Source organism: Olea europaea, chromosome 16 (assembly GCF_002742605.1).
Source record: "Olea europaea var. sylvestris chromosome 16, O_europaea_v1, whole genome shotgun sequence".
Lineage (NCBI taxonomy): Eukaryota > Viridiplantae > Streptophyta > Magnoliopsida > Lamiales > Oleaceae > Olea > Olea europaea.
In genome coordinates this window covers 982,560-1,046,105 of record NC_036252.1, presented here as the reverse complement: position 1 = coordinate 1,046,105, position 63,546 = coordinate 982,560, and the positions used below count along the sequence as shown (strand labels likewise).

Below are 63,546 nucleotides of genomic sequence, written 5' to 3'. Positions count from 1 at the left end.
GGTGAAGAATTTGACATCCATGGTCTCAAGTAAAAGCATTCTATTTGTGGGATATTTCGAATGAAATTGTTCGGACTCATGGCGAGCGAACTCTCTGAACAACAACAAATTGTTTTCTGGTCACAAAGAGGAATCTACGCCCCTTATGGAGCTGGATCAATTTGGTCATCAATGGCATTTTCATGTTGCGAGGGAATAAGAGACAACATTGTTCTACATCCTCTGGTTTCTTTTAGATATGTTGGGATTTTTCCAGTTATATAAATGAGATTCTACCATGTAATGGTGATTCCATCATAGATTTGATTAGTTTGATCAAAATTGTTGAAAGATTAAATAATAATGGTTTTCTTATATAGTTCTAATTCGATGTTTAGCAACAGATATTCAATCTGAAAGTTGGTACTGTCATACTTAAATCATAAATCAATATATTAAATTAGATTAATTTTCATACAAATATATTTACAAAGATGCTTTCAAATATTTTCACCGAGTAAACTGCAAGTTTTTGCACTAAGAGATGCTGGGGCTTTGACAGAAAATGGGACAGCATATGTGAGTTTGGAACCATGTAACCATTACGGGAAAACTCCACCATGTACTGAAGCACTAATGAAGGCCAGAGTGAAAAAGGTGGTGATTGGTATAATGGATCCTAATGCCATTGTAGATTCAAAGGGGATTAGGAAACTGTGAGATGCAGGAATTGAAGTGACCGTGGGGGTTGAGGAAGAACTGTGCAAAAAGCTTCATGAAGCCTATATCCATCAAATGCTGACAGGGAAGCCTTTTGTTACTCTGAGGCACTTCTCTCTAATTGCTACTCTCTGAAGAGATGTTTGGTTTGAGGTAATAGAATAGAGTAGATCTTAACTTCTTTTTCTTTCTTAATACTATAGCTAAATATTCAACTCATATTACAATACATACCATTAGTGCATGTTTGGTCTATAATCCTACACATGACAACATAATAAATAAGATTTATGGCCCATTTGATGTAGGTTTTTTGAGAATAGAATGAAATGTGATTTTTTTTTATATATCATTAAAAGGTTGGAAAAAGTTATGGGTCCATGTGCAAAAACTATTTTATCTGAAGAGTGTGTTTTGAAAATGAGTTTCAAAGCATTTGTACCAAAAGTAGCTTAAATTTCTTCTTCTTTGTTAATAGTTGGTAGATGGATGGATCAATGAAAAGGCAATAGTTGGTAGATGGATCAAAAACTAAAAGGAAATATTAACAAAGAAGAAGAAATTTAAGCTACTTTTGGTACAAATGCTTTGAAACTCATTTTCAAAACACACTCTTCAGATAAAATAGTTTTTGCACATGGACCCATCACTTTTCCCAACTTTTTAATGATAGATTCTCCAAAAAAAAAAATCACATTTCATTCTATTCTCAAAAAATCTACATAAAAAAGGTCATAAATCTTAGAGGAAATTTCATTGGGTATCAAAAATTGGGTTTGCTTTATCAAAATTGTCACCTTTTAAATTTGCTATCAAAAATATCAATTTATGACATTTTTGCCCCTCTGAAATATTTGAATACCAAACTTGTGTTATGTGTATTGTGTCAGAATGGGAAATCCGAATTGACGCACTGATCGAGACGAAAGAAAATGCAATTGCAAACCTAATTTTTCCAATTTCTACTTCTCCATTTCCCTCTCGTCTTTGCCTTTCACATTCCCACGCCCGCCGCCTCTGTCTCACTCGCCGGCTCCCTTATTTTCTGGTCAAATCGCCGTCATCGATCGTCGATGAGATCGCTCGTCCTTGCTGCCTCGAGACACCAGCTTTGAAGATTTTGGAAATCTGCGGTTCAGTTTTTTCTTGCCGCCGACGCTGACCCACAGCCTCTCCGGTCTCTGCCACTGGCCCATTGCACCATCTTTGTGACAACAGACTCCGTGAGTCCGTGACTCGTGAGCCTCCTGCCTCTCTCTCTCTATTTTTTTTTTCGGTTTTTGTTCCTTTAGTTCATTTTTTGATTTATCATTTATGAGTTATGATTAATGTTTTATTTTCACTTTTCTGTGATATGTGGAATGAGTTTTGCATATATCTATTACACATTTATGATTGACAAACAATCTTGAAGCATGTGCAATGAAGTGGTTAAAAAGTTTCACATGGTATTTGGATTTCGAATTTTAATTTTCAGTGTTATGAAATGCTTTCTAAAATAATTCAGTATTCTTACTGATCCCTGCTAAACTGATCTTCAGCTGGTCATGATATATTGCTTAATCGTCGAGAAAATCATTGTTTGATTCTCTATTAGGATGTAGAGATAATATTCATAAAGTGTATCTTGATGAAACTGTTGTATTTCTTTTTGCATTTCTTTTAATGTTTTGATAAGTGATGGTGACTGGGTCTTGTTCACTCATAAATACACTGCATTTACGTATGGCAGTGTGCTCGTTAAACTTCGTCTATAGAAGTAGTTGAGGAAACAAGAAAGATTAAGTGGGGTGTCCTCAATATAGAGTTTGATGGATTTTAAAACTCCATATAAATTGAGATGTCCTTATCGTATTTGCACGTTGATAACTGTATCATGCACTACTTCCAAAACGTACACAATGTTTTACACTATCACTCTCCATGCCTGTCCTTCGACATGAAGTGTTAACCTTCCTACATGCATGGCTCTTAAATCACTTACCACCGAAGTGTCGTTCCCGACAGTTCGCAATAGAAAATCTCGACAGACGGAATAATCAACAGATGAACTGTCATTCCAGACAGTTAGCCTCAGTAATTCTCGACAAATGAGCCTGTCCACCGATGAACTGTCGGGAACGACAGTTCATTTGTTCCCTAGTTATGCAAGTTGAAATTTGGTTCCGACAGTGCACGTATGTTTCGCATTAAAAATACTATTATGCTATGATGTCACGATTTTGTTCATTGATCCGTCATTGCAACATCGTACGTGTGTTTCGCATTACTATTACTCAAATGTATGATCTCACGATTTGTTTATTGGTGCCAACATTACATGTGTGCTTTTGCATTAACATAATTGCAATGCTATGATCTGAACATTTGTTGATTGATTCGTCATTGCACTTTGTTCATCCAAATGTGGTTCAATTTTTTTCGTCCCGACGTGTCGTGTCTTCAAATACTACCATCTGACGTATTAAATTTATGTTAAACTGCAGGAGGGTGCATGGATTTTGAATATCTATTTCCAAAGAATGCACGGCTGAGGGCCCACATTTCACAGCGAAGCAATCTACGGTACGTGAAGACAGTCCTAGAGCATTTCGATGACCGGCAGCATACGGACTTTCGTAACTCATGCCTAGGGTTCTTATCCGAGGTTCGAGATCTCCAATTCTCAGCCCAACTAATCCAACAGTTCGTTTTTCGCTGCATACGAACTGAAAAGGCCTGCGAAATATGGTTCAAAGTGCAAGGCCACTTAGCCAGGTTTGGCCTGCAAGAGTATGCTCTCATCACGGTTTAATGTGTGGTCTTCTTCCAGATGACGTTGCGATGGCCCGAGTTCTACAAAAGAAGAGGTTGAAGGATAAATACTTCAAATCAACGGACAGGATTTCGTGTGGCGAACTTAAGAAGGCATTTCTCCAGCCGTCGATGCCCCGAGCAGATCGGTACAAGCTCGGGCTTGCTCTAATCATCGAAGGAGTGTTCAATGCTCCGGATAGCCATGCCGGTATTGAACTTCCCACGCTGTCGATCGTGGACGATCTGGACATATTCTATTCCTACCCTTGGGGTAGAGTATCGTACATTCATCTAATAAGGGGCTCCGATGCAGTCTGGGACGAAAATTTGTAGATGCCACAAAGAAGAAGGAGAAGGCAGTTACTTATACAGTTCACGGCTTCCCCATTGCCATGCAGGTACTTACACAAAAATTTTGTACAACGTATTCATTATTTCATCAGAAATGTATTGTCATTAGTTCCTTTAATGTTCAACTCACAGTTACTATCTGCTGTAACAAATTTGGGCATTCGAGGCAATGCCAGAAATTGGGGATCTGTTTATTCGGCGATTGGGTCATCAATCATTAAGGTATGATGCATTCTTCAAGAACATTAAGGTATTGGATTGTGTTTCATGCACGCGATCTGTATGTGTCGTTACTCGTTACATTTTTGGTGACACTCAGTTCCTTTATGTTGTAGCTGCACGTGTTCGCGACGCTTCGTCCCACCGAAGCCGAGCTTGGGCAACCATGTATCTCCACCCTCCTGCCGTTTGAAAACCGTACTGCATCTATTTTGGACGACGTTGCAAGGGACATTATCCCTGCACAGCTTCACCCAGATCCTTTGGCCAGTGGGGGGAATGTTGGAAACTCAAGGGGGGGTGCGCAATGGTTTCCAATGGAGGAGGCTCCGAGGACGATGATGAGTCGGGCGACAGTGAGGACGAGGAAGCGGTGAGGAGACCGGAGGTGATAAGAGTGGAGACAACAATGGAGAGGCCTCGGACAAGGGGGACAGTGAGGATGACCACACTCGTACACCACAGACTGGGACATATTCCTCTCCCCCCATGCAAAGACGTACTTCTCCCATTCATGCACCCTCCACATCTTATGTACGACAAGATCAAACCTCTGGTGCGAGCCTCACAAGAGATGAGGTGGAGGAACTATTGCTCGATCAAAGAACGCTCATCGAAATTCGCCTCTGCACAGTGAAGCTTGAGATCATGCAGCACGTGATCGATGAATTTGTGAAGGTCAGGGACTTCATTTCTACCCTCGTCCCCCCAGCTCCCTCTAGAAGTAGTCCACCTATGGCTCAGGCAGCAAACGAGCCCACAGTTTTAGCTACTTCAGTGCATGGTATGTGTACTGCATTTAAATTTTTATCTACTATATGTTACTTATATTTGCTAACATTGAGTACACATGGGATTTGTGACTTAGAAGAAAATGAAGGCAAGACTGACCCTGTCCCGGAATATGCGGAACCACAAGGTATGTGCATCAATTACTATGGATACATTTTCATGTCATCTTTACTATTTGATGCTAACAAATACGTAACCCCTTTACGTTTTTGCAAATGTTGTTTTGTAGTGCATGAAAGAGGCTTCTCCCCGTTGTTGGTCGATCATGATGAAGATATGGACAAGGAAATGCAAGAGCGGAACGGTACGTGTCTTAAGTAACGCATAATATTTGATTTCGTACTTAGGTCTCACCTCATTCGGAAATGTGTATACTGTAAACCCTGAACGACACACGGTTTCTAATATTGGATAGGTTGGTACTCATGCGTAGGTGGAGCCGGTATGGAATCCGAACCAGCACTGAACGGTGACGACGACGACATAGCTTCCGATGATTCGGGGAAATGTGAGGACGACGGTGTTGCGTCCCCTACTGGCGTAGCGGAGGCGGACGGTACGTACACTACGGTGGATTACTTCTATTTCACTGCTTAGAGTAACGCGTAATATTTGGATCATTTACTTACGTATGACCTCATGCACTAGTATGTATTCTCGACTGTTTGAAGTATATGGTATTACTAATATTTCGTCGCATGTTAATTTCATACTAGGTGGACGCGGCATGGATTCCGAACTAGAAAAGAACAATCACGATGACGAAGTACCTTCCGGTGGTTCGGGGAACCTCTTGGACAAACCTATTGCGTCCGCTAGTGGCGTGGCGGAGGTGGATGGTAAGTACATTGCAGTGGAGAACTCATCATGTCACCCTAACCCAAATTCGTGATGCAAATGGTTGAAGTGCTAATTAAAGTAAAAAAATTTTGTAAGCGGTGCGACGAACATATTGGGGGAGGCCAGCATATCCATGCAATGCAATAACCCACCCACCACAAAGAGGCGATGATCGACACACGTCCGACGTCCTGCTGTATCTACAAAGACTCCGTACACCGGGGGGAGGGCGAAGAGAGTGAAGAAATAAGGCATTGTTGGCGAAACATTTACATGATTTCAAGTTTGTGTGGACTTCGTCTTTGCGTAGTCGTACGTTTCTGTTATTCTAAAGGAGCATGTCGAATAGTATACGAATATTCTACGTACTGTTCATATCACATGCAATTCAAAGATATTATTGTCGAATTTTGTCACGTTCAGTTGAATATCTCTCAAGGGATGGGCAAAATCGACCGAAACCGATCAAACCGAGCGATTTGGGTCGATTTTTGCAATGAAATGGGTTGGGTTCGATTTAATTTCTACCATTTTATGTCCGGTTGGGTTGGGTTGGGTTATGGGTTATCCCTTAAACCCAACCGGAAGCCAACCAACCCAACCCGTATACAAAAGTTAAATTTAAAAAAGTGTAAAAATTATAAAACGAGTATAAGGTCCCTCCCTTTACCCTGACCTCTCCCATTCCCATTTTCCATTTCCCCTCTAAGAGAAAACATAATCTTCTCCAATCCATCACGAAGCCAGTATTCGCCCTTTATTTTGTTGATTTTAACCCTAAGTATTTATCACTCTTTTGATGTTTTCATATTTGATATTGTGGGGAGAAAATGGTGAAAATCTCAGCTTTGTGCGAACGAAGGTGAGAAATTTTCTTCCACCTCTGTCACTGCCGATGTTCGTTTTCAATCCCCCACCGTCCTACGCTACCATCTAGGTGAGTATTTTTCTTTAACCTGGATTAACTTCCGTTATTCTTAATATTTGATATAGTTGAAATTTTTTAATAATTGATTATGCTTTATTACTTTAGTATGTTTGGGCATTTATTGGTAATCGTAGTTCTATTTCAATTGTATGGTTCTTGGAAGATAATTTTCTAAGTATTTGTATCTGTCGCTGCCGATTGCTTGTGAATTGGGTTGGATGACCGAATGAGATTAGTTTTGTGGGTTAATGTGGATTATTATGAGTTCTTGATCTCGAAAATAATCAATTTTTGGGTGCAATTCCTGAGTTTTTAGGAGAAATGAACAACCTCACATCTCAGTTTCTTGATGGGCCGTGGGAGTTCATTAGACTGGTAATATTTATTAGCTGTAATTGTTAGATTTAAGTGATAATAAGTTGACTGAGAATGTATCTATGTGTTTCATGAGGCTTGCCAATTTTAGCACTCCAATTTTGAGTAACAAAGGTTATAATTTTAAATTTTAGCTTTCACTCTTTGCATTGGATTATGGATTTCATTATACTTCAGTATTGCAGTCTTGTGGAGTAATTTCTAGTTTGCTGAGGTTTTTTCTCTTTTGCGCAAAGTCAAAATCGACCAACCCGGTCGAAGCTTGATTAGGTTGGGTTGGATTGGGTTGAAACACACAAATGGGTTGGGTTGGGTTGATTTTTTACCAAATCAACCGTAATGTTCGGATCACATGCAATTCAAAGATTTTATTGTTGGAGTTGCTCATGTTCACTTCAATATCTGTCATACCGTACATCGTCAATCATGATTCACTCTCCACAATGTTTGGATCACATGCAATGCAAAGATATTATTGTGGCACTTCTTTATGTATGTAAGAGCACCGTCGTGTCGTTATTTGTTTAGTTGACTATTCTTGTCGAACATGCTGTATATTTGCGTTTACCAAATTAACTTCCATGATAACTTTGATCTCATTATATCATTTTTGGTTATTGAAGTGCAGATGACAGTGCATGAAGATGCCTCAACCCCATCCACGGTCACTGCATCGCAACTTGGAGTTCACGTACGGTGCTTGAAAGGGGTGAACGTTGTATGAACAAATTTTATGTTATTGGTTGCGATGATTTTTGTATAAACGGGTACAAATTCAGTTACACTTTTGCTTGCCAAGCTCGTCCATGTAATTGTTGTTGGTTGCAATGAATGTGGTATAAACCCGGTATGCAAGCGCACATGAATGATCCTCGATTTTTGGACATCATGTCTAAATGTGTTATATCAGAAGTACTTGTACAAAGCTGCCATTTGTTGCTCTTTATGCATGCTCGTGTGACTATAAATTATGTATTCCGAAATTTACACTAACTCGAGAGTATGCAGTGTAGTTCGATGCGTCATCTAAAAGACAATAATTTCAGAATCTCGTGAATACATTATGATTTTCGTTTTTGAACTGAGTAAAAAATAAGTAACATCATAGCACAATTCATTTAAGTTGTATTTCATGTAATGTTATAACAAATACATGCAGCAGCATGGAAAAAATCTTACATATGGGCGTTAATTTTAAAAAAAATTTCACAATTTCTGGAAGGAGCAGGACATGCAAAAATTGAAAATGGAAATGAAAAGCGTGCTTAACTCATTCTAATTCATTTCCAGAATAATTCAATTGTCATAACTCACATAGGTACTGATCTTCCAACCCTAGCCACCATTTAAGGACATATCCTAGGGATTTAAGTATAATTAGACCATCATCCATCACATAGTTGTCTATCAAATTTTAATTGTATGGGGCTTGGTGGTTGGGGCACTAAATGAGCTTCAATGCATCTCTGCAAAAAATCTACTAAATATAGCATGGTAAGTCCACATTATCATTGACACCTGAAATATTCACACTTGAAAATTCATGTTGCAGTCTCTACGTTTACTTCTCAACAGGTTAAGTAAATATTTTCATATCAGAACAATGACGTCGTCGACAGGGAGCAATGAATCATTCAAGTATGAGGAGCGGCTACCAACACCTGGTTCGTCCCCACTATGTCCCATCGTCATTGTTTCGGACGATGACGAAGCGAGTTCTAAACGTACGAGAGCCACATCCGTTGTTCCTCTTCCGAACCTCGACGATGTTGCAAGTGAAGCTTCCCAGAGTCCGAAGACCGTGCTTGATTGGGTCGTCCCACTGATGGTTCCGGTAGAAGTTGAGTCTGACGATGACGCGTGGTTGGCTCATGTTCCATCTCCCGAATCATTGTGATCAGCTCCGATGACTCGGAACAAGATGGTTCGAGTGTGGACAATCAATGAAGTGGCTAATATGAGTATGTGGTACATATGAAATAATGTATAGTTCATATTTTGTCAGGGATGGATCTGGTAACATAGTTCGACAATGGTGACCAAGAGCATCTCCATTGTCTACGTATTGTTTTCTTCATATTTTGGTAGATTTTGGTATTGGACCTACTATGGACAAGGACAGAGACAATCTGTCGGGAACGGCATGTATACTGTCGGGATGTAAGAGCATAGGTTCATTTGTGTACGTATGAAACTTGTGTTCCCCTGTATGGATCCCTTGTTTACTGAAAATTGACGTACCCTCGAATGAACAAGTTCACTGTATTGACAACGTAGGTTGGTCGGGATTACTTGGTTCAGGCTTAACACATGAACTTGGAAGCATCGAAAAATAAGTTATTTTTAAAATTCCTTGTAGGTGGAGTTAGGTGTCTATATGTACGTGGTGTGTTATAAATAAGTTCGTATGAAAAAGTTACTAATCAGGTCAGCCCTAAATCGTCCTTGAAACATACCATTTTTGTTTGTTGCTAAATTAGAAGATGATGTCTGCTGTTAAGAAACGATAATGGAATGTAAAAGAAATGTTATGTTTCAAAATATCTGTGTAAGTAGAGAGTTGAATGGGTAACAGTGTAGTCATGTAGGCATAAATATTTCGGACAAGTCATATTATATACTCTGAAACCATCTGTCGGGACTGACACTTTAACTGTCGAGATGTTCTGAAGAGATATCAACTACAATATCTTCTAACTAGTTGCGATCATACGAAACACTAATTTCAGCAAACAAACGACAATGATAACAAAATGAGAATATTTACATTCTTTCATTACAAACGACATAGGGGTGCCAGTTCACATACAACTTCAACCACTTTCAAACAAAAGCCTATTTATTACAAACGCATATTTAAACGGTCCGTGATACAATAGGGTTGGAACATGTGCTCTGATTATGACCTAGTCCACCACAACGAGTGCATTTCCTGAGTCGTGTGGCGACTCGAATCTGGATCGCTGACGTCTTGTGGGTGGTCTACTTGGAGGACGACGTACATTGAGTGGTCTAATAGGAGTACCTGTAATTTCGTATGGGACTATCCAGTCCACTTTACGCATAATGGGATATATAGCTTCGCTATAGGCACCTCACCAGTATTTCGATGTGTAATACGGTGAGCATAAGTCGTACAATGACATACCTCGCGAGCACGCAACTCGAGTGGCATAATGCATGGCATACGATTAATTTGAAACTCACGACAAGTGCAGCTGTTATCAGAGAAGTCGACGATGTCCGTGTCATTGGATATTCCAACCTGTGTTAACTGTTCTGTCAAGCCATGAGCTCGAAGCCTTGTACCTGCTTCAAACGTTGTCCGTAACTCGTTCTCCATCCTCAACGATAGCATGCCAGTACATGTGGTTGCACTGGTTCGACGTTCGTGAAACTACTTCTGCATAGTTTGTCGAATGTGTTCGACCAAACACGTGATCGGTAATGAACCGGCATGTCTCAACATTAAGTTCAAAGATTTGGCATTGTTATTTGTCAAAATGTTGTACCTTTGACCAACAACAGTGCTCGTGACCAAAACGAGAAACCTGCTCGCTCTAAGTACCCATACGCTCTTGCACTTACCCTATGGATCTGTCCCATGAGTCTTTCAAACTCTTCGACCCGAGAAGTTCATGCAGCTCGTTTAAATAGAAATATTACACTTGCGTTGTTGTACCACTAGACTAAGTTCTTATCTAGATGCCAGATACAACACCCATGACGGGATTGAGGAAATAGGTGAGTAATGGCATTGGAAATGCTATTCTTTCGGTCGAATACAAAAACCAATTCAGCAGAGTCGACTATAAGCTATTTCAAGTTGGACATTAACCACATCCACGATCTATTTGTTTTAGCATCAACGATCCCCCATGCCAAGGGATATATCTGTTTGTTGGCATCTTGGCCGGTTGCCAGCAAAAGTGTACCTTTGTATGGACCTTTCAAGTGACTACCGTCAACACAAATAACAGGCCTCAAATAGCGCTTGTAGCCATGAACGCTTGCACCGAAAGCTAGTAAGAAGTAATGAAACCTGTTATGGGAATCAACTTCGATGTGGGTTACTGTCCCCGGGTTACGCTCTCCTAGAATGTGACAGTAGGAAGGTAATTTTTGAAAACTATCCTCCGGTGTACCATGTAGCATATGTAAAGCGGCAACTTTCGCCCTATGTGCTTTTTGGTAACTTATTTTGGCACCAAATTTGCGTTCTATGTCACGTGCAATAGCGGTAGGATCGTACAACCGGTATGGATTATCCAATTTTCCCAAAATGTGCTCGGCAATTACAGAAGTAGTGGCATTTCGATGTGCGTTATGACGGATATCTACCGAACATGTGTGCGCATGGTTGAATTTTCGGATCATGAATATAGAAGTCTATTTCACACTCGAAGCACGTAACATCCACTTGCAATTACGATCCACGCATGCAACGGTTAATATTTTGTGGCTTGACCTGCTTACATGAAATTCAAACTTGTCTTGCAAAGCAAGTACACGAATTTTCAAGTACAGCTCTTTCTTGCTCAAGAATATTTGTCGTTCAACAAGATCAGATGTATCCACAATTGTAATCCATTGGTCTGTACCTAAACGAATATGTTGTGATGACATTCAGGCATCAACATCTGCAATACTAGCAGCATCTGTACCATTGAATGGGTCGTCCAACATATCGTCTACAGGTGCAACCCCATCATTAAAATTCCCCGTTTCGACTGCATTATTCACCGGGGAACTAGGCTTATGATTCATGTCATCGTGTTCTAAGTTCTGGTGAACATCCGTTGCGGCAAACAAATGGTCACGCAAATTCGTATCCCTCCCTATGTCAACAGTTCGCATATTTGTCTCCATAATAGTAACGCACAGAGCAGTTTCCGTATGAACAGATATGTACCACATGAGGTCTTCATCTTCACGTATTTCAACTGGCGGTATATTCATGTTCGGGACTTTAAACTTCAATTCCATTTCGGTGTGCGGATCGATAATGCCAAGTTTGTCATTCAACCGTAACAGAAGTCCGGCTAGGGTAATATTTCTCGGCACTAAAATGGATGTGGTTTTGTCCCCTATCCACTTCCATTCGTCATCCGCGTGAATAAATCTTCCCCCATGCGACACGATGAATCTCAAATGGGTGTTCATACCTAAAATAAAGGGATTACAACGATAAGAATTATGAACAGTCAATATGTCGATATGTAATAGCATCGAAGGGGCACTTTTGAATATTTAAACCAATGCAATAGAAAAATATGAAATGCAGGGTGTCAACAATTTTCAACTGTCGATTTTAACAGTTTAAAACTTTATCCTGATAGTTTATTTGTCGATCTCGACAGTTTATAAATGTTGAGATCGACATGTATAACCGTCGAGATCGACAAATAAACTGTCGCGACCGCCGACAAGTTTAAGACTTGTTTGTTTGTTACTTTCTCCAAAATATTAATAGTTATAATCAATTCTCAACTACAACAATTATTCCATTGCTCTACAAATCTCCATAAACAAATGACTGTTTCATTAAATATGGACTAGTTGACATTTGCCTAAATATTTTTGGTATATTTTTCCTTTAAAATGATTTGAAAAAGAAAAAACAATACCATCATCATTAATAGTGGTTTTAAATACTTTATTCACTTTGATGATTATGTTGCTTTTAATATGTGAAAAATAATAAGTTATTATATAAAAATATAAATAATTTGTAATAACTAACCTCTCCAAATAGATGATGAATTGAATAGCAATATATTGTTGATGAAGGAATAAATAAGATGAAAGAAAATGGAGGGTTTTTTCAAGAAGGAATATATTTGATGTGAACTAGGATTGTTTTGCTTCTTTTATCTTTTTTTTGCTTCTTTAAAATTTTTTTTTTACATCTTTTTTTTTTTTTTTAGTCAATTCATATTATACAATATAATATACATTTACCAAATTATTATAATATACAAATTAAATAATGAAATCATTACAATTGATTGGATTGGAGACTACCATTAATGAGCATTTAATGCTCCTAAAAAGGGGAGATTAAGGGTAATTTGGACATTTTCCACCAAAAAAGTGACATTTTTGATAAAATTTAGTGCACATCAAAAGTTTTATAGCAATTTTCAAAAAAAGTGTCATTTTTTATAATTCCCCTAAATCTTATTTATTATGTTGTCTAGTCATGTTTAGGATTATAGACCAAACATGCACTAATGGTATATATCGTAATATGGGTTGAATATTTAGCTGTAGTATTAAGAAAGAAAAATAAGTTAAGATATAGCCTATTCTAGTACCTCAAACCAAACATTTCTTCAGAGAGTAGCAATTAAAGAGAAGTGCCTTAGAGTAACAAAAGGCTTCCCCATCAGCATTTGATAGATATATGCTTCATTAAGCTTTTTGCACAATTCTTCCTCAACTCCCACGGTCACTTCAATTCCTGCATCTCGCAGTTTCCTAATCCCCTTTGAATCTACAATGGCATCAAGATCCACCATACCAATCACCACCTTTTTCACTCTGGCCTTTATTAGTGCTTCAGTGCATGGTGGAGTTCTCTCATAATGGTTACATGGTTCCAAACTCACATATGCTGTCTCATTTTCTGCCAAATCCCCAGCATCTCTTAGTGCAAAAACCTGCAGTTTTCTCAGTGAAAAAATTTGAAAGCATCTTTGTAAATATATTTGTACGAAAATTAATCTAATTTAATATATTTATTTAGGATTTAAGTATAACAACACCAGCTTTCAGATTGGATATCTATTGCTAAACATCGAATTAGAACTCTATAAGAAAACCATTATTCTTTAATCTTTCAACAATTTGAATCAAACTAATCAAATCTATAATGGAATCACCATTACATGGTAGCATCTTATTTATATAACTAGGAAAATCCCAACATATTTAAAAGAAACCAGAGGATGTAGAACAATGTTGTCTCCCGTACCCTTGCAACATGAATTTTTCGATAAAAATGCCTTAGACGACGAAATTGATCCGTCTCTATAAGGGGCAAAGATTCCTCTTTGTGACCAGAAAACAAATTGTTGGTCGTTCAAAGATTTCGCTAGCCATGTGTCCAGACAATTTCATTCGAAATATCCCACCTGAGACCATGGATGGTAGAGATTCCTCTTTGTGACCAGAAAACAAATTGTTGGTCGTTCAAAGATTTCGCTAGCCATGTGTCCAGACAATTTCATTCGAAATATCCCACCTGAGACCATGGATGGTAGAGATTCCTCTTTGTGACCAGAAAACAAATTGTTGGTCGTTCAAAGAATTCGCTAGCCATGAGTCCGGACATTTTCATTCGAAATATCCCACCAACAGAATGCTTTTACCTGAGATCATGGATGTCAAATTCTTCACCCGTTGTTCTACATAGATATGCTGCAATGCCGTTTGTTCACTTCCACGCCAAATTGGCAATACCTCCACCACCAATTTTTGGAGCAAGTTCTGTTCGAAACCCTCTCTTAGTATACCCTCAAAATTTGCATAATCCCCCCCTTAAATCTAGCAAGACACTACATAATCCTTGATGCTTGCAATGTTCCAAAATTGAAATCAGACTTGTCCTATCAAAAACTACGATCTCAATTCCTTTCTGACTTGTTTCTGGCTCTACATTCGTCCCTTTCTCGGTGATGATTAAGACTTTAGAAGTGGCATCATCAGCAGGATTGAGAGTTTGAATTTGGGAATTTGGATTTCTTGATAACACAATCTGAATAGGTTGATTGGCCCCAGGTTCCTTAGATGCAGGAAATGAAGAAGTAGAAGAAAGAATGATTGCATCATGTTCTTGCAACAACTTTGAATAGTATCCACCGCACTCTGTGACTTCTTCACCAAGCTGATCAAAAGGATGACCATTGACTGCAATCGAGTACCTATAACGCAATCCTGTATTCAGCTTAACAAAATAGAATATGTAGTCTAATAAAAGAAACACAAAACTGGCAAGATAATCAAGCTATCGACAGAGTTCAATGAAAAGACAATAGTTGGTAGATGGATCAAAATGTAAAAGGAAATATTAACAAAGAAGAAGAAATTTAGGCCACTTTTTAGTACAAATTCTTTAAAACTCATTTTCAAGATACACTCTTCCGATAAAATAGTTTTTGCACATGGACCCATAACTTTTCCCAACTTTTTAACGATAGATTCTTCAAAAAAAAAAAAAAAAAAAAAATCACATTCCATTTTACTCTAAAAAAATCTACATCAAATAGGCCATAAATCTTATTTATTATGTTGTGTAGTCATGTTTAGGACTATAGGCCAAACATGCACTAATGGTATATATCGTAATATGGGTTGAATAGTTAGCTATAATATTAAGAATGAAAAAGAAATTAAGATCTAGTATATAATAGTACCTCAAACCAAACATTTCTTTAGATAGTAGCCATTAAAGAGAAGTACCTCAGAGTAACAAAAGGCTTCCCTGTTAGCATGTAATGGATATAGGCTTCATTAAGCTTTTTGCACAGTTCTTCTTCAACTCCCACAGTCACTTCAATTCCTGCATCTCGCAGCTTCCTAATCCCCTTTGAATCTACAGTGGCATTAGGATCTACCATACCAATCACCACCTTTTTCACTCTGGCCTTTATTAGGGCTTCGGTGCATGGTGGAGTTCTCCCATAATGGTTACATGGTTCCAAACTCACATATGCTGTCCCATTTTCTGCCAAATCCCCAGCATCTCTTAGTGCAAAAATCTGCAATTTTCTCAGTGAAAATATTTGAAAGCATCTTTGTAAATATATTTGTATGAAAATTAATCTAATTTAATATATTGATTTAGAATTTATGTATAACAACACCAGCTTTCAGATTGGATTTATGTTGCTAAACATTGAATTAGAACTATATAAGAAAACCATTATTCTTTAATCTTTCAACAATTTGGATCAAACTAATCAAATATATGATGGAATCACCATTACATGGTAGCATCTCATTTATATAACTGGGAAAATCCCTAAGGCTGGACAAAACTCCCGAATTGAACCGACCCAAAAACGAACCGAACCGAACCAACGGTTCTTCTCAAATTAAATACCCGAATGGGTATTTGAATCAAGAACCGACGGGTATGGTTCGATTCTCGATTCTAGGCCAAGATTCGAAGAACCAAATGTCCGTAATTTTTTAATTAATTTATTTTAAATAAGTAAAATTATTTTATTTTTTCTAAATAAATTTATTAACTAGTTAATTTAGTTCAAACCACAAAATATGATTTTCCTATTTCTAATTTTCAGTTCAAAATCAATTTAATCAAATTGACCTCAATTTTATCCAAATCTATTATTCAACTTTAGTGTCGTTTCTACCGTAAAAAATCGAATTAAAGCTCTACAACATCTCTCTTAATTATTTTGAGCTTGCTATCTTTCTGTTTCTGTGATTTTAATAATCAAATTTATGAAGAATTCAACAAACAAAGACGTGAAATATATAAGATTGAATTAGGTTATTTTGTAAGAACTAATATTGAACATATCATTAATTAAATTAACATAACTTTGTATATATTAAAAAATTTAATTATAATACGGAACCGAATGGAACCGAACCCGAACGGTTCCGTAATTAAATTTGGACCTGACAGTTCCACTTACTAAATATCCAAAAATTTCGGGTCGATTCGGTTCTCGTTAGAACCGAACCGAACCGAATCGGACCATGTCTAGCTCTAAAAATCCCAACATATCTAAAAGAATAAAAGGTATTTAACTCCACCTACAGTTTTCATAGCCGATCTTATGCCCCGTAAAGGAGGAGGGTTGTTGTAGGTTAATGGCCAGTATAAACCTTTTTTTAAAATTTATGACAAATTCCAGTACAAATTTTGTAGAGGATTCATCTAAAGATTTCGTTGGATCTCCAGTAGATATAGCAACGAAATACAGCCGATTCCATATTATTTAACGTAGTATCTATAGCAAAAAAATTTGAAATGGAAACAGGTATTCACCCCTTATATGCAAGCCAAAGCACATATGAGTGACATTGCCCACAGGTCCTAAGTAGAATACAATGTCACAAGCTAAAAGCATTTAGCTTCCTAGTCAAACCCCCCAAATCATAAAGGTAAAATACATTGTTCTTAGCGATTTACTCCCTTCAAAGTTCCAGGGACAAGGGACAAGAATCTTGGGGGTCGAGAATTTAATCTAGTGTAAGCTGGGATATCTGGATATCAAAAAATAATAATAATAATAATAATAAACTAAAAAAAATATATATATATATATACACACACACACATTGCTCTTAACATATATGACAAAATGACAGAATAATAGGTATGTTACCTCAGCATGAGGTTGGCCAGCTTTTGGGTGAAACCCTTCACCAACAATTTTCCCATCTTTCACAATCACACACCCCACCATAGGATTAGGGCTGGTGTACCCAATTGCAGTTCTAGCAAGCTCCACACACCTCCTAATATAATACCGATCATCTTGTTCTTGCTCCACTTGTGCTCCTCCTCCAAATCCAACATTGCTTATCATAGCACCCCACAAGCCCCCAAAATTGAAGGAAACTTCGGTGACAGCAGCCAATAAGCAGCCAAAAACAATTGGGAGAATCGATTGCCAGACTTTTAACGGATATGATTCACCAATAAACGATGAAAACACCACTGAAAAAAAGGGGCTCTGCTGATTTAATTACATGAGTGAAAGAAACAGCCATTTTTGAGAATGAAACGCATGCCGAAATGTGGCCTATTGTGTGGAAAAGTGCAGGTCCAAGAAGCGCAACAATAAATGACTTGTTGATTTTTGGGCAAGGATTAAGCTTTAAAGACCAAAGAATAAACATCCAAACAGATCCACAAAACAATTGAAATGATGCAAGAAATCATGGATAAGGGAAAATATTCAAAGCCTTCTTATTGTAAATGTTAACAACGATGTTCTGAAAGTACCATAGACCAAAATAATGGCTAGCTTCAGATTCTTGTTTGGCTTTGACACTTCAATTTCACCGTCAGGGCTGGCTTCTTGTGGCGCTCCAGAGGCTGCTCTGGCTAGAAATCTTGAAGAAAACCCAAAAGGGGTTGTCAATATTTTTCCAAAATCTAATCTTGATTTGGAGATCTGGGACAACGGTTCTTCAGAAGGCCTAAACAAGACTATATTATTCATTTTTGAAGTGGGTTTTTGGAATGTATGAAAGGGAAACTGTGGATTTCTATGTCTGTTCACAAGAATTGGATCCAAAAGTGAAGCATTTATGGGACATTTATGACCGGTTTCAGAGAAAATGACATTTGAGGAAGGAAGAAGATTCAAAGACAACATTTTCGAGTAAAAAAGAGAGGAGGCGAGGATTCCTCAGAGACTGCAACTGAAAGTAAAAAAGCCAGAAATTTGAGGCTCTTGAGTTGGCTACTCAATATTAATAGGTAGGTTAAGGTATGGAGCGTTTTTTTACATTTAAAGATAAATAAATTAATTAATATATTTTTAGGTTTTTTTTCCCTTAAAAATTCTTTGTTTTTATGTGTCAGTACAGATTTGCAATAATATTTTAAACAAATTGCTCGTGCCTCAAGACAAATAATAGAGGGGGTGGTAAGTGATATTAGTTGATGAGGCTATCTTCAGTCCTACATCAAATTTTGTACCAAAATAAAATTTATCTCCAATCATTACTTAAAAAATTATATCAAATGAACAGTATTCAACCATTTTCTTCATTTTTTATATTCTTTATAATTTATTTATTTGAAATATTATTTATTTAATTATTTTATAAATACATAAATTACAAAATAAATAATTACGTTAAATTATGGAAAAAATTAAATTCATTAATAAATATAAAAAATATAGAACAATTAATAAAAATACTAATAATTTAAAATTAATTACTTTATATTTTAATTAGAACAATTAATTACGTTATATTATGTTATATTTTAAATTGTTTTCTTCTTTTATTTAATTTAATAAACTTTTAACTTCAAAAAATTTTGACATGTGGGATCCGCCCTCCTATTGTGTGTGTAGGTGAAAAATTCGGTGTAAAAGTGGATGTACATGTAACATTGTCCCGTGATGTTTAAAAGTAGACATTTTAGCTCCCGTTTAACAGCAATTTTTCACCCTCAAAAAATTAATTTTTTCACTAGTGTTTCACTATTTCAACTATTATTTTTGATAGATAGAACACATTTTTCTCTCTAATAGTCAAAAAATCAATTCTCATAATCACTACCGAACGGGCCCTTAATTAGAATTAGAAGTGAAGGTTGCTGTTAGTTTTTTAAAAAAAGAAAAAAAGTCAGAAAACGGAACCAAAATCAAGAATCATTAGTCCATGTTTATAATTTGTACAGTGCTCGACGAAAGAATACCATGTTGAGTTGTAAAACAAACGACATATTTGTTGATTGACCCAACCATTTCAAACAAAATTAAACATGTTGGTACTGCTTCTCGAAGGCAAGACAAAGGAAAAGGGAAAAGAAGAAGAAGGAAGTTTTTGTTTGAGACAAATAAATACATCTATGTGAACCACAATTAATCCCAAGATTCCACACTTTTCTATTAATCATCATTTTCATATTCCAGTGTATCAAGGATTTTGCATTGTTTGGAGCTTTATCTCCAGGATTTACATCAATACTGTTCGCGAAATTATTTGTTTCGAATCAAAATCTACCGTAAGTGTACGGTTCGTTAACAAATAGTAAAATGGACTATAAGTCCAAATATCGATCCCACAAGGATTGAGTTAGTTCAAATTAATCTAATATGACCTTAACCGAAACACGACAAGCAAATTGCGTTCTTATAATTTAACTAACAGAATGGAATCATTGATGCAATTATTGACTAAGGATTATACTAAGTTCAAAGTAACTTGGATGCAATTTAACTTAAGTTTTTTTATAGAATTAATGAATGTTCTAACTCACTAGGATCACGAATCCCCAAACAATACCCGTTCAATAGTTATTTATGCAAATTTGACACCCAATTCCATAAAAGATGAATCGATATTCCTATTTTAATTTAGCAATCTCTCTCGAGCAATGCCAAACCTATCCCAATATATGATTCGACTATATTTCTATGACGAATACTAATATATTGACATGCATTATATTTCACGAATATCAATTAATTCACACAAGGCATAGAGGTATATTTCTATCCTCTATCGGACCCTATGACGATTTATCCTATGTCGAACCTATTTTTCTTCTTTCGAATGCATAAAACAGGTCAGCACATTCATATAATCACGTGCACAATAATTATATGACAATAAAAACGAAATAAATCAATCAATTCCGGAATTGGTGTTTACATACGTCAAAAATCCAAACCAATAATTAAATGTGGTATTACAAGGTTCATCGATCTCCTAGTAGTAATAAATTTAGCCTAACATGTTAAAAAGAACAAAACTTAAAAGTATTTGAAGAAACGACATCACCCGAATCAATATTCGCTCCGATATTCAATTGGCACGGTATTTTTCTCTTGTTTTCTCCCTTGTTTGTTCTTCAAAATCTCCCAAAAACATGTACAAACGGCATCCCCTTCGTTCTGATCGAGTTTTTGTATTTATAGAACCCTAAAATTTTATTTCCATAAGAGTTTCGGAAAAAAGAAAACCAAAATTTTCTTCAATCTTTTGTTCTATGCGACAGCATAGAGTAATCCTATACGGTTGCATAGAAGGAATTTTTCACCCTTATTTTGTTTCGGTATGGTACTATGCGACCGCATAGAAGATAATACTATGCGGTCGCATAGTATTAGCTACTATGGAGAAATTGCATTTTGGTCCTCCAACTTACATCATTCACTTCTTAGCATCTTCTCTTCATTCTTTTCATTTCATCACCCCACGGAATCGTGAATTTGGTAATTAGCTTAATTGATTTCTTGATTTGTTCATCGAGTCAACTTTTGGATATTTGCACATTTGGTCCCTGAACTATCATTTTGCTCCATTTTAGTCTTTTTCGACTCTTTTCTTCTGAATTTCACCATGTTCATCGGTGTTCCCTACAATTCACAAATATAACGAGATTAAGTCAAAATTCAATCATTTTGCTCATTATTAAGTCATGTTTGTGACCTAAATAAGTGTGTAAAAATACACTTATCAAACCCCCCAAACTTGAACTATTGTTTGTCCTCAAATAAGATAGTGACTTAATTCTAAACAAACATGACTTAATACCCTACTGTGGCTCAAGATTGGACTAAGTATTTGACTTTATGAAAATTTATCGGTGCAAAAATGAAATCAAATATTACCTGTTAAATGCAAATTGACGTGTGTGTGTGTGTGAATTCATGCCAACATATCAGGTTCATGCTAAATTTGAGTCCCAACCCTAAGTGGTCAAATGTATCCTTACTCACTCGAGAGATACACAACCCCCCAAACTTATTCTTTTCACTCAATTATCCCGGGATCGTGTTTTAAAATTAAGAATTTACATAGCTGTAGTCCTTACCCTCTCGTAGTTTAGATTGATCTCACTATCACAAGTTTACATGTCAACAAGTGAAGGCTCTCCTAAGTTTGATTGCTTCGACACTCAAGATTAAACTAGGTTACTTGCCTCGTCTTAAAGGTATAGTTTCTTCAACCAAATGTCCAAGGGCTTTTCTTCATGTTATTGCCTCTCTTTTATTTTTCTCGCTTTTCTCTAATTTTTCTGAATTTTTTTTTAATATCATTGTCATCTTCTCATTTGCTTTCTATATAACCCCTTTAGCGAGCTTTAGGCCAAGCCTGTTGACATTAGGGCACTAGATTTTGAACTCTTGTAGACTTATTCACTCGAGTTATAAAGGCTCAATCAAATGACTTTTTATTAACCTCTTTCCCTCTTATTTTCTATATGACCCCTTTAGCGAGCTTTAGGCTAGTTATTCTCAGGCCAGTTGACCTTAGGGCACCAGATTTTGAAATATCCTTACAGGCTTACTTGCTCGGGTCATAAAGGCATGAAAAGAAGTGTCTTATTCACACAAATTAATTTTATACCCTTATTGTTCTAGACATTTAGTTTTCAAAACCAACCCCTAATTTAAGATTTTCACCTAATCTTCACCTCACTGGTCTAGGCAATCCACACAATAAAATTTCATGCACGGAGCCCCCGCTTATCTCAATGTTCCCTATAATAGCTCAACCAATTCCAAACTGTCTTAAGGTGGTTTACATGTTAAATCAATAGAGGGTTATCATTCTTTTCCTACTTTATACTCAAAATCCAGTCATTCACCTAACATGTCATGCATGAATAGCGTGCATAGATAATGTCAAGTATTGCATCACAAGTATTGGTTAATCTATTCAGCACTATATCCAAAGTTTATGAATTATACCAGTCCAATAGTCACATCATAGTCAGCAAGGCCATCAAGCCCACACAAGCATGCATGAAGAGAATTAAAACAGACTGAATAGAATGCAATTTTTTTGTTTTTTTTTTCATTCATCATGCATGCAATAATAAATAAATAAATAAAATAATGATGAACATAGATAAAGATGTGAAATAAATTATGTCACCCTCCCCAAACTTAGTTAATACATTGTCCTCAATGTAAGATTAACAAAAGATTAATGACAGAATTTTTAAAGACAACTGAAGATGAAGAATCAAAATGGGATAAACAATACTCCCCTGATCAAAATGGTGGCTGTGAAGGAAAGCTGGGCCTAGTATCATCATTGCCAGGAAGAGAGGGAAGGCGAGACAAGATCTCCCTCAACAAGGTAGACTGCTGGATCTGTTCCATCTGCATGGCCTGAACCCACGTCTCCAAATTCCCTAGGCAGTCCCAAGACTCGTTCACCCGCCACTGTAAACCATCCATTCGGCTAACGTACGTGCCCAGACGCCCATCAAAGGTACTCATCTGTCGGCGTGCTGTGATGGATTCACTGCTGGCAGTGGATGCGAAGTTTCGTGCAGATGCCATATCTGTCTACACCTGCTGCATTGTGGTAGTCAGTGCCCCAAAGGCTTGCTGAAGCTGCTGCATGTCTCGGCCGTGTCCAGTCATAGTGGCAAACCTCTGCCGCAATAACTGGGTGTCTACGTCAACTAGTGGTGGTGGAGCTTGTGGCATTTCAAAGTCCATAGCTTCTTATCCCTCTGCACCTGTTGCTGTCGCCGGCGCTCGTTTTTCAATTTCTGCTGATGTTTAATCCGGGCGCGATCCTGGGCCTCAAGTGTGAGGCATTTGATAAAAGGACTAGGTTTCTCCGGTGCCTCCCCTAGCTGAACTTGTATGCCAGCTGCTTTACAAATTCCACTTATCAGGCTCGGGAATATCAATGATGTGTGCCTGTCACCCCATGCGCCTATAACGTGTATCTAATTGTAAATATATGTGGCCAAGTCAATTTTGTTCCCTCGAACTAAGTGGAAAATAAAGCCTGCCTTCTGATCGGTGAATGTCGTCCGATGGGAGATCGGCTCGATATTGTGGCAGATGAATAACCAAAGGATGGCGATAGATGGAGTGAGGTCAATCTGATACCAATCAGCGGTAGGGAGCTGCCAAGCATTTTCCCGTCCCAATAAAACTTCAGCCACTTCAACCCAGTTGAAATCATGCGAGATTGGGACTACATTTGCCCAGGTGAAATGATAGTAGTCATGTATTACCTTAGGTGAAAACATGATCCGTTTGCCTCGAACCCAAGTCTGATGTAGATGGTCGGATCCCGGTGTGTCTATTTCAGCATTGAAATTTGCATAGAAGTCCCACATCAAGTTTTCATAGACGGGGTGTGGTCTTTCAATCCCCTTCTCCCACCCGCAGTTGTGGACGAGATAAACCAATTCAAATCCCGGGAAATCATCTAATTTAACTGGTCTTTCTGGGATAACCGCCCATTCCCGGATAACATTGGCATAGCGGGCTGCTTGGTCAGAAGAAAGAAAAATGCCTGACTCCTCCGTCGGGTTCCCTTGTCCGATCTGTGCCGGATGTGGAACCAACTTTCTCCTTTCCGTTTGATGTACGCTTTGGGGGCATCCTGCAAAGTTAAAGATACAATAGTCAGTAAACGGTAGGAATAAAAATGATAGGGGAAATGAGGTAAGCGAGAAATATAGTTTACACACTCCCCAAACTTGCTTCAACAAGCATATCAAGTACCATGGTGTGTTCGTATCAAAATATGATAAAGAGGGATGTGTAAAGAGAATGCTGAGGTGAAAATTTGGAAAGATAGGCCATAACAAACACACATAAAAAAAATCATATCTCTGACCAAGTGCGCATGTTTAGCCCCGGACATCATCGAGAAATATCGATATTCCCCCACGCAAGGTCCTGGCATATGAGAGTATTCAGTGAGATCTACCACATATTCAAATTTCAACGCAAATGGACTTCGTTTGATATGCTAATGAATAGTGGAAAGTGTGGGACGTAAGGTGCCGTGACATGCCATGTGCTTATGTGTTGCAAGGTAGAAGTGATGTGATACACGGTCGTTCGAGTGGTTGTGAATGTGTTAGCACGTAAATGTCAAGAAAACATGCTCAATAACATCAAAGGAAGGTAAAAGAACAAGTTGCACACAAACGTAGGTCCAAACAACCAAAATGAATCAAGTAAACCGATGATTAAGTGTGTAGGTTCACCCCCGGACATCATCGGGAAGACTTGAAATTTTCTCGAGTAACCTTCGAGCATATGGAAGTATGTAATATCGAGTGACACATATTCAAATTTCAAGCTCATTGGAAGTCATACGGGTACCGAACGCAAGGGACGAAATGGGTGCGATGAGGTGAGGTGAACCTAACATGTGTGCCTTAATGTGTGAGTGGTTGGTGCGTGAGAGTGCCGAGCTCAATTTTGATGGCAATTCGACGTCACATATATGGGAATGCATGTACTTGAAATGTCCAGTGCGGAATTGCGCAAAATGTACTTCACTTGTCACGTAGGCAATTCATCGAACACGTAGCCTGCAAGATTGAAAAAGAACCTACACAATACCAAAGTGACAATGTTCCACCAATCCCCACACAACCCAAATGTAACATACACCAAACCAACGAAAAGCATTGCCCATCCTCCACAATTAGTTTTAAATAGCATATTCTCATGGCGAAACAAAATAGAGAAGACATATGCATAGAAAGAGAAAAGAGGAACGTACCTAGACCTCGCACTGGATGCGTGGAATGTTGATTGATGGAGCAAAAGGGGTGGGTAGTCGAGTGAAGCTCGGCGTGTTGATGTGTGTAGGAGAGGTGGTAATGGTGTAGGAGGAAATTAGGGGGGAAATGGGGAAGAATGTCTCGGTCATGGTTTTAAATCATGACCGAGATCTACTATGCAGCCGCATAGTACTAATCTATGCGGTCGCATAGTACAAATAATATGGCCCCTTTTATTCTCGGTAACTATCTATGCGGTCGCATAGACATTATGTCTATGCGATCGCATAGATATATTTTTTTCTTATTTCTTTTTTAACACTGAAATGCAAAGATCGCATAGACATACTTTTTTCTTGTTTCTTTTTTAACACTGAAATGCAAAGAAAAAAAAATAGTTCCCTCATAAAATTTATAGTATCATTATTTTATTTTTTTTAAACGTGTACCGTGCTCCCAAACACCCAACATCGTTTCAAACTCAACTACCATGTGTGTAATGCCTAGGAAATTATGGGGATGAAAGTTCGATCCAAGTAACATGCATGAACAACCGATAACCCTAAAAACAAATGCAAATACAGGAATGAAATAATTTTAAAAATACTTGGAAAATAAGTGAATAGAAGGATACAGTGGGTTGCCTCCCACTCAGCGCTAGTTTATAGTCGGTAGCTCGACTATACCATGTTGCTTCATTCTGACGGGCAAAGATGAACGATAGACTTTTCCTTTGAAAAATCGCCGCCCCAATAGTGTTTCAGACGTTGTCCATTGACTTTGAATGTCCCCTTGCTATCGTGAGTGATTTCAACTGCCTCGTGGGGAAAAACCTGTGTAATAGTATAAGGACCAGACCACCTTGATCGCAGTTTTCCTGGAAACAGCTTAAGCCTAGAGTTGTAGAGTAGCATTTTCTGTCCCACCATAAATTCACGCCTCTGAATGTGCATGTCATGACATTTCTTGGTGCGCTCTTTGTAGATTCTTGAATTCTCGTAGGCTTCCATTCTGAGCCCGTCCAGCTCATTAAGTTGTAGGAGACTTTTTCACCTGTAGCCTTCAAATCTAGATTCAATTTCTTCATTACCCAGTAAGCGTGATGTTCTATCTCAAGAGGTAAGTGGCATGCTTTTCCGAAAACCAGTCGATATGGTGACATTCCTATAGGGGTCTTGAATGCAGTTCTATAGGCCCACAAGGCGTCGTCTAATTTCTTAAACCAATCCTTTCGTGATGAACTTAATGTGACTTCAAGTATTCGCTTTAATTGTCTATTAGTCACTTTGACCTGTCCATTGGTCTGGGGATGATATGCAGTGGCTATACGATGTTTAACGCCATATTTAGCCAACAATTGTTTGAATTGACGATTACAGAAGTGTTTTCCTCCGTCACTAATTATAGCCCTCGATGTTCCAAAGCGGGTAAAAATATGTTTATTTAGAAACTCAATCACCACCTTCCCATCATTGGTAGGCAGTGCAACGGCCTCTACCCACTTTGATACATAGTCCACAGCCACTAATATGTATTGATTAGAGAAGGATGGGGGAAATGGCCTCATGAAGTCGATCCCCCAAACGTCGAATAGTTCCACCTCTAGGACACTATTCAAAGACATTTCATTTCTCCTGGATATATTTTCGATGCGTTGACATCGGTCACACCTTTTTACGAATTCAAAAGCATCTTTAAATAGTGTAGGCCAATAAAAATCGGATTGAAGGATCTTCGCTATTGTTTTTGAAGCGCCAAAATGCCCTGCATATGTAGATGAATGACCATGTTCTAATATCAAAGGCACTTCTTCCTCAGGTATGCAGCGAACAATTTGATCTGCACCCTGCCTGTATAGGATGGGATCTTCCCAGAAATAATATTTCAACTCGGAGAAAAATTTCTTCTTCTGGTGACTGGAGTACTCAGGCGGCATGATAGATCTGGCTAAGTAGTTAACGATGTCTGCATACCAGGGGGCCTCTCCCAAACCAAAAATCTGTTCATCTGGGAAGACTTCATTGATTTCCATTGTTTTTGTCTATTCAGTGGCCTCGAGTCGAGATAAGTGGTCTGCCACTACACTTTCACTGCCTTTCTTATCCCTGATTTCCAAGTCAAACTCTTGAAGCAACAGTATCCAACGAATAAGATGGGGTTTTGCATCCTTCTTTTCCATTAAGTACTTGATAGTAGCGTGATCTGTGTAAACAATGACCTTTGAACCCACGAGATATGATCGAAATTTGTCAAAGGCGTAGACTACGGTAAGGAGCTCTTTTTTTGTAGTAGCATAATTGAGTTGAGCTTCGTTCAAGGTCTTACTTGCATAGTAAATCACGTGAAACATCTTATTTCTCCGTTGTCCTAAGACAGCCCCAACAGCATAATCACTGGCGTCACACATTAATTCAAATGGTAGATTCCAATTTGGAGTAATGATCACGGGTGCACAGATCCGTTTCTCCTTCAAAGTGTTAAAAGCAAGCATACACTCATCTGTGAACTCAAAAGTGGACTCCTTCATCAATAGACAGCATGACGGTTTAGTAATCTTTGAGAAATCCTTGATGAATTTTCTGTAGAAATCGGCATGCCTAAGGAAACTACGAACCCCTTTCACGGATGTAGGTGACGGTAATTTCTCGATTACTTGAATCTTTGCTTTGTCCACCTCAATACCCTTTGCTGAGATTCTATGTCCTAGCACGATGCCTTCCTGTACCATAAAGTGGCATTTCTCTCAATTCAATACCAAGTTAGTTTCCGTACACCTCTGTAGCATAAGACTCAAATGCTCCAAGCACTCATCAAATGAAGACCCGAACACTGAGAAATCATCCATGAAGACCTCGATGAATTTCTCAATCATATCTGAGAAGATAGCCATCATGCAGCGCTGAAAAGTTGCAGGAGCATTGCATAAACCAAACGGCATCCTACAGTATGCAAAGGTATCGTATGGGCAAATGAAAGTTGTATTCTCCTTATTGTCAGGTGCTGCTGAAATCTGATTATACCCGGAGTATCCATCCAGAAAATAGTAATGTAAATGACCAGCTAGTCTTTCCAACATCTGATCGATGAACTGTAGTGGGAAGTGATCCTTTCGCTTACCGGCGTTTAGTTTACGGTAATCAATGCACACTCTCCATCCAGTCACAATTCGTGTAGGAATTAACTCGTTTTTCTCGTTTTCTATCACTGTGATACCCCCTTTCTTGGGAACAACTTGTACTGCACCGATCCAAGCACTATCAGATATTGGATAGATGATGCTTGCGTCGAGCAACTTTAATACCTCAGCCCTAACCACTTCCTTTATGTGTGGATTCAACCTCCGCTAACCATCAATGCTTGGTTTGAATTTTTCCTCCATGAGTATTTTGTGCATGCATAGCGACGGACTGATCCCCTTTATATTTGCAATCGACCATCCAATGGCTGTTTTGTTTTTCCTTAGCACCCGAAGTAGTTTCTCTTCCTCCACCTCACTGACCGTACTTGAGATAATAATTGAAAGTGTAGAAAATTCCCCCAGATAAGCATATCTCAGGTGCGGTGGCAGTTGCTTGAGCTCTAATTTGGGAGGTTGCTGAATAGATGGCACTGACTGTGTAGTCCTGGTTCCTAGTTCTTCGAAGTAGCGTCTGCACATGTATGGCAGATTAGTTTTCAAAAATCGTGCACATGTTTCAATCTCACTTGAATCAATGTGAGTAAATTGAGAATGTGCAATGTACGCCTCGTAAGCATCGAAAGGATGATGTAGCCAAAATGTATCTTAAATTATTCTGTCAATTACATCAATCTGGAAATAGCTGTCTGACTCAGTTGGGAATTTCATTGCCTTGAACACATTGAACGAGATTTGCTCTTCGCCAAGCCTCAGTTTAAGCTGCCCTTTCTGAATATCAACAATCGCTCTTCCAGTAGCTAGGAAAGGCCGCCCCAATATAAGTGGAACATCCATATCTTCCTCCATATCCAAGGTAAGGAAATCAGCTGGAAATATGAACTTCTCCACTTTAACCAATATGTCTTCAATGATCCCTCTTGGATGTGTAAGGGATCTATCTGCTAACTATAATGTAACCATGGTGGCTTTAGTTTCTCCCAAGCCGAGTTTCCTGAAAACAGAGAGAGGCATTAAATTAATACTTGCACCGAAATCACACAATGATTTATCAAAATGACAATTTCCAATAGTGCAAGGTACAGTAAAACTCGTGGATCCTTTAGTTTTGGAGGCAACGTTCTCTGGATTCTGGCACTGCACTCCTCAGTTAGTATCATTGTTTCGTGTTCTTCTATCTTTCGCTTGTTGGAGAGGATATCCTTCAGGAATTTTGCATAACTTGGCATCTGAACAAGTGCTTCGGCAAATGGAATGTTGATATATAGTTTCTTGAAAACTTCAAGAAATTTACTGTATTGTTGATTCAATTTGTGCTTTTTCAATATTTGCAGAAACGGAATAGGAGGTTCATGAGGGTTGATAGGAATGGCATCCCGTGATGTATTGGAATTCTCCTTGCCCACATTCCCTGTTGTTTGTCCAGTTTGTTCCACAATTTCTTCATCCGCGATTGGTGTTGATTCCTTGCTAACTACCAATTTTTTGACATGTATCTCCGGTAGTTGTACTCCACTTTTGGTTGTTATAGCCTTTGCGTGTTCCTTAGGGTTGATTTCAGTGTTGCTGGGCAAATTTCCTGGTGTTATACTTGTAATGGAGATTGTCATCTGTCCCATTTGTGTCTCCAAATTTTTGATTGTTGCACTCTGATCTTGAAGAGTTGCATCTGTCTTTCGCATAAGCTGATTGTTGGCTTCCATGTACTCGTTGGTTGTTACCATGAACTTTTCAAACATCTCTTCCAATGGTGGCTTTTTATCCTGTTGCTGATATTGACCTTGTGGTCTGTTTTGATTCCGATTGCTCCACGAGAAGTTTGGATGTTTTCTCCAGCCCTGATTGAAGGTTTCCGAATGTGGGTTGTTTTGTTGGCGTTGATCCCATTGCACAAAATCTGCATGTTCGACCCCTTGTGTGAGAATTAGACAATTAACAGTATTGTGGTCTGCTCCACACTCTTCACAACTTGGCTTCTTGACTTGTTTAGCAGTGGCGGTCTGTGAAATGCTATCAACCTTATGGAACAAAGAGTCTATCTTTGCAGATAGTGCAGAATAAGTATCTACCTCATAAACCCCTGGCGATCTCTTCTGAACCACTCGATCTGTAGACCACATGGCTGAAGTTGTTGCCATTCTCTCAAATAGCTCCCATGCTCCATCAATTGTTCTCGTGGAGATAGACCCGTCAGATGAGGAATCAAAACCATGCTCTTGAAGGATGGAAGTAGTCCAGTGTAGAAAAATCGAATTTGTGTCTTCTTGTCAAAACCATGTTGCAGGCACTTCCTTAACATATTCTTGAAATGATTCCATGCCTCTTCAAATGATTCGGACTCACCTTGGTTGAAAATAGAGATATCATGCCTCATTTTTGCTACCTTTGCTGGCGAGAAAAACTTGGTGCAGAATTTGTGGGCTAGCTCGTTCCAAGTGGTGATGCTTGCAACAGGGAGCGAATCCAGCCATTCAAGTGCCTTATCCCGCAAGGTGTGTGGAAACAACCGCAGTCTTATAGCATCGTCCGAGATACCCTGATACCTAAAGTGTTGGCACATATCCAGAAATCGGGATATGTGTGTATGTGGGTTTTCGCTAGCCATCCCGTGGTATTGATGCCCATTCTGAAACAGTTTAATCACATTTGTTTTCAGCTGGAAGTTCGGTTGCCCAAATGGAGGATACACAATGCTAGATTGACTTTGGACCACCAACGGAGCCATGAAGTCCCCCAAGTATTGTATTCCCATCATCTTCAACTGTCATGCCTTCGTTAAGTGGAATTTCCGATTGATTTTGCTCATTAGCCATTTGTTGTGCCGCTCTTGCTTCTCTTTGCCTATGACGGAATGTGTGTTCGATCTCTGGATCTATGGGAATCAAATCTTAATCCGGTGCTCCTTGCATACAAACCCTACAATTTCAAAATCAATATAGAATTAAATTAAAGTATTAATAAACTAAACCTAGTAAATGAACTACTACTAATCTAGATAAGTTCGGATTAGTGTCACAAAAGATAAAATTAGAACTAAATTTCAATCCCCGGCAACGGTGCCAAAAATTTGTTCGCGAAATTATTTGTTTCGAATCAAAACCTACCGCAAGTGTACGGTTCATTAACAAGTAGTAAAATGGACTATAAGTCCAAGTATCGATCCCACAAGGATTGAGTTAGTTCAAATTAATCTAATATGACATTAACCGAAACACGACAAGCAAATTGCGTTCTTATAATTTAACTAACAGAATGGAATCATTGATGCAATTATTGACTAAGGATTATACTAAGTTCAAAGTAATTTGGATGCAATTTAACTTAAGTTTTTTTTATAGAATTAATGAATGTTCTGACTCACTAGGATCACGAATCCCCAAATAATACCCGTTCAATAGTTATTTATGCAAATTTGACACCCAAATCCATAAAAGATGAATCAATATTCCTATTTTAATTTAGCAATCTCTCTCGAGCAATGCCAAACCTATCCCAATATATGATTCGACTATATTTCTATGACGAATACTAATATATCGACATGCATTATATTTCACGAATATCAATTAATTCACACAAGGCATAGAGGTATATTTCTATCCTCTATCGGACCCTATGACGATTTATCCTATGTCGAACCTATTTTCCTTCTTTCGAATGCATAAAATAGGTCAGCACATTCATATAATCACGTGCACAATAATTATATGACTATAAAAATGAAATAAATCAATCAATTCCGGAATTGGTGTTTACATACGTCAAAAATCCAAACCAATAATTAAACGTGGTATTACAAGGTTCATCGATCTCCTAGTAGTAATAAATTTAGCCTAACATGTTAAAAAGAACAAAATTTAAAAGTATTTGAAGAAATGACATCACCCGAATCAATATTCGCTCCGATCTTCAATTGGCGCGGTGTTTTTCTCTTGTTTTCTCCCTTGTTTGTTCTTCAAAATCTCCCAAAAACATGTACAAACGGCGTCTCCTTTGTTCTGGTCGAGTTTTTGTATTTATAGAACCCTAAAATTTTATTTCCATAAGAGTTTCGGAAGAAAAAGGAAACCAAAATTTTCTTCAATCTTTTGTTCTATGCGACCGCATAGAGTAATCCTATGCGGTCGTATAGAAGAAATTTTCCACCCTTATTTTGTTTCGGTATGGTACTATACGACCACATAGAACATAATACTATGCGGTCGCATAGTATTATCTACTATGGAGAAATTGCATTTTGGTCCTCCAACTTGCATCCTTCACTTCTTAGCATCTTCTCTTCATTCTTTTCATTTCATCACCCCATAGAATCGTGAATTTGGTAATTAGCTTAATTGATTTCTCGATTTGTTCATCGAGTCAACTTCTGGATATTTGCACTTTTGGTCCCTGAACTATCATTTTTCTCCATTTTAGTCTTTTTTCGGCTCTTTTCTTCTGAATTTCACCATGTTCATCAGTGTTCCCTACAATTCACAAATATAACGAGATTAAGTTAAAATTCTATCAGTTTGCTCATTATTAAGTCATGTTTGTGACCTAAATAAGTGTGCAAAAACACACTTATCAAATACCCATGGCTAAATGTTAGAAATGCATATACAATGAGTAATTAATTACTCATTTTTCATATTATCAAGATGAGAGCGAACGAGTCAATGAAACCTCACATTCATGGGAAGAGGTGGTCGACGAATTTTCCCCATTCTAGTGGCTCTTATGGCTTCTACTATCCTCACCAATGACTACAACTACATCAAGTGTTGAAATTATTGTTCAAAATCAATAAAAATAGGCTTTGGAATGAAAAGGATTTGGAGGCTAAAAGTTTGGCCTACGAGACTGCATAGGCCTATGTGGCCTGCGATCGTATAATGACATGTAGGGCTTAAAGAGATTGAGCTATGGGACTGCATAGGATTGTGCTATTTGGTCGCATAGAACTAAATGCTAATCGTTAAGGTTGATTTTTTGTTTGAACTTTTGGTGGCATTGGGTGAGAAGCTTGCAACTTTTCGTGGTTCTTTGGCACCATTTCGTGGATGTTGATTGAAATCTATAATTACATATAGATTATCACATCAAAATTACAATTCAACAACTTAAGATCTAATCTTCATTCCAAAAGATAGAATTTATATTCTTTCATTCATATTCAAATTTCTTTCAAAAGTATTACATAAATGTGTTTTTACACACTTATTCGGCTCACAAAACATGACTAGTTGTTGATAAAATTGGTTGAATATGATTTAATTCTATGCAATTTTATTTAGTAGGGTAATATTGATGGATATCATGGAATTCAAGAGAAAAGATGCGAAAAATGGCCAAAACAAAAGAAAACGAAAGTTTAGGGACCAAAGTATAAATGTCCAAAAGATGACCCAAAAGACGAATCGAGAATGCAAATGAGCTAAGTATCAACTTGTTGATAATGTTGGATGATAGAAGGAAGAAAATGAAGAAAAAGGACCAGAATGGAAAAGAATGAAAGTTCAGAGACTAACATGTAAATAGCTAAAAGATGAACCGAAAGCATAGACAAAGGTGTTAAAGAATCATGGACCAATCTGTTGAAGATTTGAAGTATTGGGAAAAGAATAATGAGAAAAGAAGTCAAAATGCAAGAAATTTGAAGTTTGGGGACCAAAACGTCAATTTCGAGAAGAAAACTTATGCCATGCGACTAACCACCATGCAGTCACATGGTGATAATCAGAAAAATTGAAGGGACTACATGGCATAAACCACCATGCAATCGCATGGTACAAATTTGACGCGAAATTTCCAATTTCCTTCTCTAGTTAAAACTCTTATGGAAACAAGTCAAAGGAGATATATAAAAACCTTAGAGCCCTCAATTGAAGGAGAGAATACATTGGGAGAGAAAATAACACATATTGGAGGTGATTTTTCGCCACAAGAACGAAGAGAAACACGAAGACCGACGGGATACACGTCAAATCTTACACCGGTGATATCATTTCTTAAAGTTTTTGTGTATATTATTAATTTCTCTATGCTAGGCTAGGTTTTCAAGTACTAGAAGATTAGTGAACCTTGTGATGTAACCTTTTAATTTCTAGTTTTGCATTTTTTACATTAAACCATGTTATTGAACTTTGAATGATTTATATATAATTAATTGCTTCTATAATTATGTGTATGTAATTGTGTGATTGTGGTGACATATTTCATACATTTGAGAGAGAGGGAATGAGCTCGATAGGGTATAAATTATCGTAGGGTCCGATAGGGGATAGAGATATACTGCTATGCCTTGCATGAATCTTTAAGTGCTCACAAATCTACATGCATTCTTATATTTGCACCCATCATAGATATATAGGCTGGTGGTGTATGAGAGTGGTTCAACTTTACTCGAGAGAGATTGTTGGATAGATTTAGAAGTATTGATTCTTCAAAAATTCAACGTATTGTCAATTCGTGAAACTAGAGTTAAAAGTGAGCATTGGTTAGGGATTCGTGATCCTAATGCGCTTCATATGTATTAATTACATCACTCTTGCATTCAAAACTCACTTTACATTATAGTTCATCACATTCACATACAATTGCATATTCGGTTAAGTTAGGGTTATTTTAAGTTACTACAAAATCTCAGTGACAATTCGATTTCGGTTAAGGCTAAGTCAGATAGAACTAAGCTACTCAATCTCCATGGGATGACATTCAGACTCTATTTTCCACTTTATTACTTGTCACGAACCGTACACTTGTTGGATTAAATCGAAAGAATAATTTCGTGAATAGTATTCTTGAAGTTTTGCTAAAAAAACACTAAGTGCTTAAGTGTGTTTTCATTGCAAGACTTGATTAATCCTTCAAATCACTTGTCAATATCCCTTTAAGAATCAAATTCAATTCGAGAGGGGGTAAATATTATTTAAAGACAATGAATTTCGTGTTTAAACTTTTATTTTTTATTCCTATGTTATCAATTTTGTTTTTAGTTTCTTCTCCAAACCCCTTGTGTGGAAACAATTTTTCCAATAATCTCAAACAATATTTTGCAATGAAAAATGAAACTATGATGGCAACGATCAAATTGATGAATTAAGATCTTATCCGTCTAGATCAATTGGATAGGATAAATTTACAAGATGGCAAGACAAATTGAAGTTCATTCTCACGGCGTTGATGATATTCTGCATCCTCGATCCTGATTTGACATCACTACTAGAACCAACAAATGGAGATATTGTTACCTTAAGAGCCGAACTGCAAAAGCGTCAACAAAATGAACTTATATACCGAGGTCATATTCTTAACGCTCTATCCGACCAATTATACGATCTCTATACAAATACATCATCGACAAAAGAAATATGGGATGCTTTAAAAAACAAGTACAAAGCATAAGAAGATGGTACTAAGAAATTCCTAATTTCAAGGTATTTTGACTTCAAATTCCTTAATAACATTCCTCTTCCCTCCAAGTACATGGGTTACAAGTTCCTGTCAATAAGTTGAAGGCGGTCAAAATTGAAATCCTAGAATCTTTTCAAGTCGTAGCAATCATTGCGAAACTCTCAAGACTTGGAAAGGATAATGGAAGAAAATAATACATAGTTCTGAAAACTATTCTTTGGAAGAAGTTTAAAAATATCTTCGAATTGAAGAAAAAACGAGGGCAAGAGATAAGAATGACAATTTTTATGAAAGTACTTCAAAGGCCAATGCCATGGAAAAGACTGAATCTTCAAATAAATCCAATAAGAGAAAACCTTCTAAAAACTTTAACTACTTTAAAAAGAAGTCCAAGGGAGGTTGCTTTGTATGTGAGAAACCCGAACATTATGCAAAGGAATGTCGATATCGAAAATAAAAAAACTCTAAAAGAAAAGTGAACTCCATCAAAGAATAAAATATTGTTGCCACCATAAGCGAGATCAATACTATCAAGAGAAATTTTTTTGGTTGGTGGTATGATACATGTACAACTGTATGTGTATTATATGATAAGTCTTTATTCAAGACTTATTATGAAGTGGATGGTGATCAAGAGACTCAAACGGATAACAAAGGCAGCTCTAAAGTAGTTGGGAAAGAAAATTTAGAAATTATCTTCACTTTTGGAAAATTCGTTACTTTAACAAATGTACTACGTGCTTCTAACATGAATAGGAACATAGTGATAATGTCTTAGGAAAATCGGGCATAAAAAAGTATTTATGAGTCTGATAAATTTGTATTATCCCTAGATGAGAAATTTGTTAAAAAAATGCTATTCTAATAAAGGAATGATCAAATTTTGTATTATTGACAAAATTATTAATAAAGTTAATTTTGTTTATATTGTTGATTCATTTACTTTATGACATGCTATATTAGATCACATGGGGAAGAGTACCATGAAAAATGTTAAAATATGACTTAATATCATATAATGAGAATGATACATTTAAATATAAAACATGTATAGAATCTAAAATGAGTAAAAAGCCTTATCAAAATGTAAATATGACTTCTAATATTTTAGAATTAATTCATACGGACATATGTGAATTAAATAGTTTGTTAACTAGAGATAGAAATTGGTTTTTTATTACCTTTATAGATGATCACTTTAAATATGCTTACGTTTACTTAATGAAACATAAACATGAAACTTTTGAAATATTTAAAACATATAAAAATGAAGTTAAAAATCACTTAAGTAAAAAAATAAAAACTCTAAAATAATGATGAAGGATGTGAATATTTTTCTAGTGATTTTAACCTTTTTCATGAACAACAAGGTATAATTCATCAATGTTCTACACCTAGAACATCTGAACAAAATAATTTGGTTGAAAGGAAAAATAGAACTTTAGTTGAAATGATAAATGTCATGTTAACTTATGCTAAGTTGTCATTTAATTTATTGGATGAAGTATTGTTGAGTGCATGAAGGATATTAAATAGAATTCCTTCAAAATTTACAAATATTTCTCCTTATGAATTGTGACAATGAAGAAAACCTAACATTGGATGCTTCAAACTTCAAAGTGTGGGGTGTCTTGCATATTGTAAGAACATAAACCCTACTAAGACCAAGTGGGTCCAAGAGGCATTAAATGTGTTTTTGTTGGTTATACTAGTAATATCAATCATATAGATTGTTAAATTGGATACCAATGTAATAATTGAATCAAGTGATGTGGAGTTCTTCAAGAATGCACTATCGTCGGATGATGAAATAAGGAAAACTTACAACGAGATCTCTAACTCGAGTGGAACAAAGCATAAAACATCTTCTAAATGTGTTCATAAATCTAGTGAACTACGGAGAAGCAAAAGAACTTAAATTAAGAAGTCTTTAGGATCCGATAAAATTGACTCTCAATTTATTTTGTTTTACTTAGTAGAAGGAAATAAGAAGAATGTTGTAAGAACAATTCTTTTCGTTCTACAAGTGGAGACTGATCCTAAAACTTATAGAGATGCTATGATTTCTCGTGATAGTATTTTTTGAAAAGAAGCAATTAAAAATGAAATGAATTTAATTATTAAAATAATACATAAGAACATGTCGATTTACCACCCAAATCCAAACTTATTGGATGTAAATGCGTGTTTAGGAGAAAATACAATGTTGATGATTATCTTAACACCTTTAAAGCTAGATTCATAGCTAAAAGGTATCGATAAAAAGAATGTATAGATTATGATATCTATGCACTGGTAGCAATAATAACTTTAATTAGGATCTTATTCGCTTAGCTTCGATACATGACTTGCATGAACATCAAATGTAAGTCAAGATGGCATTTTTAATTATGGGATCTTGATGATAAGGTTACATGGAACAACTCAAGGGGTTTGCTCTACTGAAAATGAACATAAGGCGTGTAAATTGGTGAAACCATTATACGGTTTAAAGCAAGTACCTACGAAATGACATGAAAATTTTGACTTAGCTATTAATTCATTTGGTTTCATAAATAATAGTGTACATAAATGTTTATATTCTAAAGTGTGTGATGAATATATAGTCTTTATTTGCTTATATGTTGATGACATATGACTATTAGTAATCACATGGATGGAATCAAAGCAACAAAAAATTTTCTATGTTCCACGTTTAAGATGAAAGATCTTGGACACGTGAATATCATATTGGGTTTCAAAGTTACAAAAATTGGTGGGGTTTTTCTTGAGTCAATCACATCATATTAAGAATGTGATTAATAAGTTCAAACATTTGAACGTAAAAGAATTCAATACCCCTCTTGATCCAAATTTAAAATTTATAAAGAATGATGGAAGAGAAATTACTCAATTGTAGTGTGCAAGTGTTATTAGAAGTCCAAACTATGTAGTTCAATACACAAGATCGGAGATAGCATTTACAACTATTAAACTTAGTTTACAAGTAATCTGAGTAAGGAACATTGGAAGGTCATTGGATGAGTTCTCAACTATTTAAATTTTCAACCATATTAAAAGGATTTACCGATGGAAGTTGGACAGCTAGAACGAGTGAAAGTAAATCTACTTCGAGTTGGGTATTTACTCTTGGAGGACGTGCTGTTTCTTGAAAATCAAATAAACAAACATATATTACACACTCAACTATGGAATATGAATTTGTAACATTATCAGTTATTAGGAAAGAAGCTGAGTGACTTAAAGATCTTTTTTATAAGATACCTTTGGGATTGAAGAATACATCTTCATTATTCATCATGTGTGACAGTTGAGCCACCTTAGCAAAGGCATACAATGAGGTATATAATGAGAAGTCTAGACATATGAGTTTGAAGCACAACTACATTAGAACCTTAATCAAGAGTGGAATAATTTTCCTAAATTATGTGAAGTAATTGAGAATCAATGGATCCCTTAACTAAACCTCAAAATAGAGATTTAGTAATATCTACTTCGAACAGGATGTGGTTTAAACTCTTAGAATAAAAGATTCACTAATGATGGCAACCCTATCATAATAATATAATGTTGGTTGTTACTTGAGTGAGGTTTGAGCAATTCTTATGCATAAATATTGTATATTTTGAATATGAAAAATTGGGGGATTGTTGAATTATTGTTCAAAATCAATAAAATAGGTTTTGAAGTGAGAAAGGATTTGAAGGACAAAACTTTAGCCTATGCAGTCGCATAGGCCTGTGTGGCCTGCAGTAGCATAATGACGTGCAGGGTTTATATGCTTTGCAAGAGATTGACCTATACAACCGTATAGAATTGTTATAGTTGGTCGCATAGGACTAAAAATTAGCCATTAAGTCTAGTTTTTTGTTTGAATTCTTGGATGCATTTGGTTAAAAGTTTGCAACTTTTCGTGGTTCTTTTAGCATCATTTTGTGGGTGTTGATTAAAATCTATAAATACATATAGACTATCACATCAAAAAACACAATTCAACAACTTGAGATCAAATCTTCATTTCGAAAGATAGAATTTATATTCTTTCATTCATATTCAAATTTATTTCAAAAGTGTTATTGAAATTTTGATAGAAAACACTAAATGATTAAGTGTTTTTCTATTGAAAGGCTTGATTAATCTTTCAAATCATTTGTCAATATCTCTTTAAGTATCAAATTCAATCTGAGATGGGCAAATATTGTTTGAAAACGATGAATTTTGTGTTTAAGCCTTTATTTTTTATTCATGTATTCTCAATTTTGTCATTTGTTTCTTCTCAAACCCCTTGAGTGGAAACAATTTTTCCAACACCAAGGTAATCATATTTTCCATCACCTCGAGCAGAAGTCGTACAGGCAATAATGGATGCACTCCTCGCCATCGTGGCTATTATCGTCGACCCACTGTACCGCCTTGAAACTAGACGATCATGACCGTGGCAACAACTCTTCATGTATGTGTAATATTAAGACTTGAAGTTCCATCATAAAATGTCAACCTTATTACGAGGAGTAGCCTAAAATCTTTATAAGTTGGTCAATATTTCAGTATTTAACCTATGTGAGATTTTTATCCCTTAACATGCCCCTACAAGATGGTGGCTCATTTAAGCAGACCAATATTAAAATTCATGTGCTCATTTTTAGAGTTTTAATCGGATCGAATTGCTCGTTGGAATTTAATGGGCTCTGATACCATGTTAAGACTTGGGGTTCCATCCTAAAGGTCAACCTTATTAAGAGAAGTAGCCCAAAAAATTTTTAAGTTGGTCAATATTTCGGTATTTAACCGATATGAGATTTTTATAACTTAATGTAAGAGGTAGGCTAGGAACCAAGATATTGAAATCAAAGCCACAATGGGAACCAAGTCTTGGAAATGTTTGGTAAGAAAACATAGCCAACAAGAATAATTCCACCAGTTATTACACAAAGTCAAAATTTTGTATCGAGTAGGGTTGATAAGAGAGGCTGCTGAGTTTGTCGAAAACATGTCTATCAAGCCTGATGTGTTGATTTGGAGATCATTACTTGGAGCTTGCCAAGATCCATGGGAAACTTGATCTTGCAGGAAGGGTAATGAAGAAGCTTGTAAAGGTAGATCCAGAAGAAGACTGTGCATAAGTACTTTTGTCAAACATTTATGCATCTAAAAAGAAAATGGAGGGATGCATTTCAGGTGAGGAAAAGAATGACCGTAAGGTAAAACTGACAAATGGTTCCCTCGATAATGATATAGAAGAACACACAATTATCTGTCTGTTTTTGCGGATAATTGATAGTTCAACTGTGCCCTGTTGTATCTTGGGATGAGTTTACAAATAACCGATTTGCACATGGTTGGCGGGGTCGAATAAAAAAATCATGATCATCACGTAATTTATAGAATGATATCAACATATTTTAGTGAAGGAATTGGCAGAGGGAAAAGGCTAGCCTAATAAGACTATTCTTGATAAATCTTCTAGTAGTTTAATCAAGTTGTGATAGCCTGCAATATTAACATTGTATCTATAATGAGAAACTAATTGGTCCTCAAGAAATTGCAAAATCATTGTACACAACGTCAAATGTTTTCATATTCCCATCTTAGTAATCGTCCGCAAGAACAATCTCTTGACATGACGTTACACATATATCTGAACTTTTCTTCTCCTGTTATAGGAAGATCAAGACCAAACCGATGATATTTGGTTCTTCAATGCCGAGCCCTTCGATCCCACTTTCCAATTCCACTCTTGGTATCTCTAACAGTTGACGCTCACTATCCCCCTCTGATGTGAACAAGTCCGTGCGCTCGGCTAGCTCCCTAGCTATGGCCTGGCCTAACTTTATCAAAATAAAAGGCAATTTATCTTCCAAGGGTGTCGGGCTGACTGAAGAGAATCTACAAGAGATCAATCGAAGAAACACAATTCTTGAGACAAGGTACTTTACAAGCAGCCCTTATTACAAAAGCCAAACGGATTTTTCACTTGTTATCAATAGAGAAAAGCTATCAGGGTCCAGTCCTGGAAGAGAAAGCAATGCAGCAACTTTTGTGAGTTCTGCATCCAAATCGAGTTTCATAGTCAAGTGTTCGCTGAAATCCTGCACGGATTGCGTTCAAGTAATAAAGTGGACCTTTTGAGTCCAAGTATCATCCCACAGAGATTGTATTAGTTTAAATTTAAATTATCTACGCCTTAACCGAAACAATAGAAATTCTTGATATTTTCGCTAACTAAATTATAATTTAATAACCTACTTATAAATATAAAGCCTAAATTAACTAAATTAAATGCATGATTATAACTAAATGCAAGTTTTATAAAAATATGATAACGAAATGCGTACTAGGATTCTGAATCCCCTTATATCAATCCCCTTTAATCCGACTTTTATAAAATTGACAACACGATTCAATTATGAAGACCAATATTCCTAATTTGTTTAACAATCTCTCTCGAGTAGAATTAAACCTATTTTCACATGCGATCCGACTATATTTCTATGACGGATGCGAATATGTAAAAATGCATTAAAGATTTATGAATACTTAAAGATCACGTAAACCATAGCGATATATATCTATCCCCTATCGGACTTTACGACAATTAACATAATGTCTAACTTATTTTCTATCTCTCGAGAGTAACACAAGCCACAAATCTCATACAAATATTGCGCCTATAATTGTAGAGAATAAAATCCATGTCAATCATTCAATAATTAAAAACATGTTTTAACGTCGAATAAATAAAATTCAAGATTAAGGGTTCATAATATAAGATTTATCGCAAATCCTAGCATAAAAGATCTAGCCTAACATAACGGCAAAATTAAATAAATAAAAGTGGAACGACATCACCAATAATTGACGGAACGTGATTGACATCAAAGTTCCTTCCAAGAGTAATCTGAAATTTTTTCCTTTAAGCCGCTGCCTTCCGTCCGTCTCCGTCTCGTGTTTGCTGTCCTCTATCTAGTATATATATTATTCCAATTAGGCCCCTCACTTTTGTAATACAATACTAGAGTCCAAAGCTGCCGCCCACTTCAATTGTTTTGTATATAATATAATCAATTCAGCTTCCAAATTTATTAATTCCAGCCGTCGTTTTCTGCGTCTCTAATCTCTTCCAAATATTGGCTTCTGGTGGGTGTGTATGTGTATTTAATTCAAACTTTGCAGCCCACCAATTCACCGTCAGCTGCTGGCCGTCTATATCAATTCAGCAATTTCAATCTGTCGTTTTCTGTGCATCCAATAATATAAATTCAGCCCCCGGCACTCCCTTCAACCTACCGTTTTCTTTTGTATTTAATATATTCAACTCAGCCCCGGCTTCCTCTCAATTTGCCGCCGACTTGAATAATCCCAAAAGGGATTCTAATTTCCTCCCACGGCTGCCTCTTCCTCGTCGTTTTCTGTCTATGTGTTTATGAATTTTTGTCTACCCCCCTCGGCTTTTCTCGACTGCAAGTATACATATACCTAAGCAAAAAAAGCCCTTATTCTGTATACAAATTAGAAGCCCAAGTCCAATAAGTTTTGTGTATTTCTTTCGTGTAATGCAAGTTGGTCCTTCTCTTCATTTTCTCCTCAATTTTGATCCTCCATCTTTTATTCCGCGAGATTTTGTCCACAAACTCAATGTAATAGCCAATTGATTATTTTCTTTTCCAATTGCTTCAAAATGGGTCCATAACTAAAAACAAAAGAAAATTAACACAAATTAGGTAAAAATTGATAATTTGACGACATAAAAACCTAATTATATAGTCCGAATAAGTGCATAAAATGCACTTATCATCAAGGTGCAAAAATGGAGTACTTCTTGCTTAATTGCGAAAAACCATGAAAAAACCTTTTCGTCCAGTTTTTCCCAGAGTAAGAGCTCCGGACACAATCGTGCTGTGACTTCCAATTCATCATCCTCGAAAGCAACCACTACCGGTGTGATAATAATAAAGATTAGATAAAAAAAAAAAAAAAAAAAAAAAAAAAAAAAAAAAAAAATAAAAAACAAAGGGGAAAAAAAAAAGCAAAAACAAATGATTCAGAATCAGAGCGGGAAAAAGTCAATTTCACTGGCAACATGAAAGAAGTTGCTACTGGTTTATAAAATAAGAAGCCTTTGAGTGAGAGAGAACGAGAAATACCACCCAACATTCCCTCGACAACTTCACAACCACAAATATCATCACAAACTACACAAGACCTGCTTTTGCCACCATCTCCACCACAACTACCACCACCTGCACAAACACTAACTATGGAAGCAGCTCAAACTTTAGCAACTGCAGATGCCTTAGACAAATATCATCACAAAATATAGAAGACTCGCTTTTGCCACCATCTCCACCACCACTTGCACAAACACCACCTATTGCAACAGCTCAAACTTCAGAAATTGAAGTGGTCATCCTAAAAAATGAGGAAACGAAGAGAATGAAAAATGATAGAAAATATGCATGGGTAGACAAATATTTGGAAGATTTTCTATGCAATCGAAGAACAGCACTTTGGCTACAAGATGTGGTAAGTATATTTCTCACCTTGCTTATATTATTGACCGTTTTCACTGCAACAAAAAGAATTCCCATAGTGATATTTTTGCACTACGACAGGTTAAAGCAGAAGAATGCGGTCACTTCATTTTTTAAGGCCTGCCAGGAGTGGGAAAGAAAACTATGATTTGGGCTTTGCTTAGAGAAGCCTTTGGAGCCAACAACGTACAGGTGAATTCTAATAAATGAATTAATATGCATCTAATAGAATCAAATTTAGGATTGATAGAAAGAGTTGAAAATTTCTAGCATAAAGATAATTATCAACCACAAGTTCTAAATAAAGAAGTGGCTATGGAGTTTGAGTAATAGCTACAGGTTCAGTTGGTTGTATGCTTATAAGCAACTAGCCTTAGTAGTTGTATTGATAAGTAAAACGAGCTAAACAAGTAAAATACAAGTCTTGTTATTCAGCTTATATCACTTTTTTTCCCTCTCACTCTTCCTAAACAATTATAATTTCTATTTATCGTCATGCTATATACCACCAACCATAAAAATTTAGCCAATGCCAAATACTCACTTTACCATTCACCCACACAATTGCATAGAAAAACCATCAACACAAGGTCAATTTTCTCAATTAATTATGTTATATAACTCAAAATTAGGTAGCTAAAATCAAGTTCTTCTTCCTTAACATAGAAAACATATAGACGAAGTCATAAAATTATATTACAACCAAATATGTATTTGGCTTGAATAACAACTGGTGAAATATCGATATGGGCATTATTGTGTGTCAAAGGTAGAAGTCCTTCCCACTTTTATAATTTTTATACATTGATATTGTATATTACATAATCTTATCATACAGGAATGGACTTTGTAATCCAAAGTGTCTCCAGGTGCTATAAAACTCAGTAAAATTCTTTTGAATATCCTGGATTGATGTCCAAGCAACATTTTCCATGAATTTTAGAGATTGATATAGTTTTATTTATTATCAACAGGCAAGGGAAGAGTGCAGGGGATTTTATTTGAAGGTAAACTCCATGTCTATATTTTCATAATTAAGTTCATGGATAGAAACTACATTATATTCTCTTCTCCAAATCAATATATAAATGGCATGCAAAAATATAAGAGCTTTTCATTGTGAATCTTTCTTCTTTAGACCAGCAACTATGAAAAGAAGAACATGGTAATAAAATGGAAAGGCTGGCATAGTGACACATCCAGAGTTTGAATTGCTTGGAGAATATAAATTCACAATATAATAAAAATGTCAATACCTTAGTCCTTCACCCCAGTTATGAGTCGACAGGAGAAGTAGTATTTTACTGGTTAACAATTTCGATTTTGCGTGCTTGAGATGCATAGAACTTCATGAGCTTTTGAAGCAAAATACAGAGTCCATACTATTAAAGATTCATCTGCTTGAAACTCTCACAAGTTTCTACCAGAGCTTGTATACCCCCAAAATGCGCTTGCTGCTCATGAACTCTACCACATTACACGTATATCTCACTGTCAAAAATAGACCTGCCTAAATTTAAAATAAGATAGAAGCAGGGCAACATCCTAATTGCTTAGAAAGACTATCCAATTTCTCAACACACATATGAATTCGATAAATGTTGATGGGTGTATTCATCACAGGGAGAATGAGTGGGCAGTGTCCTGGTAAATTTAATGGTGTCACAACAACATATTGAAGTCAATTTCTCTGAACTAAAATGATACGAGAAGCACATTCTTGTTGAACTTATTAAAGAAAGAAGTACGAAGTTATCCAACAAAAATTTGCAGAGAAATCACAGGGACTACAACGGTAATACATGTGAAACTTTCTTCAAGAAAAACTATTTTTACTTGAAAAAATGTTGAGAAATTGGCAAATTATTTTGTCCACGTATTCTATGCAGCAATCATTCTATACGAGGCAGACAAGATATCTACCGATACCCTGAGATATATTAAGTGGATATTAGAGAGGTTTAAGGGGTGTAACAAAGTGTTCTTTTGCTGCAGTGACGTCTCAAGGCTGGAGCCTGTAAAGTCACTATGCACTGTGGTTCAACTCTTCCCACCTTCCATTGAAGAGGTAGGAAGCTCATATATTTTAGACATATTTGGTAAGGTAGATTGAACAACACTAGACAATAAAAGGAAAAAAGAAGCTAAAATCTTCTTTATTATATTGTCGAGACCTGTCTACAATTTCGTACCAAATAAGCCCTTTATGTCTTAAATTCAGCACCCACTCTTACCTTCAACTTACTCATCTCTTCGACTCTTACCTTCACTTTTACTTCTAACATTTTTATATTGTAGGATTTTTGAAATTCATGCAAACAAAGAAGAAATACATTCACCTCACCAGTTGGCGGTTAAGTTTGCTAACAGCTCCAACAATAACCTGAGACAAGCCATACACTCATTTGAAGCTACCTGGCACTTCAAGTAATGTCCAGCTTCTTACAGAAGTCCATGTTCTATTTTTCATGTTTAATTTTTTCATCTAACCTTATTTAAGCGATGATGTGTTTTCAGTTCATCCTTGACTGAAGATCAAGCTATCAAGACTGGGTGGGAAGAGAAAATTGCAAATCTCGCTAGAAAGATAATACAAGAACAAACCCCAAGGCAGTATGTGTCAATTCTAAAGCTTTTTAATTATCAGACGTGGAAAATATCATTGTCTCCTCATTATTTTTCTTCATATGTGCATGTTTGACTAAGCTTAAAATGTTTACATACAACTAAATAACTTTTAAAATAAATAATTCCAATTTTAAATCAAGTTACCTATTTCGTAAGTAACTCACTAACTCCTACCTTGTTGTCATTTCTTTATTATAAGACAACAAGTTAGCTATCGAAACATGTTTTGTAACAAAATTTTACTTAAAAGCCAAAACATGCTCCAATCAACTACTGATTCAAACTGTCTACACCCCGTACAGATCTAACAGCGAGAATCATTTACTTCCATAGGCTGTATAATATCCAAGGAGAACTACAAAATCTAATAGCGCATGATATAACTCCTGAGTTCATATTCAAAGTTAGAGCATCTTAGTATTTTGTCTTACCTAAGTACTCAAATTTCTATTAACTAGGTCTCTCTTGTGCAGACCCTTATTGAAGAACTGAAGAAGAATCCTAATGAATACTTGCAGCAGCTACTTGGCAATTTGTGTGATGAATACAATGTATGAATTCCAGCAATGAAATAATTTATTTCATATTCCAAGAGATTTGATTATTAATACATCAAAAAACATAGCATGATAAGTAACCATTTTTTCTTTTGACCAGAGAAATCATGAAGCTGAGAAGCTCGTGGCCTCTGCATGTGCATAGGATCAGCAAGTGGAACTTAGTCAATGACAAACTGATTCTTGAAAGAATGTGGAACAATTTATGAGGATTGAAGGTAAGATGAGAATTCATGATATCGATAACATGACTAGAAACGAATTTTATTTGTATGCTTTATCACTTTACATGCATAAAGGTCAGAAATTAATTACCCCAAGTGAAGATTTGGATAATATTTTCAGTACATAAAAGACACAAGGACATGAAGAATGCTTGAGTTTTTGACAAATTCTCCAAAAGTACGAACTTAATTCGAGGGGTGCAAAGTACTTACATTCAAAGTCTCCATTCTGAAAGGTAGGACAAAATTTTAAAACACTTCTGACTAAAGTCCAGAAACATTGCAGGCTTCTCAAGTGGCTTTCAGATCAATCTTTCATTCATTCAAATCCATCCATCTGAATATCAGAATATGTACAATATTTAAACATCAAAATACCAAGTACTCTAACCATATAAATATCTGAACCTACCAATTATTGCTTTGATCTAGATTTTGGTGCCAAATATTGCCATTTCATGAGCTAATGAGTGACATATTTATGCCTACAATATATGAACAGAAGGTCACTAGAAGCATGGTACTTTTCAACTCGGTCAACATTAACTGCATTAGAGAAAGGAAAAATAAAAAATGGCTTGTGAATTTGGGATGTATTGTGCTCAAAAGATGTGCTTAAGGAAAATCAATTTCGGTTCAAGGAATCAGTATTTTTAGGAACAGGGAAATCATTTAGGTAGGTGGTTCTACCGTTTTCTTTTGTATTTAATATATTCAACTCAGCCCCGGCTTCCTCTCAATTTGCCGCCGACTTGAATAATCCCAAAAGGGATTCTAATTTCCTCCCACGGCTGCCTCTTCCTCGTCGTTTTCTGTCTATGTGTTTATGAATTTTTGTCTACCCCCCTCGGCTTTTCTCGACTGCAAGTATACATATACCTAAGCAAAAAAAGCCCTTATTCTGTATACAAATTAGAAGCCCAAGTCCAATAAGTTTTGTGTATTTCTTTCGTGTAATGCAAGTTGGTCCTTCTCTTCATTTTCTCCTCAATTTTGATCCTCCATCTTTTATTCCGCGAGATTTTGTCCACAAACTCAATGTAATAGCCAATTGATTATTTTCTTTTCCAATTGCTTCAAAATGGGTCCATAACTAAAAACAAAAGAAAATTAACACAAATTAGGTAAAAATTGATAATTTGACGACATAAAAACCTAATTATATAGTCCGAATAAGTGCATAAAATGCACTTATCATCAAGGTGCAAAAATGGAGTACTTCTTGCTTAATTGCGAAAAACCATGAAAAAACCTTTTCGTCCAGTTTTTCCCAGAGTAAGAGCTCCGGACACAATCGTGCTGTGACTTCCAATTCATCATCCTCGAAAGCAACCACTACCGGTGTGATAATAATAAAGATTAGATAAAAAAAAAAAAAAAAAAAAAAAAAAAAAAAAAAAAAAAAAAAAAAAAAAAACCCCAAACGGGGTAAAAAAAAAAAAAATAAAAAAAAAAAAAAAAAAAAAAAAAAAAGCAAAAACAAATGATTCAGAATCAGAGCGGGAAAAAGTCAATTTCACTGGCAACATGAAAGAAGTTGCTACTGGTTTATAAAATAAGAAGCCTTTGAGTGAGAGAGAACGAGAAATACCACCCAACATTCCCTCGACAACTTCACAACCACAAATATCATCACAAACTACACAAGACCTGCTTTTGCCACCATCTCCACCACAACTACCACCACCTGCACAAACACTAACTATGGAAGCAGCTCAAACTTTAGCAACTGCAGATGCCTTAGACAAATATCATCACAAAATATAGAAGACTCGCTTTTGCCACCATCTCCACCACCACTTGCACAAACACCACCTATTGCAACAGCTCAAACTTCAGAAATTGAAGTGGTCATCCTAAAAAATGAGGAAACGAAGAGAATGAAAAATGATAGAAAATATGCATGGGTAGACAAATATTTGGAAGATTTTCTATGCAATCGAAGAACAGCACTTTGGCTACAAGATGTGGTAAGTATATTTCTCACCTTGCTTATATTATTGACCGTTTTCACTGCAACAAAAAGAATTCCCATAGTGATATTTTTGCACTACGACAGGTTAAAGCAGAAGAATGCGGTCACTTCATTTTTTAAGGCCTGCCAGGAGTGGGAAAGAAAACTATGATTTGGGCTTTGCTTAGAGAAGCCTTTGGAGCCAACAACGTACAGGTGAATTCTAATAAATGAATTAATATGCATCTAATAGAATCAAATTTAGGATTGATAGAAAGAGTTGAAAATTTCTAGCATAAAGATAATTATCAACCACAAGTTCTAAATAAAGAAGTGGCTATGGAGTTTGAGTAATAGCTACAGGTTCAGTTGGTTGTATGCTTATAAGCAACTAGCCTTAGTAGTTGTATTGATAAGTAAAACGAGCTAAACAAGTAAAATACAAGTCTTGTTATTCAGCTTATATCACTTTTTTTCCCTCTCACTCTTCCTAAACAATTATAATTTCTATTTATCGTCATGCTATATACCACCAACCATAAAAATTTAGCCAATGCCAAATACTCACTTTACCATTCACCCACACAATTGCATAGAAAAACCATCAACACAAGGTCAATTTTCTCAATTAATTATGTTATATAACTCAAAATTAGGTAGCTAAAATCAAGTTCTTCTTCCTTAACATAGAAAACATATAGACGAAGTCATAAAATTATATTACAACCAAATATGTATTTGGCTTGAATAACAACTGGTGAAATATCGATATGGGCATTATTGTGTGTCAAAGGTAGAAGTCCTTCCCACTTTTATAAATTTTATACATTGATATTGTATATTACATAATCTTATCATACAGGAATGGACTTTGTAATCCAAAGTGTCTCCAGGTGCTATAAAACTCAGTAAAATTCTTTTGAATATCCTGGATTGATGTCCAAGCAACATTTTCCATGAATTTTAGAGATTGATATAGTTTTATTTATTATCAACAGGCAAGGGAAGAGTGCAGGGGATTTTATTTGAAGGTAAACTCCATGTCTATATTTTCATAATTAAGTTCATGGATAGAAACTACATTATATTCTCTTCTCCAAATCAATATATAAATGGCATGCAAAAATATAAGAGCTTTTCATTGTGAATCTTTCTTCTTTAGACCAGCAACTATGAAAAGAAGAACATGGTAATAAAATGGAAAGGCTGGCATAGTGACACATCCAGAGTTTGAATTGCTTGGAGAATATAAATTCACAATATAATAAAAATGTCAATACCTTAGTCCTTCACCCCAGTTATGAGTCGACAGGAGAAGTAGTATTTTACTGGTTAACAATTTCGATTTTGCGTGCTTGAGATGCATAGAACTTCATGAGCTTTTGAAGCAAAATACAGAGTCCATACTATTAAAGATTCATCTGCTTGAAACTCTCACAAGTTTCTACCAGAGCTTGTATACCCCCAAAATGCGCTTGCTGCTCATGAACTCTACCACATTACACGTATATCTCACTGTCAAAAATAGACCTGCCTAAATTTAAAATAAGATAGAAGCAGGGCAACATCCTAATTGCTTAGAAAGACTATCCAATTTCTCAACACACATATGAATTCGATAAATGTTGATGGGTGTATTCATCACAGGGAGAATGAGTGGGCAGTGTCCTGGTAAATTTAATGGTGTCACAACAACATATTGAAGTCAATTTCTCTGAACTAAAATGATACGAGAAGCACATTCTTGTTGAACTTATTAAAGAAAGAAGTACGAAGTTATCCAACAAAAATTTGCAGAGAAATCACAGGGACTACAACGGTAATACATGTGAAACTTTCTTCAAGAAAAACTATTTTTACTTGAAAAAATGTTGAGAAATTGGCAAATTATTTTGTCCACGTATTCTATGCAGCAATCATTCTATACGAGGCAGACAAGATATCTACCGATACCCTGAGATATATTAAGTGGATATTAGAGAGGTTTAAGGGGTGTAACAAAGTGTTCTTTTGCTGCAGTGACGTCTCAAGGCTGGAGCCTGTAAAGTCACTATGCACTGTGGTTCAACTCTTCCCACCTTCCATTGAAGAGGTAGGAAGCTCATATATTTTAGACATATTTGGTAAGGTAGATTGAACAACACTAGACAATAAAAGGAAAAAAGAAGCTAAAATCTTCTTTATTATATTGTCGAGACCTGTCTACAATTTCGTACCAAATAAGCCCTTTATGTCTTAAATTCAGCACCCACTCTTACCTTCAACTTACTCATCTCTTCGACTCTTACCTTCACTTTTACTTCTAACATTTTTATATTGTAGGATTTTTGAAATTCATGCAAACAAAGAAGAAATACATTCACCTCACCAGTTGGCGGTTAAGTTTGCTAACAGCTCCAACAATAACCTGAGACAAGCCATACACTCATTTGAAGCTACCTGGCACTTCAAGTAATGTCCAGCTTCTTACAGAAGTCCATGTTCTATTTTTCATGTTTAATTTTTTCATCTAACCTTATTTAAGCGATGATGTGTTTTCAGTTCATCCTTGACTGAAGATCAAGCTATCAAGACTGGGTGGGAAGAGAAAATTGCAAATCTCGCTAGAAAGATAATACAAGAACAAACCCCAAGGCAGTATGTGTCAATTCTAAAGCTTTTTAATTATCAGACGTGGAAAATATCATTGTCTCCTCATTATTTTTCTTCATATGTGCATGTTTGACTAAGCTTAAAATGTTTACATACAACTAAATAACTTTTAAAATAAATAATTCCAATTTTAAATCAAGTTACCTATTTCGTAAGTAACTCACTAACTCCTACCTTGTTGTCATTTCTTTATTATAAGACAACAAGTTAGCTATCGAAACATGTTTTGTAACAAAATTTTACTTAAAAGCCAAAACATGCTCCAATCAACTACTGATTCAAACTGTCTACACCCCGTACAGATCTAACAGCGAGAATCATTTACTTCCATAGGCTGTATAATATCCAAGGAGAACTACAAAATCTAATAGCGCATGATATAACTCCTGAGTTCATATTCAAAGTTAGAGCATCTTAGTATTTTGTCTTACCTAAGTACTCAAATTTCTATTAACTAGGTCTCTCTTGTGCAGACCCTTATTGAAGAACTGAAGAAGAATCCTAATGAATACTTGCAGCAGCTACTTGGCAATTTGTGTGATGAATACAATGTATGAATTCCAGCAATGAAATAATTTATTTCAATGAATACAATGTATGAATTCCAGCAATGAAATAATTTATTTCATATTCCAAGAGATTTGATTATTAATACATCAAAAAACATAGCATGATAAGTAACCATTTTTTCTTTTGACCAGAGAAATCATGAAGCTGAGAAGCTCGTGGCCTCTGCATGTGCATAGGATCAGCAAGTGGAACTTAGTCAATGACAAACTGATTCTTGAAAGAATGTGGAACAATTTATGAGGATTGAAGGTAAGATGAGAATTCATGATATCGATAACATGACTAGAAACGAATTTTATTTGTATGCTTTATCACTTTACATGCATAAAGGTCAGAAATTAATTACCCCAAGTGAAGATTTGGATAATATTTTCAGTACATAAAAGACACAAGGACATGAAGAATGCTTGAGTTTTTGACAAATTCTCCAAAAGTACGAACTTAATTCGAGGGGTGCAAAGTACTTACATTCAAAGTCTCCATTCTGAAAGGTAGGACAAAATTTTAAAACACTTCTGACTAAAGTCCAGAAACATTGCAGGCTTCTCAAGTGGCTTTCAGATCAATCTTTCATTCATTCAAATCCATCCATCTGAATATCAGAATATGTACAATATTTAAACATCAAAATACCAAGTACTCTAACCATATAAATATCTGAACCTACCAATTATTGCTTTGATCTAGATTTTGGTGCCAAATATTGCCATTTCATGAGCTAATGAGTGACATATTTATGCCTACAATATATGAACAGAAGGTCACTAGAAGCATGGTACTTTTCAACTCGGTCAACATTAACTGCATTAGAGAAAGGAAAAATAAAAAATGGCTTGTGAATTTGGGATGTATTGTGCTCAAAAGATGTGCTTAAGGAAAATCAATTTCGGTTCAAGGAATCAGTATTTTTAGGAACAGGGAAATCATTTAGGTAGGTGGTTTTAAGTTTTTGTTGCCACCTACAAGAGAGTCGAAGAAGAATAAAAAGAGAAGAAAAAAAATTCAAGAAGCAATGAGAATTATATGTCTTCTCTGAATATCATAATATCCCGTATCGACATCATTCTTGCATTTTTCTCGGATGCTATTCCAATAAGCACTAACTTCACTGCTATTCTGAGTAGAATGGAGAGACTTCTATTAAATAGTTGAGTGTTTTGTTTATTAGTTAGCTGGATTTTGTAAGCATATTACTCTTACATGTGATTTACAACTTATTTTATGCTTTTACTTAATACAAAATTGAACAGCAATTACCATTTCCCAACGGACAAATATATCATAAGAACGGACAAAAAAGCTGTGCATTGAAATTGTTCAGTCACAGACTTCACACATTCGTACATGCTCTTCCTCTTGTATATCATAATTGTGCAATGAATTTTAAGTATGCTATATAATTTACTTTCTGCATTTTTCCGCAGAGTTCATTGCGAAATTCATGAGTTGGTACAAGAGCTTGGTTGTAAAGAACAAGGAGCTTTGACAATGTGCACTCTAAGCATGATATTGACAACTTGATTTGTCTTTCTTTTATGTTATGAATATTATTATAGAAAAATTTCTTTTCTTTGCAATCAAGTTTTATGTCATAACTTGAAGAATGCATGTAAAGAGTTGTTAGGAAAATGTTGTAATTGGCAATCTGTGACCAAAGGACCAATTTGTCAAGTTTGTAAAGTCAAGGACTGAATTGTAAAGGTCCAAAAAGTTCAGGGACTTGTGTTGCAATTTTGCAAAGTTTATAACATAGGTCTAAGGTAAAGCTGGATGCTTTGAAGATGCAAACGGCGCGTTGATCTCGCTAGAGTTTCGCCTTGACCTCGCTCGAGCCTAAATAACAGAACTGTTGTCGCTAGAGTTTCGCTGAGGGGTCGCTCGAGCGAAGGTGTGTCGCTCGAGTTTCATCAGCACTTCGCTCGAGCGACAGTGCTATCTGGCTTTTGGTAATTTTCCTTCCTCGCGAATTTTAAACGCTCCATACGACCAAAAACGACCTACTATATAAACAAAAATTCCGTTTTTCATTTACAACCTTTGGAAAACACACAAATAAAATTTTCTCTCGACAACCAAAGGATCTAGAGCCAAAAAATTCTTTCTTTTCATCTCATGCTCTATTAGAGAAAAACATCAACCTTTACAAAACCAAAACATCATTCAAATCTCCATATCAACTTCCAGAAGATTATCTGTTTGAAGATCCGGGAAGGAAACTGCTTGAAGAACTGGAGTGCTTGGTGATTCACGGGAGAAAGAAGAAATTCAAAGCTTGAATTTTGGTGCAGATCTGCAAAATCCAGGAGAGCTTTGGTTGATACAGTAAGGAGGTTAGAGTATTGTTAGATTCAATTATGTCTGGCGTACTGTAAGTCAATATCTTCTATAGTGGATCTCTACTGGCTTGTGCCCAGAGTTTTTACCCAGTTGGGTTTTCTTCGTCAACATTTTGTTGCGTTTTTACTGCTTTCTGTTGTTTTGATTTCAACCGGCAATTCAACTTAGGTAACTAAATTATGTGAATGAATCTGGACAAAGCATAATTTATGTGACATGTTGCATAAGTTAATTAAATTGTTAAATTCCGCATAAACACCTATTTCACCCCCCTTCTAGGTGTTGTTTGGGTCGAACTATAGCCTTTTCAAGTGGTATCAGAGCCAAATCTCGAGTCCTGACCCATAGTTGTCTAGATGAGTCAATCACTTTCTGTACCTCCGTATTTTGACGGAAGTAATTATGCTTACTGGAAGGTTAGAATGCGTGCATTTCTTAAGTCTCTAGATGAGCATGTTTGGGTGAGTATGCAAAATGGTTGGAAACCTCCCTCCACTATCGTATCAGGAACTGTTAATCTTACTGAGATATCACTATGGACTAAGGATGAGATAGCTGAGTGTAATTGGAATAGCAAAGGGCTTCATGTCCTATTTATGGCCGTGTCTCCCGAAGACTTTAGGAGAGTGTCAATGTGCGAAACTACTAAAGAAGTTTGGGATATTCTTGAAACTACACATGAGGGAACTAAAACGGTAAAGAACTCGAAATTATAAATGTTAGCCTCTAGGTTTGAAGAAGTGAGGATGAAGGATGATGAAACTTTTGATGAATTTTACGCAAAACTGAATGATATCGTTAATTCTAGTTTCAATCTAAGTGAGAGAATTTTCGAGTCTAAAATTGTGAAAAAAGTACTTAGGTCTCTGCCCGAGAGATTTAGGCCTAAAGTTACTGCCATTGAGGAAAGTAAAGACCTAGATGAAGTTAAAATAGAAGAACTGGTAGGATCCTTGCAAACTTATGAGCTCACTGTCATACAACCTAAGAAAGGAAAGTCCATAACCTTAAAATCCATCAAAGAGGATGAATCGTCTGATACTGAGTCTCTTAGAGATGATGAAATTGCATACTTTGTTAAGAAATTCCAAAAAGTTCTCAAGAATAGGAGAAAGTCTCAGGATAGAAAAAATGGAGTCCCTAGCAGATTCTCGAAAGAAAAAACTGAAAGGTTTACCAATAAAGGGTCGAGTGATAAACCACGTTTGGTTAGGTACCATGAGTGTCAAGGTATATGTCACTATAGGAATGAGTGTCCTAGTTATAAGAAGAATCAAAGAAAAGGGAAAGGTAAGGCTTTAGTTGTTTCACTTACAGATAACGAATCTGAGACCAGTGATAGGCAGGAATCATCTAGTAGTGAAGATGAAGGGAACTATATGGCATTTGTATCGACTGTTAAGAGTGAATCTGATAAGGAGAGTGATAAGGTTGAGGAAAAACTTTGCAATGATAATTCTAGTAATGAGGATGAGGATGAGGATGACATAGACATACAAGAGGCCTATCAACTTTTATTTAAGGAGAGTCTTAAGATCAAAAAGGTCAATAAAGCCCTACTCAAAAAGGTTGATGAACTGAAAAGAGAAAAAGAGAGACTTGCTAGTAATCTTCAGGATTCACTTAAGAGTGGTAGTGAGTTAAAATGTGTCAACGAAAAGTTAGAGGACAAGGTTAAGACATTGGCTAGTGAATTGGAAAAATCTAATGCTCATCTTCAGACTTTCATAAGTGGGACTAAGAAATTGGATAATCTTTTGGGAATGAATAAGCCAGTGGGAGATAGGAGACATCTAGGATATGTTGAGGGTAATATACATGTTACTAGACCATCTAAGACTGTTTTTGTATTTGCCTCTAAGAAGTCTAATGCTGTCAGTAGTTCAAATAAGGGTAAGAATGTTCCGAGGGAACAGAGTCATCAATCACGTAGGAACATCATGCCCAGATACCCACAGACACGTACCTTTGAGCCTATGTTCATTCCCACCTCTCACCATTGTGGAGCTCTAGGACACACTAGGCCTAGATGTTATAAGTTAGGCAATGAGCGTAGAAATCAGAACATTTCTAGTCAAGTTAGCCTTCTGTCTAATCAAGTTAGTCATTTGACTGAGATGCTTACTAAGCTAACTAGGAGTACTTTGTCGCCTAAGAAAGTTTGACTCAAAAAGGGTGATCTAGCTAGACATTCAGGTCAAGAACATTGTTATGTTGCTCATGTTGCATTAAAAGCCCAAAATTACAATATGTGGTACCTAAACAGTGCATGTTCTAGGCATATGTGTGGTAACAAGGCTTTATTCACTACTCTTGATGAATGTAATGGGGGTATGGTTACCTTTGGAGATGGGGGTTCTGCACCTATTCTTGGCAAAGGTACTGTACAAATGCATGGATTACCTGTGATTTCTAATGTGCTTTATGTGGAAGGTCTAAAGTCTAACTTGTTAAGTATTAGTCAAATTTGTGATGTTGATTTTGAGGTTAGCTTTGTGCAAAAGAGATGTACTGTGTATGATTCATCCGGTGGGGTGGTTCTTGAAGGGGTTAGAACATCTGATAATTGTTATGGAGTTCTACCTAATTCTAATTATGTGTGTAGGAGTGCAAAAATTGATGTGAGTGAACTTTGGCACAAAAGATTGGGTCATTTGAACTATAAGAGTCTAGTACAGCTGGCTAAGAAGGAGTTGATAGATGGTTTGCCTAAGATAGATAATAGTGAAAATGTTGTGTGTGGATCATGTCGACTAGGTAAACAACTTAAGGGAAGCCATAAAAAGACTTCTAAAATTCTGACCAAAAGACCCTTGGAATTGATACACATGGATTTAATGGGACCATCAAGGACTGAGAGTTTAGGAGGTAAGCGGTACATTCTTGTTATGGTAGATGACTTCTCGAGGTTCACATGGATAGAATTGCTTAGGGAAAAATCTGATGCTTGTGATCTTATAAAATCATTGTGTAAACGGTTTGGTAATGAACTCAATATCAAAGTGTCTAGAATGCATAGTGATCATGGAAAAGAATTTGAAAATTTCAATCTTGAGAGTTTTTGCATGGACGAAGGGATACTGCATGAGTTCTCTTCCCCTATCACTCCTCAACAAAATGGGGTCGTTGAAAGGAAGAATCGGGTTCTTCAGGACATGGCTAGAGCCATGCTTCATGGCAAGGGACTAGCCCTACATTTTTTGGGAGAAGCTATTAACACTGCATGCCACATAATCAATAGAGTTTACCTTAGGCCCAAGACCGATCAGACTCCATATGATATACTTAAGGGTAAAAAGCCTACGGTTAAGTACTTTCGTGTGTTTGGGAGTAAGTGCTACATTTTGCATGATAGAGAAAACTTGAGTAAGTTTGAATCGAAGAGTGATGAAGGAATCTTCTTAGGGTACTCTAGAAATAGCCGAGCATTTTGAATGTATAACTCACGTACTCGTGTGGTGATGGAGTCAGTCAATGTTGTGATAGATGATGCTATGAGTGAGGGGGAGAATGTTGAAAATTGTGATAGGATGGACGATAGAAATGGTTATCTTATAAGGTCTAGTGATCCTACTGAGCCACCTGTATCTGAGTCATCTCTTAGGAAACCTAAAACACCTGAAAAGGAAACACATCCACAAGATCGAGATAAAAATCCTAAGGAACCATTGACTAGGGTCAAGTCTAATCATCCTAAGGACAATATCATTGGGGATCTAGATGAAGGTATGAGGCTTCATAGGAGGGTACTGAACAATCTAGCTTACACTAGCTATGTTTCTCAGGTAGAGCCTAAGAAAGTTGAAGAGGCCCTTAGTGATAAGTGTTGGGTGAATGCGATGCATGAGGAACTCAATCAATTTGCTAGGAACAATGTGTGGATCTTAGTTCCCAGACCTGAGAATTGTAACGTTATTGGTACTAAGTTGATCTTTAAGAACAAGACAGATGACCAAGGTACTATAACTAGGAATAAGGCCAGATTAGTTGCTCAGGGTTATACTCAAGTTGAGAGAATTTATTTTGATGAGACTTTTGCCCCTGTTGCACGACTTGAGTCTATTCGGATTCTGCTTGCTGTTGCCTGTACCTTAGGGTTCAAGCTACATCAAATGGACGTTAAGAGTGCCTTCTTGAATGGACTTCTTCAAGAAGAAGTCTAAGTGGAACAACCAAAAGGATTTGTTGATCTAAAGTTTCCCCACTATGTCTACAAACTCCATAAAGTACTCTATGGTCTGAAACAAGCTCCTAGAGCTTGGTATGAGAGACTTACTTCATATCTTGAGGAACATGGGTTCTCTCGAGGTGGTGCCGATAGGACCTTGTTTATTAGACATATTGAAGAAACTATCACCATTGCTCAAATTTATGTCGATGGCATCATTTTTGGTTCTCCTATTGAGTCTCTAGCATATGAGTTTGCCGAGTGTTTGAAACAAGAATTTGAGAAGAATATGGTTAGTGAGTTGAGTTATTTCCTTGGACTTCAGGTGAAACAGACTGAGGATGGCTTGTTTATTTCACAGTCTAAGTGTGCAAAGGATCTAGTTAAGCGCTTTGGGTTAGATAGTAAGAAGCATACTAGGACACCTATGATTACTAGCTTGAAGTTAGGTCGTGATCCTTCAGGTAAGAGTGTAGATGACCTGACATTGCTTTTAGTGTTGGAGTGTGTGCTCGATTTCAGGCAGATCCCAAAGAATCACACTTAAGCTCTGTTAGACGCATCATTAGATATGTGAGTGGTAATGTTGATCTAGGGATTTTCTATTCTAAAAATTCTAATCTTGATTTGGCTGGCTACTCCGACGCCGATTGGGCCGGGAACGCAGATGATAGGAAAAGTACGACAGGAGATTGTTTCTACATGGGTAGCAATCTCGTAGCCTGGTTAAGTAAGAAACAAAATTTCATATCTCTTTCCACGGCAGAGGCCGAATACATAGCAGCGGGGAGTTGCTGCACTCAGCTTCTCTGGATGAAGCAAATGTTAAGTGATTATGGGATTAGTCAAGGGACCATGACTGTTTTCTGTGACAATACCAGTGCTATAAATATTTCTAAGAATCCTATTCAGCACTCGCAAACAAAACATATTGACTTATGACATCATTTTATTCGTGAACTTGTTGAAACACACGTTGTCTCGCTAGATCATGTCTCTACTGATAACCAATTGGCCGATCTACTTACGAAACCACCAGATGGGTTGAGGTTTGAATCGCTTCGGATGGCTGTTGGTGTTTGTTTGCCTATCTGATCGTGGATTCTTGCATATTCATGCATTCATCACATCTGCACCTAGTCACTTCATATCTTGCATGTGATCTATGTGTGTGTGGTGCATTTTGTGTGTTAGTTTGTCGTTTGGTTTTATTTTGTGTATTATGCTTGTGTGTTTAATGAAAAAAAAGGGATTTTTTTGTTGTGCGTGCCTTTTATGTGACGATTATGGCATTTACTTTTAAGATCAAACTCTATCTTTCATCATATGTACGAGTCTGAGGTTCCATCATCGTTCTCTTTGTCTATGGAGTTCTGGGTATATGACTTATCATTCATTTTCGCACAGTACACACTATAGTCCTGTGAGTGAGTCTTGACTACATGAGTGAGACTTGGGATGGTGTTCTTCTGTGATTGGGGTGGTATGTCCATTTGACTTGATCTGGGATGAGTGTAACCTAATCATTATTGACTTTCCCCACTTTTATTACGTTATTCGTTGAACTTATGACTGTCTTCGAGGCCTACTTGACTCGAACAATTAAGCCTGAGAGGTTTCTAACCCGGTGCCCTATGGTCGTCTGGCTTGGGAGTCACCGACCCAAAGTTCGTTACCGGTGTCATTTATGTCGCCTAATGGGGATAGCATTGCACTTAAGTTCTTATGTTATTAAAAAGAAAAAAAAGGAGCATACAGTTAGGGGGAGTAAAAGAGTGACAATCGTACTAGTTGATATAGGTTCTCGTGGAATTGGATTTGACTGTCACTTGGTAGATATACACCTTTGTCTGGTTGTTTTCACGTGTCCTTTCTCACTAATTTAAGGTTTTGAGTCTAACTTGCATGGACTACGTGGCGTTTTTCACGGTGATATTCTGTATACACTTTACTCCACGGGATTTTGAACTATGTGTGGGCTTAAGATTTGTCTATGTGCTCTAAATGTCGGGTTTGTGATTTTATGCTTATTGTTCGTATCGATTACATATTTGGTTACATGCTTCATTTTTGAATTTTGGGATTATTTTCCGATGTTAAGAAATTCTCTTGATTTTGAAAATACACAGTTTGGGGCTAAATTCATTATTTTTTTGAATTCTGTGCTATTTTTCTTAAAATTCAAATTTTTGGTGCTATTTGTGACAATTTGTTTTCGCTCGAGTTTCGCCTAGACTTCGCTCGAGCGACAAAAGCAGATTGCTTGTCGCCCGAGTTTCGCCCAGGCCTCGCTCGAGCGACAGTTCAGTTTTAAAAGCCCTGTTTTCCTTTTTTCGCGCAATTTCTTCATTTTATCACTCGTTTGTTATTTCTTGTTTGGTTTTACTGAAATTTCTTCACATCACTCTGTTTCCTACCTACATTCGAAGCCTTTAACATGATTTTTCATCTGGATTTTGCTATCTACTCTTCAAATTTAAGGTAACTGCTCCCTACGTTTTTTTTTCTTTTTCTTTTTCCTCTTGTGTTTCTTCTTCTTCTTTTTTTTGCTTATTTTTTATGTTTTGCTTGATTATTCCTCAATTATTATGGTATTCTTTCATTCCTTGACTAAGTTTGTTGTTCTTTCACGCATTTTGCATCTCTATTTGCTTTGAATTGTTCCTTCTTCCATATTTTTGTTTATGTGTTTCTCGTGTTTTTCGTCCGTTTTCATTGAGGTCGTTCTTGCGTTATACTCATCCGTTTGGTGTGTGGTGTGTTCCATTGCGAAGTCCATGGATTGTAGTTTGTTGGAATGTGCTTGGCGTTGTGATTGGGTCTCGTATGTGCTTGGAATTGTGTGCAGAAGTTGCGCCCGTCACATGTTCGATGAAAGTCCTTCTTTATATTTTTTTTCATTCCTTTGTTTTCTTTGTTTTTTTCTTTTCTTTCCTTCTTTGTTTCCTTGTCGTCACGTGCCGTGTTGAGTCCTTTAACACATTTTTTATTATATTTTCGTCATGCTTGGTTTGTTCATCGGGTCGTTTACGTTTTTCAATGCATTTCTTTCGTGCCTCATTTGTGTGTACATTGTTTCATCTCATATTGCATCGTAGTACATGCGTTCTTCGTGTTACTTATTCTTTCCGTCTCTGCATGTGTCAGATGGCCCGTAAGCGTTCTTGACCCTCTGCGCAGCTTGCTAGTGGTTCGACGTCGTATAGTAGATCCATATTTATTTCTGCTACAGTTCAGGAGATCTTTACTTCTCAGTTCTTCTTACGCCCCGTTCTCATGGAGCGTGAGGTAATCTTATCTGATCTTCCTGTAGACATCACCACTATTTTTGTTTCCCGCAGTTGGGAGCTCCTTCTTGTTGGTCTATCACCTCCGTCCCCACTCCTTGTTCGGGAGTTTTATGCTAATATTCATGATGTAGACGGCTCGTCGTTTAGGGTTTTTCTTCGAGGTCATTCTTTTCGAGTTACTCCGTTAGCCGTAGCTCTAGTGTTAGGTATACCCTAGATTACCCATCCGACTTTTCCTTACGTTCTACCTGCTTCTATTTCGGCCGATGCCCTTGTTCGGTTGACTCTTTTGAACACCCCGTCTACTGGGGGGCCTACGGCTATGGCCACGGGTTCATTACTCACTGATCGACAGGTTTTGTTGCGCATCGTGTGCACAAACCTGTGGCCTGTTGCCCATACCTCTTCGTTACCTATGGTGAGGGCCTGTTTTCTCTATGCCTTCTTCATGGGGACTCTATCGACCTACCTAGTTTTGTGTGCTAGCAAATTTTGGCTTGGTTTCGTATTCCTGGGGGTTAGATAGGGTTGCCTTATGCTTGTCTGATTCATAGAGTTGTTTTATCTCTGGGTGCTTCTTTTCCTGAGGGGTCTTCTACTCATATAGGTCGCCCGATAGGACAGCAGACCATTCACCATAGTCGATCCCATGTCCCATCCTCTTCCTCTTCGGCTCATGCTGCCGCTCAGGCTGAGCCCATTGATGTTTTTGATTTTTCGGAGCCCTTTGATCCTATTACTGATATTCTTACTCGGAGTTCCCGTGTCTTTCTTCCGCCTCGTTCAGATTTTTCTTCGGCTATTCCACTTCGAGCTGCCTTTCCTTTGATATCTACTTCTGCTCTAGGGGTGGCTTCCTTACTTGTTGACCCCAT

At 36.7% G+C, this 63,546-nt stretch overlaps 3 long non-coding RNA genes and 1 pseudogene across 8 annotated transcripts; 2 read left to right on the top strand and 2 right to left on the bottom strand.

The window, feature by feature from the left end:
* Positions 1-13,771: 13,771 nt before the first annotated feature.
* On the bottom strand, positions 13,772-18,445 carry LOC111411617 (annotated as a pseudogene).
* Positions 18,446-42,328: 23,883 nt separating this feature from the next.
* On the bottom strand, positions 42,329-48,825 carry LOC111411616. Its single transcript, XR_002705857.1, has 3 exons — positions 48,391-48,825; positions 45,798-45,801; positions 42,329-43,043 (listed from the first exon to the last, which is right to left on the bottom strand). It is a non-coding gene; the product is annotated as an uncharacterized LOC111411616 (long non-coding RNA).
* On the top strand, positions 44,168-48,371 carry LOC111411615. 2 transcript variants are annotated; one of them, XR_002705856.1, is made up of 10 exons: positions 44,168-44,283; positions 44,373-44,483; positions 45,130-45,160; positions 45,266-45,298; positions 46,287-46,359; positions 46,590-46,718; positions 46,809-46,904; positions 47,393-47,470; positions 47,577-47,694; positions 47,822-48,371. It is a non-coding gene; the product is annotated as an uncharacterized LOC111411615 (long non-coding RNA). The 2 variants fall into 2 exon arrangements; XR_002705855.1 differs by lacking the exon at positions 45,130-45,160.
* A 358-nt stretch (positions 48,826-49,183) lies between the features above and the next one.
* On the top strand, positions 49,184-55,302 carry LOC111411614. 5 transcript variants are annotated; one of them, XR_002705853.1, is made up of 11 exons: positions 49,185-49,670; positions 49,760-49,870; positions 50,517-50,547; positions 50,653-50,685; positions 51,674-51,746; positions 51,977-52,105; positions 52,196-52,291; positions 52,780-52,857; positions 53,008-53,125; positions 53,253-53,367; positions 54,301-55,302. It is a non-coding gene; the product is annotated as an uncharacterized LOC111411614 (long non-coding RNA). The 5 variants fall into 5 exon arrangements; XR_002705854.1 differs by lacking the exon at positions 50,517-50,547 and having other exon boundaries at positions 49,184-49,670; positions 52,780-52,901; XR_002705851.1 differs by having other exon boundaries at positions 49,184-49,670; positions 50,517-50,685.
* The last annotated feature ends 8,244 nt before the right edge of the window (positions 55,303-63,546 follow it).